Source organism: Aegilops tauschii, chromosome 2, assembly GCF_002575655.3.
Source record: "Aegilops tauschii subsp. strangulata cultivar AL8/78 chromosome 2, Aet v6.0, whole genome shotgun sequence".
In the NCBI taxonomy this organism is placed as follows: Eukaryota; Viridiplantae; Streptophyta; class Magnoliopsida; order Poales; family Poaceae; genus Aegilops; species Aegilops tauschii.
This window is the reverse complement of record NC_053036.3, coordinates 88,202,846-88,274,934: the sequence shown is the minus strand read 5'-3', so window position 1 is coordinate 88,274,934 and position 72,089 is coordinate 88,202,846. Positions and strand designations below refer to the sequence as shown.

The following is a 72,089-nucleotide window of genomic DNA, read 5'->3' as shown; positions in this document are numbered from 1 at the left end:
CTAATTGCGTTGTTCGACAAGGGACTCGCCTATCTTAACGCCAGTGCCTTCTTTAGCTGGAGACAGCTCAGCTCGCAGTGGATCGTCGTCAAAGCTGATACACACTTCTGTGATGCTATTGAACACAATGGCATCATCTACGTGATCGACAAAGCAGATGGCACCATGTATTGCTGGGACGACGCGTGTAAGTTGTTTCCGTCTGATGTTAATGATGACGCCATGACACTGTTTGAACTTTTTGTGATGATTGACATATCCCTGTTTGAGCAGAATTTGAGTAGAACTATGGCAATGTATTAGAGACGCCGTAAATCAGCTATATTTGGAATTAGTTAATTCATGCGATTGTGACCATGTCATTACAGCCAATTTGTACCCCTGAATAATCAAACTATTAGGAAGATATTGATATTCTCCTTATTTTATAGTAATCTATATACTACTAAATATGAGTGTGTATCAATGGCCATGTTAGTTTCCTCATTTTCATGATGTAGAAACATGCATCACACTGTTGATTTCAGTTAACCATACATTAGGGAAGCAAATGTGCATATGGAGAACTCTATGTTGGGGAACGTAGTAATTTCAAAAAAATTCCTACGCACACGCAAGATCATGGTGATGCATAGCAACGAGAGGGGATAGTGTTGTCTACGTACCCTCATAGACCGAAAGCGGAAGCGTTAACACAACGCGGTTGATGTAGTCGTACGTCTTCACGATCCGACCGATCAAGTACCGAACGCACGGCACCTCCGAGTTCAGCACACGTTCAGCTCGATGACGTCCCTCGAACTCGGATCCAGCCGAGTATTGAGGGAGAGTTTCGTCAGCACGACGGCGTGGTGACGATGATGATGTTCTACCGACGCAGGGCTTCGCCTAAGCACCGCTACGATATTATCGAGGTGTAATCTGGTGGAGGGGGGCACCGCACACGGCTAAAACATCGTTGATCAATTGTGTGTCTAGAGGTACCCCCTGCCCCCGTATATAAAGGTGCAAGGGGGGATTCGGCCGGCCTAAGGGAGAGGCGCGCTAGGAGGAGGAGAGAGAGGGGGAAGAGGTGGAGGGGAGGAAGGAAGGGGGGCGCCGCCCCCCTCTCCTTGTCCTATTCGGACTGGGGGGAGGGGCGCGCGGCCCTGCCCTGGCCTCCTCTCCTCTCTTCCACCTAGGCCCACTAAGGCCCATTAAGTTACCGGGGGGGTCCAGTAACCTCCCGGTACTCCGGAAAAATCCCGATTTCACCCGGAACACTTCCGATGTCCAAACATAGGCTTCCAATATATCAATCTTTATGTCTCGACCATTTAGAGACTCCTCGTCATGTCCGTGATCACATTCGGGACTCCGAACAACCTTCGGTACATCAAAACATATAAACTCATAATATAACTGTCATCGTAACATTAAACGTGCGGACCCTACGGGTTCGAGAACTATGTAGACATGACCGAGACACCTCTCCGGTCAATAACCAATAGCGGAACCTGGATGCTCATATTGGTTTCCACATATTCTACGAAGATCTTTATCGGTCAGACCGCATAACAACATACGTTGTTCCCTTTGTCATCGGTATGTTACTTGCCCGAGATTCGATCGTCGGTATCTCGATACCTAGTTCAATCTTGTTACCGGCAAGTCTCTTTACTCCTTCCGTAATACATCATCCCGCAACTAACTCCTTAGTCACAATGCTTGCAAGGCTTATAGTGATGTGTATTACTGAGTGGGCCCAGAGATACCTCTCCGACAATCGGAGTGACAAATCCTAATCTCGAAATACGCCAACCCAACATGTACCTTTGGAGACACCTGTAGAGTACCTTTATAATCACCCAGTTACGTTGTGACGTTTGGTAGCACACAAAGTGTTCCTCCGGTAAACGGGAGTTGCATAATCTCATAGTCATAGGAACATGTATAAGTCATGAAGAAAGCAATAGCAACATACTAAACGATCAAGTGCTAAGCTAACGGAATGGGTCAAGTCAATCACATCATTCTCCTAATGATGTGATCCCGTTAATCAAATGACAACTCATGTCTATGGCTAGGAAACATAACCATCTTTGATCAACGAGCTAGTCAAGTAGAGGCATACTAGTGACACTCTGTTTGTCTATGTATTCACACATGTATTATGTTTCCGGTTAATACAAATCTAGCATGAATAATAAACATTTATCATGATATAAGGAAATAAATAATAACTTTATTATTGCCTCTAGGGCATATTTCCTTCAATCTCCCACTTGCACTAGAGTCAATAATCTAGATTACACAGTAATGATTCTTACACCCATGGAGTTTTGGTGCTGATCATGTTTTGCTCGTGGAAGAGGCTTAGTCAACGGGTCTGCAACATTCAGATCCGTATGTATCTTGCAAATCTCTATGTCTCCCACCTGGACTAAATCCCGGATGGAATTGAAGCATCTTTTGATGTGCTTGGTTCTCTTGTGAAATCTGGATTCCTTTGCTAAGGCAATTGCACCAGTATTGTCACAAAAGATTTTCATTGGTCCCGATGCACTAGGTATGACACCTAGATCGGATATGAACTGCTTCATCCAGACTCCTTGATTTGATGCTTCTGAAGCAGCTATGTACTCCGCTTCACACGTAGATCCCGCCACGTCACTTTGCTTAGAACTGCACCAACTGACAGCTCCACCGTTCAATGTAAACACGTATCCGGTTTGCGATTTAGAATCGTCCGGATCAGTGTCAAAGCTTGCATCAACGTAACCATTTACGATGAGCTCTTTGTCACCTCCATAAACGAGAAACATATCCTTAGTCCTTTTCAGGTATTTCAGGATGTTCTTAACCGCTGTCCAGTGATCCACTCCTGGATTACTTTGGTACCTCCCTCCTAAACTTATAGCAAGGCACACATCAGGTCTGGTACACAGCATTGCATACATGATAGAGCCTATGGCTGAAGCATAGGGAACATCTTTCATCTTCTCTCTATCTTCTGCAGTGGTCGGGCATTGAGTCTTACTCAATCTCACACCTTGTAATACAGGCAAGAACCCTTTCTTTGCTTGATCCATTTTGAACTTCTTCAAAACTTTGTCAAGGTATGTGCTTTGTGAAAGTCCAATTAAGCGTCTTGATCTATCTCTATAGATCTTGATGCCCAATATATATGCAGCTTCACCGAGGTCTTTCATTGAAAAACTCTTATTCAAGTATCCCTTTATGCTATCCAGAAATTCTATATCATATCCAATTAGCAATATGTCATCCACATATAATATCAGAAATGCTACTGAGCTCCCACTCACTTTCTTGTAAATACAGGCTTCTCCAAAAGTCTGTATAAAACCAAATGCTTTGATCACACTATCAAAGCGTTTATTCCAACTCCGAGAGGCTTGCACCAGTCCATAAATGGATCGCTGGAGCTTGCACACTTTGTTAGGTCCCTTTGGATCGACAAAACCTTCCGGTTGCATCATATACAACTCTTCTTCCAGAAATCCATTCAGGAATGCAGTTTTGACATCCATTTGCCAAATTTCATAATCATAAAATGCGGCAATGGCTAACATGATTCGGACAGACTTAAGCATCGCTACGGGTGAGAAGGTCTCATCGTAGTCAATCCCTTGAACTTGTCGAAAACCTTTCGCAACAAGTCGAGCTTTATAGACAGTAACATTACCGTCAGCATCAGTCTTCTTCTTGAAGATCCATTTATTTTCAATGGCTTGCCGATCATCGGGCAAGTCAACAAAAGTCCATACTTTGTTCTCATACATGGATCCCATCTCGGATTTCATGGCCTCAAGCCATTTTGCGGAATCTGGGCTCACCATCGCTTCTTCATAGTTCGTAGGTTCGTCATGGTCTAGTAACATAACCTCCAGAACAGGATTACCGTACCACTCTGGTGCGGATCTTAATCTGGTTGACCTACGAGGTTCAGTAATAACTTGATCTGAAGTTTCATGATCATTATCATTAACTTCCTCACTAATTGGTGTAGGTGTCGCAAAAACTGATTTCTGTGATGATCTACTTTCCAATAAGGGAGCAGGTACAATTACCTCATCAAGTTCTACTTTCCTCCCACTCACTTCTTTCGAGAGAAACTCCTTCTCTAGAAAGGATCCATTCTTAGCAACGAATGTCTTGCCTTCGGATCTGTGATAGAAGGTGTACCAACAGTCTCCTTTGGGTATCCTATGAGGACACATTTCTCCGATTTAGGTTCGTGCTTATCAGGTTGAAGTTTCTTCACATAAGCATCGCAACCCCAAACTTTAAGATACAACAACTTTGGTTTCTTGCCAAACCATAGTTCATAAGGCGTCGTTTCAACGGATTTCGATGGTGCCCTATTTAGAGTGAATGCAGCCGTCTCTAAAGCATAACCCCAAAACGATAGCGGTAAATCAGTAAGAGACATCATAGATCGCACCATATCTAGTAAAGTACGATTACGACGTTCGAACACACCATTACGTTGTGGTGTTCCGGGTGGCGTGAGTTGCGAAACTATTCCGCATTGTTTCAAATGTAGGCCAAACTCGTAACTTAAATATTCTCCTCCACGATCTGATCGTAGAAACTTTATTTTCTTGTTACGATGATTTTCAACTTCGCTCTGAAATTCTTTGAACTTTTCAAATGTTTCAGACTTATGTTTCATTAAGTAGATATACCCATATCTGCTCAAATCATCTGTGAAGGTGAGAAAATAACGATATCCGCCAGGAGCCTCAATATTCATCGGACCACATACATCTGTATGTATGATTTCCAACAAATCAGTTGCTCTCTCCATAGTTCCGGAGAACGGTGTTTTAGTCATCTTGCCCATGAGACACGGTTTGCAAGTGCCAAGTGATTCATAATCAAGTGATTCCAAAAGTCCATCATTATGGAGTTTCTTCATGCGCTTTACACCGATATGACCTAAACGGCAGTGGCACTAATAAGTTGCATTATCATTATCAACTCTGCACCTTTTGGCTTTAATATTATGAATATGTGTATCACTACTATCGAGATTTAACAGAAATAGACCACTCTTCAAGGGTGCATGACCATAAAAGATATTATTCATATAAATAGAACAACCATTATTCTCTGATTTAAATGAATAACCGTCTCGCATCAAACAAGATCCAGATATAATGTTCATGCTTAACGCTGGCACCAAATAACAATTATTTAGGTCTAAAACTAATCCCGAAGGTAGATGTAGAGGTAGCGTGCCGACCGCGATCACATCGACTTTGGAACCATTTCCCACGCGCATCGTCACCTCGTCCTTAACCAATCTTCGCTTAATCCGTAGCCCCTGTTTCGAGTTGCAAATATTAGCAACAGAACCAGTATCAAATACCCAGGTGCTACTGCGAGCATTAGTAAGGTACACATCAATAACATGTATATCATGTATACCTGTGTTCACCTTGCCATCCTTCTTATCCGCCAAATACTTGGGGCAGTTCCGCTTCCAGTGACCAGTCTGCTTGCAGTACAAGCACTCAGTCTCAGGCTTAGGTCCAGACAGCAACTTGCTTGCTGTTCTTCTTGAAGTTCCCCTTCTTCTTCCCTTTGCCCTTTTTCTTGAAACTAGTGGTCTTATTGACCATCAACACTTGATGCTCCTTTTTGATTTCTACCTCCGCTGCCTTTAGCATTGCGAAGAGCTCGGGAATTGTCTTATTCATCCCTTGCATGTTATAGTTCATCACGAAGCTCTTGTAGCTTGGTGGCAGTGATTGAAGAATTCTGTCAATGACGCTATCATCCGGAAGATTAACTCCCAGTTGAATCAAGTGATTATTATACCCAGACATTTTGAGTATATGCTCACTGACAGAACTATTCACTTCCATCTTGCAGCTATAGAACTTAGTGGAGACTTCATATCTCTCAATCCGGCATTTGCTTGAAATATTAACTTCAACTCCTGGAACATCTCATATGCTCCATGACGTTCAAAACGTCGTTGAAGACCCGGTTCTAAGCCGTAAAGCATGGCACACTGAACTATCGAGTAGTCATCAGCTTTGCTCTGCCAGACGTTCATAACTTCTGGTGTTGCTCTTGCAGCAGGCCTGGCACCCAGCGGTACTTCCAGGACGTAATTCTTCTATGCAGCAATGAGGATAATCCTCAATTTACGGACCCAGTCCGTGTAATTGCTACCATCATCTTTCAACTTTGCTTTCTCAAGGAACGCATTAAAATTCAACGGAACAACAGCACGGGCCATCTATCTACAATTAACATAGACAAGCAAGATACTATCAGGTACTAAGTTCATGATAAATTCAAGTTCAATTAATCATATTACTTAAGAACTCCCACTTAGATAGACATCCCTCTAATCCTCTAAGTGATCACGAGATCCATATCAACTAAACCATGTCCGATCATCACGTGAGATGGAGTAGTTTCAATGGTGAACATCACTATGTTGATCATATCTACTATATGATTCACGCTCGACCTTTCGGTCTCCGTGTTCCGAGTCCATATCTGCATATGCTAGGCTCGTCAAGTTTAACCTGAGTATTCCGCGTGTGCAACTGTTTTGCACCCATTGTATTTGAACGTAGAGCCTATCACACCCGATCATCACGTGGTGTCTCAGCACGAAGAACTTTCGCAACGGTGCATACTCAGGGAGAACACTTTTATCTTGAAATTTTAGTGAGAGATCATCTTATAATGCTACCGTCAATCAAAGCAAGATAAGATGCATAAAAGATAAACATCACATGCAATCAATATAAGTGATATGATATGGCCATCATCATCTTGTGCTTGTGATCTCCATCTCCGAAGCACCGTCATGATCACCATCATCACCGGCGCGACACCTTGATCTCCATCGTAGCACCGTTGTCGTCTCGCCAACTATTGCTTTTACGACTATCGCTACCGCTTAGTGATAAAGTAAAACAATTACATGGCGATTGCATTTCATACAATAAAGTGACAACCATATGGCTCCTGCCAGTTGCCGATAACTCGGTTACAAAACATGATCATCTCATACAATAAAATATAGCATCATGTCTCGACCATATCACATCACAACATGCCCTGCAAAAACAAGTTAGACGTCCTCTACTTTGTTGTTGCAAGTTTTACGTGGCTGCTACGGGCTTAGCAAGAACCGTTCTTACCTACGCATCAAAACCACAACGATAGTTTGTCAAGTTGGTGTTGTTTTAACCTTCGCAAGGACCGGGCGTAGCCATACTCGGTTCAACTAAAGTGAGAGAGACAGACACCCGCCAGTCACCTTTAAGCATCAAGTGCTCGCAACGGTGAAACCAGTCTCGCGTAAGCGTACGCGTAATGTCGGTCCGGGCCGCTTCATCTCACAATACCGCTGAACCAAAATATGACATGTTGGTAAGCAATATGACTTATATGGCCCACAACTCACTTGTGTTCTACTCGTTCATATAACATCAACGCATAAAACCAGGCTCGGATGCCACTATTGGGGAACGTAGTAATTTCAAAAAAATTCCTACGCACACGCAAGATCATGGTGATGCATAGCAACGAGAGGGGAGAGTGTTGTCTACGTACCCTCGTAGACCGAAAGCGGAAGCGTTAACACAACGCGGTTGATGTAGTCGTACGTCTTCACGATCCGACCGATCAAGTACCGAACGCACGGCACCTCCGAGTTCAGCACACGTTCAGCTCGATGACGTCCCTCGAACTCCGATCCAGCCGAGTGTTGAGGGAGAGTTTCGTCAGCACGACGGCGTGGTGACGATGATGATGTTCTACCGACGCAGGGCTTCGCCTAAGCACCGCTACGATATTATCGAGGTGTAATCTGGTGGAGGGGGGCATCGCACACGGCTAAAAAATCGTTGATCAATTGTGTGTCTAGAGGTGCCCCCCTGCCCCCGTATATAAAGGTGCAAGGGGGGGTTCGGCCGGCCTAAGGGAGAGGCGCGCCAGGAGGAGTCCTACTCCTACCGGGAGTAGGACTCCCCCCTTTTCCATGTTGGACTAGGAGAGAGAGGGGGAAGAGGTGGAGGGGAGGAAGGAAGGGGGGCGCCGCCCCCCTCTCCTTGTCCTATTCAGACTGGGGGGGAGGGGGGCGCGGCCCTGCCCTAGCCTCCTCTCCTCTCTTCCACCTAGGCCCACTAAGGCCCATTAAGTTACCGGGGGATTCCGGTAACCTCCCGGTACTCCGAAAAAATCCCGATTTCACCCGGAACACTTTCGATGTCCAAACATAGGCTTCCAATATATCAATCTTTATGTCTCGACCATTTCGAGACTCCTCGTCATGTCCGTGATCACATCCGAGACTCCGAACAACCTTCGGTACATCAAAACATATAAACTCATAATATAACTGTCATCGTAACGTTAAGCGTGCGGACCCTACGGGTTCGAGAACTATGTAGACATGACCGAGACACCTCTCTGGTCAATAACCAATAGCGGACCTGGCTGCTCATATTGGTTCCCACATATTCTACGAAGATCTTTATCGGTCAGACCGCATAACAACATACGTTGTTCCCTTTGTCATCGGTATGTTACTTGCCCGAGATTCGATCGTCGGTATCTTGATACCTAGTTCAATCTTGTTACCGGCAAGTCTCTTTACTCGTTCCGTAATACATCATCCCGCAACTAACTCATTAGTCACAATGCTTGCAAGGCTTATAGTGATGTGTATTACTGAGTGGGCCTAGAGATACCTCTCCGAAAATCGGAGTGACAAATCCTAATCTCGAAATACGCCAACCCAACAAGTACCTTTGGAGGCACCTGTAGAGTACCTTTATAATCACCCAGTTACGTTGTGACGTTTGGTAGCACACAAAGTGTTCCTCCGGTAAACGGGAGTTGCATAATCTCATAGTCATAGGAACATGTATAAGTCATGAAGAAAGCAATAGCAGCATACTAAACGGTCGAGTGCTAAGCTAATGGAATGGGTCAAGTCAATCACATCATTCTCCTAATGATGTGATCCCGTTAATCAAATGACAACTCATGTCTATGGCTAGGAAACATAACCATCTTTGATCAACGAGCTAGTCAAGTAGAGGCATACTAGTGACACTCTGTTTGTCTATGTATTCACACATGTATTATGTTTCCGGTTAATACAATTTTAGCATGAATAATAAACATTTATCATGATATAAGGAAATAAATAATAACTTTATTATTGCCTCTAGGGCATATTTCCTTCACTCTATATTTTATAGTAGTGAAATCCTGTAATGCTTACCATGTGTACATACCTATGTTTGCCCTTCAGCAATCAATAGCTAGAATAATGTGCTCACAAAATTTTTGCCCACGGAACATGAGTATATAACAATGCATGGTCTGTTAGTTTCCTTGAAGAATTTGTTTGTGAGGACAGAACATGGTTACATAACATGCGTGACATGGTAGTTTCCTGTGAAGAATCGATTGTGAGATAACATGAGTATAACCATGCATGGCACTTCTATATTTTCGAACCTGGTATACATTTCCCTGTTTTTTCCTCCCAGTTCCAACAGGGACATATCAATGTTGTTTCTTGCATTATCCTACTCATACTCTGAACAATGTTGATCTTACATTAACAATGCATGTCCTTTTTGATATGATGCAGTGTCCCTACAGTTACTGCCCTTTGTAATCACACCACCTTTCCAAAAACAGGGAAGCACAACTGGTTCCTCGCTCGATCAGAGGACGTCAAAAGACTGATGATCATTCGACACATGAGCCGGAAAAGTTATATTGCAAAAATCCCACTGTATGCAAGCACCGTGAAATACGTGAGTATCCGGACAGTGGCTGTTACGTCTATGAGCAGGATACCAGCTTGTTGGGGCTTGCAGGATTTTTGAGTTGGAGGCAGGTAAACAACCTTGGTTCATACTCTTTGCTTCTCGGACTCAATTATCCGATTAACCAGGAGATCACCGTTAGCAAGGACCTTGATGGCAGAGTCGCTCTGTTTGCTATGGAAAACCGTGTCTACACGGCGAGCCCTAGGAGTTCGGGAGCAAACTCCCCTGATTGTCAACGATACAGCCTGTAGCCAAAAGAAGGTGAGAATGACAAAGGCATCTAGATTAACTTTGATCCTTGGATGTGTCGAGTTCGACAGGCAGTGATGTGGTTCAAGCCTTCAGGTTGATAGGTAACTGGGCTGTTGCATCGAAAGGGTGGAGTACCAGTGTCTCCGGATCACTGGTGGCTGAACCGGGGCTGCAAATTATTATGGTGTTGGATCATCCCTCTTCGAATGACTTGTTGTCTTTGCTGCTTGTTCTGGATGGGTAGTTCTCTCTTTTGTTATGCATATTCCTTGTCATTTGGTCATCCTCGTCTATGTCACTCTTACTATGTAATAGTTGCCTCTATTTAGAATGTCATTCTCGTCTGGATCACGAGAGTCTGAGCGCTGTAGATGGGTGCGTTTTGGTGGTGTAGCAAGACTTCTTATGAACTATCATGTCTTGATGTTTATGTCAGTAGTAGTCACTATTCAGTGTTTGAATGTTGTATATATCATTGTTTCGAACTATTTATTGTCTCGAACTGCTGGTGGGCTAAATGAGGGCATCACCATTCTCCAGTGTTCAGAGTATATCTCCTTTTTTCAAGTTATAATTTGAGCTCAGGTTCTTTTCGATGATGTACACTTGTTTGGGCCAGTGAGGTATCGTTGAATATGGGCCGAGTAGTAACGCAATGCCAAATAGGCCGGGCTCTCAAAAGATCCTCAAAAAAAAGGTCAGGCTCTCAAAAAAAGAAAGAATAGGGACTCTTAGGCCAACATGTGGGCGCCACCGGTGTTTTCGTGCGCTTGCACGCCGAGAGCATATTGGCGCGTGTTCGAAATTCATGCTACCTTTTCATCCCCAATCAACCGCCCCTCCGCCACCTCTGGAATCTCGATTCCTACTCCAGTTCCCCCAAATCCCCCTCTTGCACTCCCTGTACTCAAGCGCACTATCATGTCGCCGGTCAACACGGATCTCCAAGCCAGAGATCCTGAGGTCCGTCCTGCCTTCGGGCGCTGCGTGCTGTCGCTCAACAGTGGCATGACGGCGCTTGACGACCAGTTTGTCGGCAAAGTGCTGATGGTAATGATCAACGGCGACCGGCCTCCCGTCTCGCCGGACGACCTTGTCAAAGCTCTTGGCATTGCGCACGGCATCCAAATAATTGACTTGCTTGTCGAAGTCTGTCTGCCACCAGCTGATTTCTTCGTCAGGTTCCGGACAACTTTTGACTGCAGTCGTGTGTTCGAATCTTCCCGGCGTTTGTTCTGCGATGATGCGCTGGTGAGCTTTGGTCGGTGGCACCTAGGATGGGGCTCGGTGCCCTTTGAGCTTGAGTTTTAAACAAAGCTTACCTTCCACGGCATGCCTCGACGTGCTTGGAACAGCGAGTCCATGAATGAGCTTATCAACGACCTTGGAGGTGAGCTCGTAAGTATGTTTGTTCCTCCAGACAGACGGCTCTGACGGTTATGGCATGGATGAAGAAGCCGTCCACCATACCGAAGGTGATTCGTGTTGAGATACCGGTGCAGGAACCGGGGTTGTACTATTCGTCGCCACCAAGGCCGCTGCGGACCACGTTAGGGATGTACCTGTATCGAGTGTTCATGCATGTCGAAGAAGTGGTCAATCCATCAATCGAAGTCCTGCCTCCGCCGCTGGTGCCCGGGTCCGTCGACGACGTCCATTACAAGAGTCAACGTCAGACTTTCCCGGTGTTGCTCGGAACGATGGATGGCACAGGGCCTACTCCATCACGCGGCGGAGGCCACTGCTTCTTTGGGAGAAGAGGCAGGGCTAGCTGCCTGGATGTGCTCTAATTTGAGGTAACAACTGAATCTTGTCAGATGACCTGTTCTATTTTTTACCTGAACTTTTTTTAAAAAGGGTTGTACGTCAACTTAATGTTCTAGCAGAACTTATATATTGTGTTGTCTATCTGTGTTCTTTGCATGGCATTCAAGATATTTCCCCGTCATTGATAAAGATGATGAACTGTTATGTACGAGTTCGTTGGTTTCAATATAGCCCTACCCGTAGTGATCCACTGCTTCCACCCTGATTGTGCCGCCTGCATGAAATTTTTGTATGCAAGTTCAGTGTGCTATGATGTTCTATATGATTGTGTCAACTATATAAGTTTTTACTGAGCATCATCAATGCATATGGCTGAAAGATGTATTTACGAGCATCGACCGATGGGTCTCTCTTTCTCCCTCACACACACACGCATACACACACGCACAAGTGGGACCCGTTGAATTATTTCTTCGCTCGTGACAGCTTTTAATTAGGTTCCACTATACTCTAACTTTTTTCTTAAGTTATTAATTGAGCTCAGTGACTTCAAAAAGTTGTACAGAAGCCTTGTTTGGGCCTTCCCGACGTCGCTGAATGTGGGCTGAGTAGCCATGTAAGGTTGTATTGTACTACACAGGCCTTTTTTTCAACGTCAGCAATGCAACTGGGCCGACAGTTGTACACAATCCGGGTCAACTTGTTATTCTCCGCCCCGCTGGGCTGCAAATCTTTCCTAGGAGGGATGCAATAAGCTTAACAAGAAAATGAGCTTTAAGAAATAATAGATGGGATGTAATTATAAAAAATGGGTAGTAACTATAGAAAATGCACCAAACACGTAATTAGTTTATAAATATTACTTTTGGATTTTGAAAATGTTAATTTCATTAATTGTTGCGCGCGCAATGTTTCGTTGGATTTTTACGTAATACAAATTTATATTGAAGTTGTATTTAATCTGACTAGAAATTTCAAGACAAAAAAATTTCGGATCCTATCAAAATGTGGGAAATTTTATTGAATTCTGTTTTGAACGGTTGATTGAAATTATTAATCGTTGTCCTAGCTAGAAAATGGGTTGTACTTTCAACAAACTGTAAATGGGCTGTAGTAAATTCCATTAGAATTCAAAAATGGGCTGTGCATTCTTACAAATCGCAAATGGGCTATAAGTTCTCTGCCACACACTTGTGGGACTACTAAGTTGACGCGTATGCAAGGCTTTGTCAACTTATAGTCAACACACGGTTCTAGCAGCAGTGTCCGTTGGATGTCCATCCAACGGATGTCGTGCTTCTTCTTCAATCTCGGATATTCTAGCTTCAGCCGCCCAAAAAATGATTCCTCCCCCTGACATCTGGGGTGCACCGTTTCGGAGGCTGACATGTGGGCCTACTAAGTTGACGCGTACCAAAGGCTTTGTCAACTTAGTCAATATAAATGATTCTAGCTGCAGTGACCGTACGATGTCCATCCAACGGCCGTTGTGATTCTTCAACCTCTGGTCTTCTTGCTCCAGCCGCCCAAAGCAGCGCCCGTCGTGCCGCCTGCTCCTGCCTCCCGTGGCCGGCTGTGCTGCCGCGGAGACCTCACCTCCCCCTACCACTCCCATCGCTGGCCAGGCCCTGCGGCGACAGCAGCCTCACACCGCAGCCGAACCAGTGAACCCTCGTACTCCTCTCCGCATTCGCATCCACTGCCGCGTCTTCCCGGCTCCGCGTCGTCCCCTTCCTAGGCCTCGCCGTCGTCCACCGCCCTGGTGCTCTCGGCGCGGCGTGGTCAACCTGGTCAAGGAACGACTTCCATCGAAAGAGTACTCTACGTGGAGAGGCCGACAACTGGGTCCATGGCCGCAGCAAGGAAGTGCCTCCTTATTACGCGAAAAATAATGATTCCTCCACCTGACAGCGGGGACCCACCGGACGGGCCACCGTATTTCACGAAAAAACGTTTCCCCCTGACTGCTGGGACCCACCAGCTACATCTTCGCACGCAAGGAAGTGCGTCCATATTACGGGTACAAAAAATGATTCGCTCCCCTGACTGCTGGGACCCACCAGCTACATCTTCGCACGCAAGGAAGTGCCTGATAGTCGGGACCCACCCGGTCGAAGCGTACGTAGCGTTGTCATTCTGGTCGCAAACGTGTACGTACATACTGGTCGATGTGGAGGTGCGCACGTGTGGTAGTAGAGGCGCGCACGTGTGGTAGTAGAGGCGCGCACGTAGCATGTACACGTACGTACAGCGGCCAGGGTGCAAGAAAGTAAATACGGCCACGTATGTACATACGGGCGGGGTCTCGAACGCCTACTCGCGCATACATACAGCCAGGGCTCGTGTACATGGCTGTGGCAGGGTCGGAACGGAGAAATTGCGTCGTCGTCGTGTTCATGGGGAGGCAACGGAATGCGTCGTGTTCATCGGGAGGCAACGGAACCCGTGCTGTTCATCGGGACCAACCGGCTTGGACGGAGCAGGTGATGGAAACGAGGCCTGGTGTACCGCATAACGGAGGAAACGGCCTTGTGTTCGACCAGCCATGATGGACACGGGATCCTGTTCATCGGGAGGGGTCTGGCGTACCGCAAAATGGAGGAAACGGACCTCCTACGGTCGAAACGAGGTCCTGTTGATCGGGAGGGGTGTGGCGTACTGCAAAACAGAGGAAACGGAATTGTGTTGGAGCGCTACGGTCGAAACGGGGGTCCTGTTCATCGGAAGGGGTGTGGCGTACCGTAAAATGGGACTCCACGGGATACTGTTCATCTCCACCGTCGACCTCCTCCAGCCTCCACGGGCTATTGTTCATCCACCATCGACCTCCTCCAGCCTCCACCTGCGACTGTTCATCCACGGGCTCCACCGCGCGCTCCTCCACCGGCTACTGTTCAACCAGCCCTCTCCACGGGGGTCCTGTTCAACCACCCCTCTACGGGCTATTGTTCATCCAGCCCTCCACCGGCTACTGTTCAACCAGCCCTCCACCGGCTACTGTTCAACTAGCCCTCCATGGGGTCTTATTCATCCAGCCCTCCACGGGGTCCTGTTCATCCACCGGCTCGATCAATCGGGGTACGGTTCATCCAGCGGCAACGGCCTCTACTACCACGGGTTCCTGTTCATCCAACCCCCACCGGGAACTGTTCATCCAAACCCCCCAACAATGCTCACTGTTCATCCAGAGGGAGCATCGATCGGCTTCAGTTAGCAGCAGTAGCGAAGGAATCGTTCGATCGGGTTCAGTTAACAGCAAGGGATCGATCGATCGCTCGGGTTCAGTAACGCGTAGCCTGCAGTGCAATCGCTCGGATTCAGTTAGAGCCCAACGCCTCGCTCGGGTTCAGTTAGAGCGCAACGCCTCGCACACACGCGCGTAGGTACGAGAGAAACGCGCATCGCTCGGCCCCCGACCACCCACCGTAACCGGGAACTCCCCGATATTTTCCGTGCCCTCGCTTCTACCACGGTTTTTTCCGTCATGGACGGCCCAAAGAATGTTATGCAGTTGCGTCTTCGGCCCGCCCAGGACGAAAAGCCCATTTCCTGTCATGATTTTTTGTCATAGAAGTAGGACCCCACCACATCTATGATGATACCGGGTTTTGTCACAATTATTGTCATAGAAGTGTCATAAGTATGACAGAAAAAACTTTCGTTTGGCCCAAAATGTCACGGATGTGTCTTTTTTTGTAGTGGGCATATAGTTGAACAGCGGATTGCTGAAATATGTTAAATCTTGACATGTTATAAATGACCCTGTCCATTAATCCACCGATGTAGGCAAGGGCCATGGTTTGATGGTCTCCTTTGCAATTATGAATTCTGCATAAGAATTTGCACAAACGAGAGTAATTGTTCTCGAAGAAAATAAAAATGTATCAATAGAAACTTGACAGGATGGATTTCACCTGATATGTTAGGCCAGAAATTATCCACCGCGGAGTTGACGATCACCACGGTGAAGCCGAAATCAATCACGGCCGAGTCGGTCCTGGGGGCAGACAGATGAGCCGGCCGCGGCGTTGTAAGCCAGCGCGGACGGGCGAGTTAATCACAGGCGCGGTAAGCCGCGCGACCGGGCGAGTCGACCGCGTCATGTTGATGTAAATTGGGCCGTAAAAACGGCGGTTTGCACATATGTTCGTCGAGCGTCATGGCATGGTCAGATGCTAGCACATGATAAAAGTGACGCGAGCTATACATCCATGACACAACCATCACTTTCGCAATGAACAATTGTCCTGCATAAAAAATATTGCAGACCAAGGCAAAGATAAACTGTTCTTTGATAAAAACAATATGTGCTAATAAAACAAACTTGGATGAATATCACCTGAGCGGACGACAGATGATTTGGCCCAGGCGCAGTCTGGCAAGGACGCACGTACTTGAACTCCGTGCATTGCAATGAGTACTATTTGGGTGTATTTGCTTCATGGAAGCTGCAAAGATACTTGACTGCAAGCTGTTCATCAATCGCGAAAGCGCTTCCAGAAACTCCTCTGAACCCAATCCCGCTTGATATGAAGTTCTCGAAGCACAACCATTATCATAGCAGCGGCGGAGGCAACAACTTGAGGCGAGGCTGCGGCCTCAGCGGCAAATTCTAGCAGAAGCAGAGGCAGCTCGGAGGCGACCTCCATAAAAACTGGCACGCAGCGTCTCAAACAATCACCAAGCCAAAACTAGCTTGACCCATTTTCACTTCAAAGCTAGCTAGTAGTGAGTCAGTCAACTTGATTGACCGAATCCAGTTAGCCACACCATTCCTTTTTACGTATTCCCTCCTTCTATCTATATAGGGCCTAATGCGTTTTTTAAGACCGTCTTTAACTATTGATAAGATTAATAATACACGAAATGTGTAATGTGAAAATTATATCATTGGAAGCTTCTTTCACATACGAATTTGATGGTATGCTTTGTGTAACTTGTATGTCATATATTATTGCTCTAACACTTGGTCAAATTTAGCCTCAAAAACGTATTAGGCCCTATATAGATGGAAGGAGGGAGTAGACAACACTGTAGCTTGAGGCCTCTCGCACCGGGGCGGCTCACTGCAGCTTCAGCGGTGTCGCGGGCTCGCGGCAAAGAAAAGGCAGCCGGCGAGGCAGCTCAGCAGCACAGGGACGGCCCGAGGCAGCGGCGGCTCGCCGGTGATGTGGTTGGCGGCTTAACATCGCCCCGGCGAACTCGCGGTTTGAAGGACTCTGGTGAATGAACTGACGAAGACGGCTCAGCGCGGTGGAGAGGTGGCTGACAGGGCCGACCTTGGAGCAAAGGCGGTTCGGTATGTCGCTCGCGGCTAGAGTGTCAGGAGGCGGCGACTTTAGCCCCGGCCGTGAGGGTAGGCGGCGCTTGGCCGCAGCAGAGCAGGCGGCTCAAGGCGTCCCCGGCAAGGCGGAGAACGGCAGTAGCTCAGGGTCGGCTCGACGGAGATTGGCAGAGCAGGTAGCGGCAGAGGCGGCTCATCAATGGCGCAAGGCGCAGTGGGCACAAGCCATCTCTGCTCGGAGACATGGAGTCCCGTGAGGTGGAGGCGTGACAGCGAAGTAGTGCCAGCAGACACGCGCACCCCGGCGAGTCGAGGCGGAGCCGGCTTGAGGCGCGATTGTGGCCAGGTAGCGGCAGCTCGAAGGTGACGCCAACGAGGTGCAGCGGTGCCGTCTCCGGCAGGGTGAAGGTGACATCACGGGGGAACTGCGACAATCTTGGCGGGTCAGCAGACGCGGTCAATGCGCAATAGGCAGAGAAGCCGCGGCGCGGGGGTGAGAGGCCAGTACGGCGGCTTGCGGCAAGACCTCACAATTAGCAATGATGGAGTCCGGGTAGTAATTGGCTTGACATCGTATCCATGGCATTGACTTATCCGATCCCAGTATGTAGCCTTGGTGATTTTCTGACTGAAGAAAAAATGGCTTCAATGACTTGTAATTTGATGGCCAGGTGAGCAATGACAGCAGCGAAAAATTTCTATAGATCTTGAGGGATATACGCGGATAGCCGTGTATCAATTTTGGCTGGACTTTACTGTCAGCTAATCTGCTCTCGGCTTCAACATGCAAATGCAGCGGCTCGCGGCATAGCCCTAAATTTTGTTTAACCTTTAAACCCCACAGATCATCAATCTGGTCCGACGAATCTGAAACTGATGCAGATCCTTTCAAATCGGCTCTTCTTCATCCGATAAATTGCGAGCTCCTCGATCCCTAGGAGAGATCCCTCCAAGAACTCAACACCACCATGCGCGAGCCCCACGGTGGGCGCCAACTGTCATGGATTTGTCACGGCAGATGTCCTAGCAGAAGGACTTAGTCGTGAGGCCAACGCATCTATGTGGTAGCTTGAGAGGGGATGATCGGGACAAGAGACGCGAGGCGGATCAACACATAAGACAAGGAGTTAGATAGCTTTGGGCCCCGGGAAACATCATCCGGTAATAGCCCTACATGTTGTTTGTGGCTAGGTCTCATTATGCTCATGAGGGAGTCGCCGCATAAACCAGCTCTCCTAATTGTGTCTAGCCTTAGAGATTATTTCGTCTCCCTTCTTGGGGTGCCCTGACCCTCCTTATATAAGTTGAAGGGGCGGGTTACATGACTAGTCCTAGTAGGATTAGGATTACTCTATTACAAGTGGAGTCCTAGTCTTGCTTTCTTTCTAAGGGAATATTCCTTACGCTTTCCTCTTAAGTCGGCCCACCATAACATGAGTCGGCCTTCTGGGCCTTGGGCCTAGTCCTCTATCTGACCCACCATCGGGGCCATCAGTGAGTCGCCAGGCTCGTGAGTCGTCAGACCAATGAGCCGCCATCCTCGTGAGTCGCCAATCCCGCGGCGGGTTACCAATGAAACGCCAAGTCCCAACCGGGTCATATATCCGGCCGGGTCATACCGCGGGGTATATCCCCGGCATCTCTTGAAGCCCCTTCATGTACTTCGACTTTTCTTTGGCAGCTTCGGCAACGCAAGCCGCCTTGAATATTTCAAACTGCGCTTCCATAATTGTCGAATTATCATTTGCAATCTCGGAGTAGGGTTCCTTTTTGTCGAACTTGGTCATGGCGCGTTTGTTTATCTTCTTCATTAGCGGGTCTTTATCTGGATCAGTATATTTCTTTTCATCCCGGCCCGGGAACAAAAATACATGTTGCAGCTTCGTTAGGAGGGAGTGCTTCATATTTTCTATCTTCTTTAGTTTCTCATCGTTGATGATGGCGGTTGTCCGTACGATGCAGCCTATTTGATTGCCGTAGCACGCTCGCGCTTCCGCCGGCTATTTTGGCTCAAAATTGCCGTCGTCCACCTCCGTGACCACCAGTCTAGTAGTGATGAGTTGGTTTGGGCGTCGACGTCTCCTCTTCGGTTTCGGTTCTATACCGGCTTCGCCAGTCTTGGTGCCGGTCTCGATGTCGGGCTAGGTCTCAACGCCAGTCTCGATGTCGGAGTAAATAGCCACGGGTAGCCTAACCGACTCCCCCTGGCTTCTCAAGAAATTATCAGGCCATTTGAGCCTTCAAGCAGTCGAAGCACAGGGCCGCCTTCCCCCGGCCGGCTATCCCAGGGTCCGACTCTCAGAAGGCGACCCATTCCCAGAAACCTCCCCCAAGATAGCTACGAAATGGCCGACTCCGGGAAGCCAGCTCCAAAAGGGCCGGCTCCCAAAAGCCGGCCATAAAGAACACCGACTCCCAAAAGCCGTCCATGAAGAACGCCGACTCCAAGAAGCCGGCCAAGGTCGCACCCACCAAGACTTTGTCCACATAACGGTGACAAGACGGGGCGTGGTCGCAGTATGGCCCACTACTCCCGAAACCCGAAGCAGGCATGGCCACAGGACGCAGTACGGGTCAGCCATCTCCCGTCCGGCTCGGCACTGTAGCCATGTTGGCCTCAACGTCATCCACGACAGACGCCAGTACGGCCCGTGGGCAGCGGGCCCCTTTAGCCAGAGAGATGCACGAAGGCGGCCCGGCCTCCCCCAGTCGGCCAGGGGCGTAGCCGGCCCCCGGGAGCCGGCTACCCCCCTCCCTCGAAACATGTGCCACATTAAGGAGACAAGACGAGGTAAGGCTACAGTGAGGGCCCGCAAGACGGCACACTGTAGCCACGCTTACCTCGACAAAGCCCTCGTCATCAGGGGCAAGGCAACAGTAACCAGCCGCCGACAAGACCCCCAAGCGATGGCCGGCCTGTCGACCAAGAGGCCGGCAGCCCGCGGGACCCACCAGTCGGCGGGCCCCAATGGTCGGCGGAGAAGCCGGCGAACACAGACACTGACGGCTGGGACCCGTGCCCAGCCGGATTACAATTGTACCCCCGGGGGGTAGGCCTATATAAACCCCCCGGGGCACCCATGCAAAGGGTTGGTCTCATAGAGTTACACACACACCATATAGAGAGGAAAGTGAGAGCTAGCCTTGCTCTTCTTCTCCCTCAAATCCGACAGCTCAAGGACACTTGTAGCTACTCATTTTGGTCTAGTGATCATGCGGAGGCCCCGCAGAGCAGGACTAGGGGTGTTATCTCCACGGAGAGCCCCGAACCTGGGTAAGATTCGCCGGCGTGCATGTCTTCGCCTCATCCCGTTTCCAGGCACCGGCGACGTCTTACTGGCTCCCACAATGATAAGCCACCCGTTGGCATATGTCGCACCTACCACCCGACATTTGGCGCCCACCGTGGGGCCAGGTGCACCGTCGTCCGGAGACCTGTTCTGGACGGGAACCCTTTTTCTCCCCCGCGAACGCAGCCAGCCTGCTGCGCCCGATGGCGTTTGCCCCGACGCGCTGCAAGGCGTCGACGACGCCTGCGCAGCGAGCTGCCTCGCCGATCTGCTCGACGAGACTCGCATCTCCGATGAGCCCACGTCCGACGCGGGCACGGACTACCCCGAGAGCCGCCTCATCAGCCTCCTCGACCAACTTCACGTCTCCAGCGAGCCTGCTGTAGACTTGGATTCAGTCGGCTCCACCGACCCGATGCTTGTCGATTCCGACACGGCATCGCTCGACGCCTACCCCTCCGACGTGGTGGTCTTCGACGACCCTCTCCCTCGAGCTGAGAGCGGCAGCAGCATTGTCACCGAAGTGTTGGTCATCAGCCACGTCGCCAACTCGGGCGAGAACGCCCACGACGCCCTGCAAGCGGCGATGCATGACTTATCCGTCCCTATCCCGGCCGACGCCGACGCCGAGACCTTGGAGGCACGCCGCCTCGCCCTCATCGCGGAAGGCCAGAAGATAGCCTCCATGAGACGCCTCACCGAGGCTCACCAGCGCCAAGTCGACCGCGCCGCCTTTGGCACGCCGCCTCGTGGCGGGCCGTGCCGAGCCGGCTTCGTCCAGAAGCGCGGCGCGGCTATCGCCAGCATGCTGGGGACAGACCGCCCCGTCTACGCCACCCCGCTCGAGACTCTGCGAGCCGCTCAGGCGGCCGCTGAAGAGATAAATGGGCTGGGGGCCGATGAGCTCCCCTACATGACAAGGCGGATCCAGCAGCTGATCGACGCGGCCGTAGAACGGCACGAAGCCGGCGCCCGCGCTGAGAGTCCTCCCCCGCGCCGGGATCACGCCGCGACATCCCGGTCGCTGACTGCGAGCGGCGCCCGCGCGAGGAAAGACAAGGAGCCGGCTGCTAGCCGCAGCCGGACTCGTATCACCATCGAGCGCGACGCGGAAGGCCGCCCTCGAGCGGTGGAGCGCCAAGGAAATCCACCTCCTCCCCCGCCTCGAGGGGAGAGATACCCCACCCCGCCGCCTGTCACGCATCCGACTCTTGGTGGCCGACTAGGCCACCGCGAAGGAGTCGGCGAGAACGACGCCCACCACCGGATCGACCGCCTGGCTCGGTCCCTGGTGTTAGAAGAAGAAGATGATGTCGGTCTGCCATGCTTTGGCCCCCGCATCCGCGACGAGCCCTTCCCCAAAGGGTTCTTGCTCCCCAGAGACACGCCTAAGTACAACGGCTCTGTGAAGCCGGAGGATTGGCTCATCGACTACTCTACTGTTGTCAGCATAGCCAACGGCAATCGGCGTGTAGCCGTGAAGTACGTCCCCCTCATGCTACAGGGCACGGCGCGCACCTGGCTCAACAGCCTCAAGCCCTACAGCATCAACAGCTGGCTGGACTTCACGGAAGTCTTTGTCCATAACTTCACCAGCACGTACAAGCGGCCTCCCAAACCTCGCCAACTATCCCTATGCGTCCAAGGGCCAAACGAGTCGACCCGCGACTACCTCACGCGGTGGGCCGAGCTCCGCAACTCCTGCGAGGGGGTGCACGAGGTTCAGGCCATCGAGTACTTCACCGCCGGGTGCCGAGAGGGCACCCTCCTCAAGCACCGACTCCTCTGCGACGAGCCGGCTACCCTCGACGAACTGCTGATCATCGCGGACAAGTACGCCACGGCCGACTCCTCGATGAAGACCGAGCTTCGAGTGGACGCCTCTGGGAAGGTGATCGCTCCGGCTCCCAAGACGCCGGCTGGCGACTCCAATCGGCGCCCCTACCAGAACGATCACAAGCGCAAGGCCCCTATGCCGCCCTCCACCAGTCGGCAAGTGGCCACAGTTGAAGATGAGCAGCCCGAAGAGCGGCCCGCTCCCAAGAAGAAGGGTGGCAGGCCGGCTTGGCAGCCGGCTTTCTCCTACGAGCAGACTCTCGACGCCCCCTGCAAGTTCCACAGCGGCGCAAAGCCGTCCATCCACACGACCCGAAAGTGCCACTGGCTCACGCGAATCTCCAAGGGCGAGGGGCTGGTGCCGCCTCCGCCTCCCGGCCCGCCGCCTCCACCCCCCCAGCAGCCGGCGGCTCGACCAGCAGTCGGAGCCATTCAAGATGAGTTCCCTGAAGAGCACGCCGCCTACGTCGTCTTCACAAGCCAAATTGAAGACAAGCGTAGTCGGCGCCGTCAGCACCAAGAGGTCAACGCAGTCGCCTTTAGCACCCCCGAGTTCATGCACTGGTCCGAGAAGCCCATCAACTGGAGCCAGGCCGACCACCCAGAGGTGATGCCATCCCCTGGCTCCTATGCACTAGTCTTGGATGTCACCCTCGCGACGGAGAGGCGAGCTGCCCGATTCTCCCGCGTCCTGATTGATGGCGGAAGCAGTATCAATATACTGTACTGCGATACCATGGAGAAGCTGAACATCAAGGCGAAGCAGCTCATGCCAAGCCGGACCGTGTTCCATGGCATCGTGCCCAGCTTGTCTTGTTCCCCGATCGGCAAGATCAAGATGGATGTTCTCTTCGGAGACAAGGATCATTTTCACCGAGAAGCGATCTGGTTTGAGGTAGTGGATCTGGAGAGCCCCTACCATGCTTTGCTTGGCCGACCTGCTCTGGCCAAGTTCATGGTTGTGCCCCACTACGCCTACCTGAAGATGAAGATGCCGAGCTCGAAGGGGATCATCACTGTAGCCGGCGACTACAAGAAGTCCATCGAGTGCGCTATGGCCAGCAGTCGGCTGGCCGAGTCCCTCGTAGTGGCAGAAGAGAAGAAGATGCTGGAACGGGTTGTGTCCATGGCCGGCAAGCAGCCGGCCTTGTCCCCCAACCCCAAAGATTATGATGCGCAGGGCTCCTTCCAGCCGGTCAAGGAGACGAAGAAGATACCTCTGGACCCGGAGAATCCGGAAAGGTTTGCTGTCATTGGGGCAAACCTGGACAGTAAATAGGAAGGCGAGCTCGTCGACTTCCTCCGTGAGAATCGAGACGTCTTTGCATGGTCCCCAAAGGACATGCCGGGTGTCCCAAAGGATTTCGCCGAGCACAAATTACACGTCCGAGCCGACGCGAAGCCGGTCAAGCAGCCCCTCCGCCGACTGTCAGAACAGAAGCGAAGAATCGTAGGAGAAGAGATAGCCCGGTTCCTCGCCGCTGGCTTTATTATGGAAGTATTTTTCCCAGAGTGGCTTGCCAACCCAGTCTTGGTTTTGAAGAAGAATAACAAGTGGCGTATGTGTATAGACTACACCAGCCTCAACAAGGCCTGCCCCAAGGATCCGTTTGCTTTGCCACGGATTGACCAAGTGATAGACTCCACGGCCGGATGCGAGCTGTTGAGTTTTTTGGATGCCTACTCAGGGTACCATCAGATCAAGTTGGACCCAGCAGACCGCCTGAAGACTGCCTTCATCACACCATTCGGAGCTTTCTGTTACCTGACTATGACATTCGGCTTAAGGAATGCCGGTGCCACTTTTCAGCGTTGCATGCAGAAATGCCTCCTCAAGCAACTCGGTAGAAATGCCCACATCTACGTAGATGACACTGTGGTGAAGACAGAGAAGCGCGGCACCCTGCTGGAGGACCTCAAGGAAACATTCGCCAACTTGCGCCGATTCCAGATCAAGCTCAACCCCGAGAAATGCGTGTTCGGAGTACCAGCCGGTCAGCTGCTAGGCTTTCTGGTCTCCGAACGCGGCGTCGAGTGCAACCCTGTGAAGATCAAGGCCATCGAGAGGATGGAGATTCCCACCAAATTGTGAGATGTGCAGAAGTTCACCGGGTGCCTGGCCTCTTTAAACCGCTTTATCAGCCGACTAGGAGAGAAGGCTCTCCCCCTGTACCGACTCATGAAGAAGTCCACTCACTTCGAGTGGAATGACCAAGCCGACCAAGCCTTCCATGAGTTGAAGAAGATGCTGACCACTCCACCTGTCCTGGCGGCGCCGACTGAGAAGGAGCCCATGCTCCTCTACATTGCCGCGACTAGCCGAGTGGTCAGTACAGTTATCGTGGTCCAGCGCCCGGAAGAAGGCCGAGCCCAGCTAGTCCAAAGGCCGGTGTATTATCTAAGCGAAGTACTATCCAGCTCAAAGCAAAACTACCCGCATTACCAGAAGATGTGCTATGGGGTGTACTTCGCCGCCAAGAAGCTGAAGCCCTACTTCCAAGAGCATCCCATCACGGTCGTGTGCACCGCCCCGCTTGCCGAGATCATAGGCAGCCGGGATGCATCCGGCCAGGTGGCTAAATGGGCCATTGCATTGGCACCGTACACAATCTTCTACCAACCCCGCACCGCCATCAAGTCCCAAGTGTTGGCCGACTTCCTCGTCGACTGGGCCGAGACCCAGTACCTACCGCCGGCTCCCGACTCTATCCATTGGCGGATGCATTTCGACGGGTCCAAGATGCGCACCGGCTTGGGAGCCGGCATCGTCCTCACCTCTCCCAAAGGCGACAAACTCAGATACACGCTGCAAATCCACTTCGCCGCCTCCAACAACGTGGCCGAGTACAAGGCGCTCATACATGGGCTCCGGCTAGCCAAAGAACTCAGCATACGCCGGATCCTGTGTTATGGCGACTCAGACTTGGTGGTCCAGCAGTCATCTGGCGACTGGGACGCCAAGGATGCAAACATGGCGAGCTATCGATTCCTCGTCCAGCAGATCAGTGGGTACTTCAAAGGGTGCGAGTTCCTTCACGTACCAAGGGCCGACAACGACCAAGCAGATGCCCTGGCACGGATCGGCTCCACCCGACAGGCTATACCAACCGGTGTCTCCCTCCAGCGCCTCCTCAAGCCGTCCATCAAGCCGTCTCCAGAGTCAGACTCTATCTTCGTACCGCCTGTCCCCGATGAAGCCGGATCCGACCGGAGGAACCCCGCAGGCGGCACGGGGACTTCGACAACCGGCCCGGGGACTGCCGTAGTCGCATCCGGCTCAGGGACTTCAAAACCCGGCCCGGGGACTGCAGCAGTCGGCCCGGGGACTGCAGCAACACAAGAAGCGGTGGCCGACTCCAATTCCACGCCACCCGACCCACCCACCCGAGTCATGGTGGCCGTACTAACAGTAGAAGAAGTCACAGCTCCATCATGGGCCCAGCCCTCCTCAAATTCCTAGTCAACAGAGAGCTGCCGGCTGATGAGATCTCAGCAAGACTAGTGCAACGACGAGCCAGAGCGTATGCAATAATAAACAGAGAGCTTGTCAAGCGCAGTGTCACTGGAGTCTTCCAGCGCTGCGTCGAGCCAGAGAAAGGAGTGGCAATCCTCAAGGATATCCATCAAGGCGAGTGCGGCCACCACGCAGTCTCAAGATCACTTGTGGCCAAAGCTTTCCACCACGGTTTCTTTTGGCCGACTGCTTTGGAAGATGCCAAAGAGATAGTCAAGAGCTGCAGAGGATGCCAAGTCTTCAGTTCCAAGCAACACCTGCCGGCTTCTGCACTCAAGACCATTCCCCTCAACTGGCCCTTTGCCGTCTGGGGACTGGACATGGTGGGCCCATTCAAGACAGCCCGCGGCGGCTTGACACATCTGCTTGTCGCCGTGGACAAGTTCACCAAGTGGATCGAAGCGAAGCCGATCAAGAAGCTGAACGGGCCGACTGCCGTGACGTTCGTCACCGACATCACTACTCGGTACGGCGTACCGCACAGCATCATCACCGACAACGGCACAAACTTTGCCAAAGGAGCACTGGCACGTTTCTGCGCGACGCAGGGTATCCGACTGGACTTAGTGTCCATTGCCCACCCGCAGTCAAACGGCCAGGTCGAGCGAGCAAATGGACTCATCCTCTCCGGCATCAAGCCCCGACTGGTCGTACCACTGGAGCGATCGGCCGGCTGCTGGCTCGATGAGCTGCCGGCTGTCCTCTGGAGTCTGCGTACTACCCCCAACAAGTCAACCGGCTTCACTCCGTTCTTCCTTGTATATGGTGCCGAGGCTGTCATCCCAACAGACCTTGAGTTCGACTCGCCTCGGGTCACCATGTACACGGAGGCGGAGGCCAAGGAAGCGAGAGAAGACGGTGTCGACCTGCTGGAAGAAGGCCGGCTATTAGCACTCAGGCGGTCCGCCATCTACCAGCAGGGGTTGCGCCGTTACCACAACCGCAAGGTCAAGCCAAGATCTTTCCAGGAGGGCGACCTTGTGCTTCGGCTGATCAAGCGAACAGCCAGCCAGCACAAGCTCTCGGCCCCTTGGAAGGCCCTTTCGTCATCAGCAAGGCACTAGGCAACGACTCCTACTACCTGATCGACGCGCAAAACCCAAGAGCACGCAAGAGGGATGATTCTGGCAAGGAGTCGGAGCGACCATGGAACGCGAACCTCCTGAGAAGATTTTACAGTTAAAAGCAGTATGTATCATGCTCCCCTTTTGTATTAAGTACTGAAACAACAGGCCCCCGAGGGGCACTCGGGGACTGCCTTCATTTATCAATGAGTGACGAGTGTCATATCCATGAATGTATTACTACATTTGATTTTCTGTCTGGCACCGGGTTCGACTAGTCGGCCCAGGGACTGGCCGCCTTAAGCTATATTAAAGTTCTACCTGAAGTCATACAAGTAGTATGCTGGCTCCCGAGTCCTCTCTTGTTGAAAGTCGCAGCTCGAAGAACCGACTGTCCGACTAGCAAGAGCCAAGGCAGAAAGGATGCCCACACGAAAAACGGCTAAGGACTAACGAACTTGTATAGCGAAAAGACGGCCTCCAACCATGCTTGCCGGCTGTCAGAACAGCCGGCTGGCCGGCTTCCCAAACACTTCGCTATAATCCAACAAAGCTAGAGTACTTGCCCTCCCAATTGGCCAAGCACTTCTCCAGCCACAGATTGCAGAGCAACTGTCTGACTGGGGAGGCGGCAACCAAGGGAGGGCGGCAAAGGAAACAGCAGAAGGATGAAAAGCAAAGAACAAGGAAAAGCCAAACACATGCATAATCATATCTACATATAAAGCCCCCAACAGGCCGGCAATCAACATAGTTCGAATACACCCCCAGTGGGTGGAATTGTGCAAACTTAACAAAATATTGTTCTGAAAGTGATAAGACAGGAAAATAAAGATAGCAGACTAGACTAAAAGCGCGGTGTGGGAGCCGGGTTGGTCGGTGGAGACGGCGTCACCAGCTGAAGGAGTGGCCGGCTAGCGGGTCTCGGCTTGATCATCGCCGGCGGCAGGCGGTGCACCCGCGCGTGCCGTGTTGCTGGAGGCACGGTCAAGCTGAGGCTGGCCGGCCGCTCCACCATCCGGCCCGGCGTCTTCACCCTCCTCCTCCTCCTCTTCGCCCTCGTCGCTGGAGTCGATCTCCTCCACCGAGTCTTTGCTGTCTGCCGGGTTCAGCCCGAACCATTCCTCCGGCTGGGCAACACCGTTGTCGTCCACCTCAGGGGCGAAGGCGCTGGTGTCGGTGTAGTCGGCGATCGCTGAAGCCCGCCGGATGATAGCCGGCCGCGCCGGCTCCAGCTCCGTGTCGGCCTGCTGCCGCCAGGTGGCCAGCTGGTCCAGACTCAGCCCGGGATACCAGGCCTTGACGAACTCCAGCGCCCGCCTGGCGCCAGACCGAGCCGCCGAAGCCTTCCAGGCTTCAAAGCGGCTGACCGCCACCTCCAGCCAGTCGGCAGTCTGACTGGGGGTGCGGGGAACCACTTCGCCAGGCCAGAGGGCGGCCAACATCTGCGCCCCGACACGTTGAAGCCGGCGGAGCAGGCGATGAGCCGGCTGGAGGCGGGCCTGGATCGCCAAGAGCTGCTCCTCCAGCGACCGGCGAGCGTTTGGCGCAATCTCGGCGCCAGCCTGCCTCTGTGCCTCGCAGCGGGCCTCGATGATCTGGTTGGCGGCGGTAGAGTAGCCAGGGAAGTACTCTGCGCAAGAAAGAAAGAGGAAGAAGAGAAAACACCAAGTTAGAAAACGAGCCAAAAACGGCAAGCGGCAAGAAAGGACGAAGAAGAAGGCGGCTTACCGTCAACCAAATCTTCGATCTGGCCATAGCCATTGATCAGCGTGTGCTTCGCTTCGGCCCAGCTAGCCGCCTCTGTCTCGTACTCGGCCTGGAGGGCGGCCTCGCTGTCCTGCACCGCCTTCAGGGCCGCCTTGTGGCTCTCCTCCTGGTCGGCCAACCTCTTGGCCAGGCGGTCACGCTCCTGCGCCAAGGCGGCAAACTCGGCCTCCTTAACACAGAGGGCAGCCTGAGACCCTCCCAGCTGCTCCCGCAGATTGGCGTTGGCCGCTGCAAGGATGGCAGAGTAAAGGAAGCAATAAGAAGAAGTCGTCAAGGAAGATCCGACCCGACTGCTCAGCAGTCGGCCCGAATCTCGGGGACTACACCCAGTGGGTGCACTGACGTGCCCCCACGTGAGATAAAGGACGAAGCACTTACCCCGGCTCTCAGATAGGTCAGCGGTCTTCTGGGTCAGCTCCCGAGCCTGGGAGTTGAAGGCAGCCGCGCGAAGGTTGTGGTAGTCCTGCAAGACAGGCAGAAGAGCGAAGTAAGAGCAAGAATAGCAAAACTAGATCCGCTAAGAAGTTCCAAGCCGCCTGCTCAGCAGCCGACTCGGAACTCGGGGACTACAACCAGTGGGTGCGCTGACGCGCCCCCACGGAAGAAATCAAGATCAAAAAAGCAAGACAAGAAGACTAACCCGGATGGCCGCCCGCGTCGCAAGGAACTCGTCGTTGTACTTCCTCAGCGCCGTAGCCTGGGCTTGAAGCCAGGTCCGGACGTCCTGCGCGGCCACATTCATCACGGCCGTCCCTCCGCCCGGCGTCCACCCCGAGCTGGCGCTGGCCGCCTCCATATCCTGGGCCGACGAGCTGGAGCCCGCGGCCGGCTGCGGCTCCGATGCAGCCTTCTACGGCTCTGATGCGGCCTTCCCCGTGCGCTGGCGCGACGGCGTCCGGACCACCAGATCAGTCCTCGCGGCCGGCTCGCCCCCGGCCGATTTGCGACCACGCTCCGTCTGGCTAGGCTCAAAGAACACCGACCCCCAAAAGCCGTCCATGAAGAACGCCGACTCCAAGAAGCCGGCCAAGGTCGCACCCACCAAGACTTTGTCCACATAACGGTGACAAGACGGGGCGTGGTCGCAGTACGGCCCACTACTCCCGAATCCCGAAGCAGGCATGGCCACCGGACGTCGTACGGGTCAGCCATCTCCCGTCCGGCTCGGCACTATAGCCATGTTGGCCTCAACGTCATCCACGACAGACGCCAGTACGGCCCGCGGGCGGCGGGCCCCTTTAGCCAGAGAGATGCACGAAGGCGGCCCGGCCTCCCCCAGTCGGCCAGGGGCGTAGCCGGCCCCCGGGAGCCGGCTACCCCCCTCCCTCGAAACATGTGCCACATTAAGGAGACAAGACGAGGTAAGGCTACAGTGAGGGCCCGCAAGACGGCACACTGTAGCCACGCTTACCTCGACAAAGCCCTCGTCATCAGGGGCAAGGCAACAGTAACCAGCCGCCGACAAGACCCCCAAGCGGTGGGGCCGGCCTGTCGACCAAGAGGCCGGCAGCCGGCGGGACCCACCAGTCGGCGGGCCCCAATGGTCGGCAGAGAAGCCGGCGAACACAGACACTGACGACTGGGACCCGCGCCCAGCCGGATTACAATTGTACCCCCGGGGGGGTAGGCCTATATAAACCCCCCGGGGCACCCACGCAAAGGTTGGTCTCATAGAGTTACACACACACCATATAGAGAGGAAAGTGAGAGCTAGCCTTGCTCTTCTTCTCCCTCGAATCCGACAGCTCAAGGAGCACTTGTAGCTACTCATTTTGGTCTAGTGATCATGCGGAGGCCCCGCAGAGCAGGACTAGGGGTGTTATCTCCATGGAGAGCCCCGAACCTGGGTAAGATTCGCCGGCGTGCATGTCTTCGCCTCATCCCGTTTCCAGGCACCGGCGACGTCTTACTGGCTCCCACAATGATAAGCCACCCGTTGGCATATGTCGCACCTACCACCCGACACTCGATGTCGGTCTTGGATGTGACAGGTGGGCCCTGCAACAACCGTTGCTCAACGAGAAGGTTCAAATGATCGTCTGCCGCCACGTAGACGTTGCAATCACCAGAACCCTGTCCTTCATCGTTGCTAGCCATGTTTCCAATGATTAAATCTAGTCAATTAATGCTAGACCTAATAAAATGAATAATGACATTAAAAAGGCCTATGTTTTGCAGGAACGTTGATTCCTTCCCGGTGCGGCAAATCCCGGGGACTCGATATGTCCTAGTTTGTAGCACAAGTCATGCCGAAATTCACGGAAAATTTCGGCGTGACCTTTGCTAAAAAGTGGACAAATCGAGCACCTGAAAATTTGCCGGAACGGAAATGAATCAACATTCCGGCAAAACATAGGCCACTCGGCTTCATTCCCTGGAAACAACAAAAGGCCACTTGGGTACAATCGAACCACTTCAATGTTGCATATAACATGAGCAAACACTGTTGAGAAATTTGCATATAACATGACTCAGTGAAAAGATATTATCAACAATAATGGAATATGCAAATGAACATCAATGAAATATATCATATAACACAATATTGTTTTTCGTTTACATAGCAACAATTACTTTAAACAAGTTTTTGAAAAGAAAAACAATTTTGTTTTCTGTTTATAGCTAAATGCCATAGCTACTGTTTTTTATTTATAGCTAAATACTTTTGTTTTTTGTCAAAAGCTAAAAGTCTAGGAAGGGATCATCTTTAAAATAAAACTTGCCTAAATTATTTTCCTTACAAAATAGTGGTCTTTTCAAAAACGCAAAACCTTTGCAAAATGACTTCACTAAACACTTCTCTGCCTAGGACAGAACCCAAATTATGTTCTAGCTATTCCTCTCTCACACACACATACACATTATTTACTTTTCATCCAAATTGTTTTAGAGCAAATATTCCAACAATACTTGACCTTATTAGAAATTGCAAAGGAACTCCATTTTCTCTAACCCTTCTGACCTCATCAAAATTTCCACAGCAAGACCTTAGTACCTACACCCAATTTCTTCAAAAATATTCAGGTCCATAGTCCAAATAATTCAAATTTCATTTGAATGAAATTTGGACCAGATTCAGGTCCATAGTCCAAATAATTTTTTATAGCTAAATGCTACTGTTTTTGTTTATAGCCTCTATTAATTTAAAGCTAAATGCTACTATAATTTATATGCCCTTTGTTAATTCTTTCCCTACTAATAAAGCACGAATTGACTCCGTGGGTTCACTGTCACAATATGCTTCCGCCCAGTCGTAATATGCCTTTACGATTCATATAGACAAAATCGTAATATAAACGAGATGGTACTAATAGCATGTTCGTTCGTCCGTCCGACCTGGTTCGCCTATCGCACGTCCAAAAAATTCGTCTCGTACGTCGATGTGGTTCTTTTCTTTTACGCAACAACAAAGTTAAAGTTTTTTTTTTTTTTTGAGGACAACAGACTTCAAGTGGTTCGTAACTTCTTATAACCCGTTTCGGCCCAACGAAGGCCACCTCGCTGCTAGTTCTGCGGCCCAGGCCCAGGCTGCTAAGCTGAGAGGAGGCAAAAATAAAATTCGTCTCGTACGTCGATGTGGTTCTTTTCTTTTACGCAACAACAAAGTTAAAGTTTTTTTTTTTTTTTGAGGACAACAGACTTCAAGTGGTTCGTAACTTCTTATAACCCGTTTCGGCCCAACGAAGGCCACCTCGCTGCTAGTTCTGCGGCCCAGGCCCAGGCTGCTAAGCTGAGAGGAGGCAAAAATAAAATTCGTCTCGTACGTCGATGTGGTTCTTTTCTTTTACGCAACAACAAAGTTAAAGTTTTTTCTTTTTTTTGAGGACAACAGACTTCAAGTGGTTCGTAACTTCTTATAACCCGTTTCGGCCCAACGAAGGCCACCTCGCTGCTAGTTCTGCGGCCCAGGCCCAGGCTGCTAAGCTGAGAGGAGGCAAAAATAAAATTCATCAGTTCTAGGTATCGAACTCTCCACCTACCAACCAGACCTGATGTCCACTTCCAACTGAGCTACCTCATGTAATCTGTTTAGAAAAGACGATTCGGCTTTATATTGGATAGTACCACCTCGCTCTTTTAGACCCTATTTCACCAACATATATATGTGGGCAATCAATAGGTGTTTGTAATACCTACGAGATGGCCGTGCGAGAAAGGCTCTCGCGTCCTCGCCCAGGACGGGTGAGCGCGCCGGCGGCGCCGACCTGATCTCCTTCCTCCGGCGTCCCCTGCTCCTGCCGCGACCAGATCTGGGACCTCTGACACGTCCTCTTTCCATCGCCCCTCCTACGAGCTCCTCCACCTCCCTGGACAATGCAGCCGAGCTCGCATGCCTCCCAGCCGGCGGCCTCGCCGCCCGCTGCTGCTCTTGCCGCGGCGGCCCTCGCCCTCCACAGGGCAGGCCCGGCCATCCGAGGCCACCTCCGCAAGTCCGGGACGACGGCGGCCACTCCGGCACCACCGGCCGCCGCCCTTGCTGCACTGGTCGACGTTCCCTCTGCTGGCGCCTCTGTCGGCTTGCTGCTTCCGCCCGCGACGAAGACGGCCACTCCGACACCTCCGGCAGCCGCCATTGCTGTTGGCGCATCCGTCGGCTTGCTGCTGCCGCCCGCGACGACGGCGGCCACTCCGACACCACCGGCCGCCGCCCTTGCTGCTCTGGCCGTCGCCTCCGACCGCTTGCTGCTGTCGCCCGCGACAATGGCCTCGGCCGCTCTGCCCCTGATGCCAACTGGCTTTGCTCCCGCCGCCGTCCCTGGGCCTACTCCCGAGCTCCTCCGTGTCGGGATGCTGCAGCCGGGGACACTCAGGCCGACCCCGCGGTTGGTGCCTGATGGTTCGAGTGGCCTCACCTCCGGCGTGCTGCTGCTCCAGCACGGGCCTAGCGCAACGGATATGAGGCTTTTGGGCCCCGCCACCGGGCAGCCTATTTCGTGGAGCTCCCTCGCAGCTAGAGATGAAGACGAAGAAGATGAAGAGCTAGTCCCGCGAACACCAACATCGGCTGCCAAATGCTCAGTTCCGCCCGCTCGGCCATGCGTGGTGCATGAGGCAGAGGCTTGTGGGGGTTGGCAGAAGGTTTTGCCGCGGCGAGGCCCACGTCATTCAACGCCGCCGGCTCCTGCAGTGGCTCCTCGTCCCCTTCCGGCTTGGCTTCGTGGTCGATGTTGTAGATGCCTTTTTCACGGGCATCGTGCAGCGGATTGCAGAGACCCCTTTAGGTGCTCTCAGTGCCTTGAGAATGGCCACCGCGCACGCGGATGTCGCAACGCCTGGCGTCCGCTCAGCTTGTTGGCAAGTCTTGCCACATCGCCTTTGACCTGCCCCGTTGCCAAGCATCATGAAGCTCCAGCTCCTCGCTAAGCCCAGATAGAAGCCCCACTCCTCCCCAAGATGTTTCGTCGTGATTCTTGGGCATCCATTGTTTCTGCTCCCGTTGCCTCTGTGGCCATGGCAGATGTGTCGTTGCGGTCCGCCATGGAGGGACAAGCGGAGCTGCTGCGCTCTGAGCTCCTCAACATGGCTTCCTTTCGACTCGAGGAAACGGTTCAACCTCTGCGCGATGTCGTTGACTCCATGCAAGATTGGATGCTTCAGATGGGGAACTTTCTAGAGCGAGCTAAGGCTGTTCTGAGTGGGCTCTCGCAGGTGTCACCTATGTTGCAAACTGCTCCTATGCAGCGCCCCCTGGTTGTGCCTGATGTAAACCTTGAGGACGAGAATGGAGATGGGCTTCATGGACGTTTCTCTCCTCGTGCTGGGGTCAGATCGCCGTTATCTGCCTCTGTGGGTTCGTGCATTGATGTGGTTGTGTCTCCGGTGCTACAGATCATGCCTGAGCTTCTGGAGCTGTGTGGGGAATCGACTCCGCCTCTGTCCGTCGAGCAACTGAAGGTGGACCACCTCGAGATCTCGGTTGTGGCATTACCGCCATTACCACCCCTCAAGCCCAGCCAGATGCTCGACTTCGAGGAGAAGGGGCATTCAGACGTTGCAATGTCTTGCTCGTTCGAGTCCATTGGGCATGTGGTTCTTGTAGGTGATGTGGTTGTCGCACCCAGAGCAATGGCTCGTGTGCCTGGGGCTCTCGTAGCGAAAGAGATTTGCGATTTCCTCGCTACCTTGGATGCTGCTAACCCTGAATCCGGCAAGACGGTTGGGTGTCTCCTCAAGGAGAAGGCCATCAGGGATAAGAAAAGTGGTGCTGCTAGCTCTCGTCCTATCGTCTTGAAGAAGAAATCAAACAAGTGCAGAAGCAAGAAGAGTGGCGCTATAGAAAAGGCGTCGGCAGTTGCTTGATGGATAGCTCTCAGTGTTTGGACATGTCATCATGGGTGTGCTCAGGTCCGTGGCCTTTGCCGATGTTGGTTGCTCTAGTTACCATGTGGGGGCTCACTTGTGAAGTTGAATTTTATGTGCAAGCGGATTATTGTAGGGGTGGTGTGATGGGGGAGTTTGTCTGTCTTTCTTTGTGGTCTTGTGGTCTTATGGTTCGGGAGTAGTCCACTTGTATCATGGGGTTGTGGCTTGGTTGTCTTTCTGGGCCAAGCATGTAACGGTTTTCGCCCGGTTTTTTAAAATTAACCAGACAACTCTCTTCTTCTTAATTAATTAATGAATGAGGCAAAGCTTTTGCCTTCGTTTCAAAAAAAATAATATGTGGGCAATCTGAAATCAGCAAGCCGCCTGAAGAATCAAGGAAGGAATTAACGAAAGAGAGAACATACGGTGCAGTCGGTACTCCCCCACTCGTTACAGAAGGAACGAAAAAGGCACCGGACGTGAAAACATGGAATAGATAAATAACGCAGACGTGTGGCGATGTGATGGGAACTTGGAAGGTACCTCGCTAGGCGCCGCGACTGCCGAACCACACTTGCCGCCACAGGGAGGGGAGGCGAGGCGGTGCAGCTGGAAGCCCCGGTGAGCACTGGGTACGTCGTCGTCCCAAGATGACCAGCCAAGCCGCCGCTACCCGTCTGTGTCTCGAGGTGTCGGTGATTTTCGATGGTTGAGGCTGATTCTTTTTTGTGCATTACGAGGGGACTCGAACTCTCACGCTAACTCGCCCGCCCCTGGCTAGCTTGCCGCCAGCAGCCCTCGCCACTGGTCCGTCTCTTCAAGTCTCCGTCGACGTACAGCTCCTCATCAGCAAACTCATGTGCTTCTCAACCAGAAATCAATCCCCGAGCTGTTGATGACCCCCTTATTCCTCGCAGGATATTCCCAAGGTAATTTGTTAATGAGTGCTCTAACATTTGTATGAACTAGAGTACGTACTGTTGCAGTAGTGTGCATGCATGGTCTTCGAAAATCCTTTCTTTAATAGTTATATATTAGATGGGATTTGTACGTCTGCATTTTCACAATCAATATGTAGTAGTGAAAAATCCTTGCTCACGTTTCATCATGCAATATTTTCTTTCGATGCTCATATGTGATCACGGACGATGAGGCCAACACAATCGAGTTCAATGGGTAGAGCAGGAAACTATGGACAGACCTTGATGGCCTCAAGACCGCTTGTGATGATAAGTCCAGCGTGTGATGTGTTGTCGAATACATCGGTGATTTTGCTGGAGGAGGACAGCCACCAATGACGGAGAGGAGGAGCAGGAGGACCACAATGCTGTTGAAGCGAACTCAAATGGAAGAAGGGTTTGCAATGTCGAGGAAATAATCATCAAGGTCGTTTTTCTTCAGGTACTATTCAGTTCTTCTTTTCTTCTCATACATAGAAGAACAAAAGTTATATGAGTTGATTTTGTGCTCCTTGCTGCATGAGCACCCATTTGATTAGGATATTCTAAGTATTAAGCCAAGCTTATTACACTCGAGGCGTCTGAATTTTTCTCCCGTTGCAACGCACGGATATGTTTGCTAGTTAAAGCTAAATGAAATTATTGTTTAGGCATTTTCATCAAAATTTGCCCTAGCTAATTTCCTAAAAAAAATTGCTAATCTTTTTTCCTAAATGCTAAAAAAATGCCTACTGCCCTAAACAAATCTAGGGTTCATATGAACACCTAGGGTTCATATGAACATCATCACAGCAGAGAGAGAGAGACAGAGAGAGGAGGGCAGGGGAGAGGAGAGGGAGAGCCTTACGGTCCACGGCTCGAGCGGGCTCGGGCGGCGGCGATCCTGGGCGGGCTCGGGCGACGGCGGTGAGGTCGAGGGCAGCGGCAGTGAGGTCGAGGGCGGTGACGGTGAGGTTGAGGGTGGCATCGGGCGGCGGCGGTGAGGTCGAGGGAGGCCTCGGGCGAAGGCTGTGAGGTCGAAGGCGTGCTCGATCGACGGCGGCGATAGAGGAGTTGGGGGAGAGGGGGAGATCGAGGGGGAAAAGGACTTATTAAAATTTTGAGCCCGCGCAGGGTTAAGTCAAAATAGCAGTAGCGTTGGCTGGCAAAACGGGCTATAGCTAAGTTAGCTGTAGCGCTTTCTACGAAAACGCGCTACTGCTATAGGAAGTAGTTATTTATTTTCCTTTTTCTTTTCTTTTTATCTAAGGAACTTAGCTATAGCGCGGGCTTTTAAAACGCGCTACTGCTAGAGTAACTATAGCGCTTTGTGGCGACAAGCGCTACTGCTATGACTTTCTTCTTAATTTTGCTTTTTCTTTTGTTTATCTTTGTATTTTCTTTTTTTCATTTCTCCTTTTTATACTTCTTTCATTTTCATTTACTTTTTTATTTCTTTTCTATTTTATTATTTTTGTCTAGCAGTAGCGCTCTACAAAGGAAACGCACTACTACAAAACCCTTAGCGGTAGCGTGCTTTTTGAAGCATCGCCACTACTATTCCTAGCCTACCGGCAACAGTTTGGGAATTATAGTAGTAGCGCTTTTGTATGCAGACGCGCTACTGCTATAACCATATTTGTAGCGCCCTTTTTTGACACGCGCTACTACTAAGTAGCAGCACCGCACTGTTCTAGGCAGCGCTACTGCTATACCTCTGTGTATAAGGTTTTCCCTAGTAGTGGTATTTATAATTTATGAAGTATTCATGCCATGTTTACAACAATTTTATATGGTTTTGGTATGATTTGCATGGAACTAACCCGGACTGACGCTTTTTTCAGCAGAACTACCGTGGTGTTCTTTTCTGTGCAGAAATAAAAGTTCTCCAAATGCACAGAAACTTTTTGATGATTTTTTTTTGGAACAGAAGAGGCACTAGAAGCTTCATGGAAGGACAAGAAGATGAAGGAGGAGAGCACAACCCACAAGGGCGCGCCTGGGCCCTTGCCCGTGTGCAGGTGGGTTGTGCTCACCTCGAGGCTCATCTTCTCGTGAAACCAACGCCAAAAAATCACATAAATACAGAAACCCCCAGAAATAACCCTGGATCGGAAGTTCCGCCGCCGCAAGCCTCTGTATCCACAAAAAACCAATATGGACCCTATTACGGCACCCTGCCGAAGGGGGAAATCATCACCGGAGGCCATCTTCATCATCCGACGGCCACCATGATGAGGAGGGAAATCATCACCCTGCATTGTTCGGAGATTGCACTAGCAAAAGTACGGACCCTAGGCCTTGTTTTCAAGCATAGCAATACCTTTGTGCTCACTTTTATCGTTTTCTACCTTGTTGTTTTTATTTACTCCAATTATAAAAATATATTTCTACCATCCATATTACACTTTTATCACCATCTCTTCGCCGAACTAGTGCACCTATACAATTTGACATTGTATTGCGTGTGTTGGGGACACAAGAGATTTCTTGTATTTGGTTGCAGGGTTGTTTGAGAGAGACCATCTTCATCCTACGCCTTCCACGGATTGATAAACCTTAGGTCATCCACTTGAGTTGAAATTGCTACTGTCCTACAAAACTCTGCGCTTGGAGGCCCAACACGAGTCTATAAGAAAAAAGTTGCGTAGTAGACATCACCTTGCCGTAAGTCCGTAAGACGAGGCAACGGGACCACATATCGTGGATCATTGATTGTCTTCGCGTGCTCCTAAGACACTAACGGGTTTGGATACGTGATCTGAGTAGGCCTCTGGTCTTTTCGCACTAACTACCACGTGGGAATAAGTATGGGCACTCGGCGTCGTACGATTCTCCGAAAGCTCTTCGGACGTCAGCGATTGAGCGACATGCGCCCGGTTGGACGGGAACCACCTGTGCTTGGATTAAGGGGTGAGTCTGCTCCAGGCCGCGTACGCAAAGCGCAGGAGAGCAAAGGCGATGGGCCCAAGACCCCTGAGCACTTAGGATATAGATCGGCATGCTGGCCTCTCTGTTGAGACTAGGTAGGACTATGGCGTGTTGATCAGCCGACGCCGGGCGTGACCCAGAAAAGTGTGTCCAGCCAAAGCTAATCGAGCGTATTAGGTAAGTTGGTGCACCCCTGCAGGGAAGTATATCTATTCGAATAGTCGTGTCCACGGTAACGGACACTCGGAGTTGTATCCAGATCTACTACAACTAAAATTGGATACTTGTGACACTAAATGGACATGATGACTCCGGGATTGCTTTCTCGTAGGGAATCGAGGAAATCTATGGGCATTACAACATACTTACTACTTTATGATACTACTCTACTCTCTTCTGTTGCTGCAAGATGTTGCAAGATGCTAGTCTTCGATAGGCTAGGCCTTCCCCTCTATTTTGGCAATTCTGCAGTATAGTCCACAGATACATCTATTTCCCATTGATACCGATGCATGCTTAGCATAGATCTGATGTAGGTCTTGCGAGTACTTCGGATGAGTACTCACAGATGCTTTGCTACCCTTTTCCCCCTACTTTCTTTTTCCGGATGTTGCGATCAGATGATGGAGCCCAGGAGCCAGCTGATCCCGCTGACGACTACTACTACCCCGACGGAGCCTACTACTGCATGGAAATCGTCTTTTCGATCCATAGGAGGCTCCCAGGCAGGAGGCATGCGCCTTTTCGATCCATGTTGTCTTTGTTTTGCTAGCGTTCTTAAGGTAGACTTGTTTATTTATATTTGTACTCGGATATTGTTGCTTTCGCTGACTCTTGTGTAACTCGAGCTTATGTATTCGAGCCCTCGAGGCCCCTGACTTGTAATATAAAACTTGTATGTTTGAATTTGTGTTTAGAGTTGTGTTGTGATATCTTTCCGTGAGTCTCGTGCACATTTGCGTGTATGATTAGTGTATGATTAAGACAGGGCGTCACAATGTCGAATCTTGGTGGTACGCCATGGTTCATGACGGCTTCGGACGTCGTAAGGCTATGGGTTCTATTACAATGTTTGTGTCTTGGGAGTTATGAAACAAGCACAACGCAAGGATCTTCAACAACAAATTTGGCACGCCGGCAGTTATCATGGCCAAAATCCAGTGCGGGGCGAAGAATTAGGGGCTTGCGGGCGCAACTCATTTGTGTAATCTTATGCCGGGAGAGTAGGCTTTTGTATTACCGGCTGCTTGCCCTAGGACGGCCAAACTTGTTTCTAAAACTCTCTCTTAATTAATGAATGTGGCAAATCTTTTGCCCTTTTCAAAAAAATAAAAATAAAAACAAAGACCTTACAAACCTGCAAGATAGATTTGACGTCCTTTTCACGATGAAAATGGGAAGGGCGTCCCTGACCAATCCCTAAGCAGCAGTACGCGCGAATCATGGCCAGTGCACACGGTTTTCCTCTCTTTCTTTGGCATTGTAAAAAGTCGCTAGAGGACATCGCAAGGAAGCATGGCCAATGCCTTGCAGGCGAGGGAAGGCCGCATGACAGGAAGTGAAATGCTTTGCCTCAGTCCCTAATGGGTCCGTGCGTCTAGCATTTTTGGCCTGCAAGACCGGTCTCTCGCGGTGGATTGTTTCAATGTGGACAGCCCGCGTACATTGCTTTCCGCTTTTATCAGATGCCCCCGGTCCTCATACTTCCACTTCCCGCGACGACTTGGACAACCGCCGTCCTCGATAGGCTTGTGCGTACTCAGTTCCGGGTTGGAGCTCAAGCATTGCCGTTGCTAAACTGACATTGGCGATTTAAAAAAAATCTTCTCACTATATTTGCACTAGTCCTATTAATTTGTGAAGATGACACCACTGACGTAGAGCTGGTGCGTCGAAGTTTCCAATGGTTTCCCGTCTCATGCATGCGGCTTGATCTGCCGGTGGTTACGTGGCTGGTTAGCTGAACATAAACTCTCGACAGTGACCCGTGCTCTTGAGTTTCGACGAAAAACACCTGCGCCATCGGTTAACTTTTTCTCTTTTCTAGTGTTTGCGGATGTATTTTACAGGAGAAAACCACGACAACACCGGAGACTCGCCACCAAGAAGGCGTGTAGTGCTTGTTTGCTGCGGCTGCTCTAATAGCGCAGAATGGCGAACGTCGCCGAGCACCGCGTAAACATGCCGGCGTGTCCTGCCGCTGGCAAAGCCGTCTCGCCGCCTGAGATGAGGCTGAATCGCTTCGTTCGCTTCGTCACGCTGATGGAGAGGCTTGGCAACGCGCTGGGCACGCTGGCCTTCACGTGGGCCACCGTCGTCCTGCTCGGCGGCTACCCCGCGGTGCTCTGTCCTGATCACGATTTTTGGTGTGCGGCAACTATAGTTTTCCTAGAAGCCTTGAGGTACGTATGCAACTCATTGCTACTATTATGATAGTTCAAAAAAAAAAAAAAACTGATCAAGAGCCTCGTCTTTCGATTGAAAAGAAGTTTGGAGCCAGTCTTATGCTTCCCATTTTGAAACTGATGGCCTTGGCATATGTGCCAGTAATGTCGTTTAGTAGGCTGTTTAGGAACTTAAGCACAATTTGATTGCACCACCTAGAACAAATATTCAAAAAACATGGACAAGAGAGTGCTTTGCCTTTATTTTTGGGAAAAGGAGGATCAGAGCTCCGGATCTGCATCATAACGATGGACACACTACTAGACCAGTAGGGGAAGAAGCCCCTGAGGTTTTTTAGTTAAGAGAAAAATGTGGGATAACAACGTTCGAATCGAGGCTCGAACCCGCATCAGCCAGAAGACAACTGCACGCTGGCCACTGGGCTAGGAGCCCATCCACAATGATGGACATAATCAGATTATCTATTAACACAGTATTCCCCATCGTCATCCAAGTCGTCGAGGCATGAGTGGCGGTGGTGTCGGCAGTGGGACTCATCGTCCCCGCCTGCGCCGTCCCCATAGTGACGTCATCTGAGTAGCGAGGGCGGCCCACATGGTTGGGCGGCGCAGGGGTGATCTTGAGGTCGTAGCCTTGGTCGTTGAAGAAAACGTGCACGGTGGCTCGAAGCTTGGAGGAGTCCAAGTATATGACCTTGACCCAGACCTCCTACTCCTTGCGGAGCGAGGGCTCATCCACCACGACAACCTTGCCGAGGATCCGAGACATGTTGTGGATGACCCACTTGGACCTCGCAATGCCGGGCAGACCCGTGATGAGGATCCAGGCCGTGTCCAGGACCGCCACCGCCTTGGGATCACACGACGGCTAGAGATGTCAACCACCAGCTTGTTGAGGGCCAGGGTAATCTTCGCACTGCGGGTGCAATAGCCGTGGCTAGTTGCACCGGGGAAGATCACAGTGAACTCGTGGCCGGAGGTCGGTGTCGCTTGCTAGCCCCACTGGCAACGGCACAGATGGTTGAGCCCGGTCTCGATCATCTCAAGAGACGTGAAACCCTCCCCTAAAACCGTAACAATTTCCTAGAGTGATGGTGTGGGAGGAGGGATGTCCGAGACCTCGATGTGGAAGAACCCAAACCCTCGATGTCGTGGTCGTACATCATGAGCTCCTCGGAGACTAGACAGTCCAGAGATAGCAATGGGGGGTGGCTAGGGTCCTTACACAGGTAGCACGATGACGAGTTGGTGCAGGAGACCTGGAAGTGTCCAGAGATCCCACAGTTGAAGCACGGTGGTGGGTCACACGTAGGCATGGCCGCCGGCTCGAAGGTAGCCACCGGAGTTGGAGTGGAGGAGCTCGGGGCTGACTAGGGAGCGGGAGTTCTTCTTCTTCTTCTACAGGCAGGAATTGCGACTGGTTTTGTGGGAGCTGGTACCAGCGTGACGACAGAGATGGGCCTTGTTGTAGCTGCTGGCGCGAGGGGGAAGGAGAGCGAGCCGTGAGAGCCGGAGAGAGGCCTTGGCCGCGGCAACGAGCAAGAGATGGGGAGCGACGCAGCGAAGACCATCAAGACTCGGTAGGAGGGGAGCGCTAACGATCACGCCGGTCGGTGCAGCCCGGAAAGCGGCGATCCTCCCGTCCAGGAGAGCGGCGGTCCTCTCGCACCGATAAGAAACGGTCCACCAGCGCTAGAGAGCACTGGGAGTCCCAACTAGACATTTGTTGGCGGAGGTCGTCTTCCCGCCATGGCGCATCCGGAGAGGGGCACGGTGGGCCCTGACGGTCGTCGAGTCCACGCTTGGGGCGGCCGCCCCCGTCCCCACATTATCGGGGCATGGCCGGAGATGAAGGTGGGCCACAAAGTGGACCGGTGGCGGGGAGGGGGTGGTGGTGGCGTCACGAAGTCGAAAGAGTAGGGGCGAGGGTTCGGTGGGAGTGGAGGACTGGACCGGGTTAGGTGATGGGGGGGGGGGGGGGGGGGGGGGTCGGGGGGATCGAGAACCCTTGGGGAGGCCAGATCGACCCGCCCCTGGGCTGAGGGCGCCCAGGCTCAAGAGAGAAGCCGATCCCTGCACGGCCCACCAGGGGGCAGCGGGGCAATGCAGGGGTTTGGCCCTCCAAGGAGAGGCGGCCCAGCCGATGGTAGCCCATCAAAGTGCGACCCAGAATGGCAGGGGGGGAGGGGGCAGGGTGGGCGGCGAGGGTTTCACATCCTCCAACCAACGCCGCCAGGCAAGCAGAGGGTGACCAGGCATGTCTAAGCGTCTAAGCAGGGGGGTCCACCGTGAATTGGAGCCGGGAAGAGCCAAAAGATGCGATGAAGGGGCGGAACGGGAGCGTCGTGTAGTCAGCTGCTGTCCTGGCGGGCATGTGACTGGCAGGGGGCGACGCAAGGGGGGTCTCCAGGTGGTGGACGTGCGGCCGCGGTCGGCCCGTCCTAGCCGTCAAAGCGGCAGCGGCGTCATATCCCAGCCCGCAAGACAGAGCGTTGCCCCAATGACGAACAAGTGGAGCTCATCGGCCTAAACTGTGGCTGGGACAGCAACGGGCAACCGAGCCCCCACCCCTGGGGGTCGAGCCGTCAGCGGCTCCAGTCACCGCTGCACGAGCCGAGAAGGGAGGGGGAGCGAGGCCGCGGCGCTCGACGGAGTGTCCGGCAGCCCGGTCCTCCTCGGCGAGGTCGGCCCAGGCCACCCGCGTGCTGGGGGCCAGGGATTCCGGCGGCACCGAGGGACGAGAGGGCGGCGCAAATGAGGGGCCCAAGCGGGCAGAGGGACATACTGGCGACGTCGAGGACAAGGGCGGCGGGGAAGGGGGCGGATGTGCCAGCGGCATCGCCCAGGGCGTCGCCAGAGCTAGAGCATTCCATCCTTTCTCTTTAGAAATCATCAAAGCGTTTGCTGTCTTGGATCTCCGCACTGCGTGCTTTCAGAGGGGTATAATAGATAAATAATTGATCCTCGCTATCTCAATTCTCACTCATCATGCACACATCCAAACTCTCCACACATGCCTCATCAATCACACTAACTATATTTCTCTCGACATGCATGAAAAACACTATGTATATTCTATATATATTTACAACTATATAAAAATAAAATACAATATATTATATGTATTTAATTTTCATCAAAAATATTGCAATCAATCCCCGCAACAATGCGTGAGGTATTATCATCTAGTTGTTGAAAAAACTGACGTCAGCTTATCATTTCCCAAAATTTAAGGATAAGTTTTCTAGGGTCCTAATTTCATGATTGTCACTCTGTTTTTTTAGATATAAGATGTCTTTGCTTTGTTTATTGTATGTTGACCTTTTGTCTAACAATCGCATATACGTATGTACTTCAGAATGTTCAGCCGCAGCAACAGGATGGATTACCAATTGTTCTTCCGCACGAGAGGTGCTTTCAGGTCTCTTGGATGGAATGGGCATATCTGGTTCATATGCTTCGTCAATGGTGTTATATGGGCCAATGATGAAATGGGAGTGATAGCGACTTTGTCACTAGTGGGACTACTTGTGATTGGTTCAATTCTATGTCCAGAAGCTGCAATTCCACCCATGTTACGCCGCACGATCTCATTATGGAGCCCAATGGTTGCAATCCTACTGCTTTGTCCCTCGGTATGGTCCTCCTATAAATTCAAAGAAGAATATTTCATCTTTCAAAGACATCGCTCAGTTGGCATAGTGCACTTGATACTGTTTGTGGTAGTGCTCCTACTCACAATCAGCAGGCTGAGATTCCCAAGCATCATCAAACTAGCAGACTGGGTTCTTGGCAGCAAAATAGCATTTTGGCAACCAGTTATTCTGAACCTGTGCATGTTTGCTGCGACAGTGATGTCAGTGTTCAATTTTAATAGAAGTATATCTACGCTGGTCATGTGGGACATAATTGTTCTAGTGGTAACTACATTTGGTAACCTCCAAATTCCGGCAGCAGTATTCCGAATTCGGTTGGCACTGTGGCGCCTTACAGATATGCAAAAAGATTATAATGACCAGAAAACCAATGAGGACATGAAAAACCTTCTGTCATCTCTCTACATCTTTTATGTGATGGTGCTTGGCCAAGGGATACTCTATATTGTTGCTGGCATCTTTGATATCTTTTCATTCATCCTACGAAGATCACTCATCCGTCGTGCTGGATTTGGAGGACCCTCGGGAGTGAAATATGTCAATTTGTACTATGCATATGCCTTTGATAGATGCATGGAAGGTGCTATGCTTGGACCAAAGAAGACCAGCCTCATCATATTTGCAATGGATTCTTTAAAGTCAAACTCTCCCAAGATGCAACTCTATGGTCTTAAGATGCTTCACATCTTTCTAAAAAAGGAGCCCCTAAGGACTATGGCCATATTAGAACTCACCACTTATACACAGACAGTGGCCTGCTTGATCCACATGTTGGGCTGGACAAGTGAGGGGGCTACGGATATTCGATCATTCGCTGCGAAGATCATGGCCGAGCTCGCTGAAAATCTCCGAGTTGTCCCTATTCCTGGGGCGATGCAGCTCATAGCCTCACTTTTGGACACTGTTGAAGGACATAGTATAAAAAACCCTCTTTTGGACACTGGTAGCCCTGAGACAAAACAAGATAGAATGATTCAGCATGTTGGCAGGAACGAACTGACCTCCCCGGTGCTTAAGTGGTTGAAACAGATGGCACTATACTGTCTGATTCCGAGAGAGGAGCCAACTAACATGGATGAACAAAACAGCCACATATTAAGATGCTGGAGAAAGATTGCAAAACATTGGTCTGTTCCAGAGGAGGAGCCATCAATCGACCAGGATCTCCTCCCTGTACAAGGCATGTTGATTCTTGAAAGGCTTGCTACCTTCGATCTAGAGAACTGTGTAGAAATCAGCAGAGCAACTGGCCTCATCTCAAAGATTGTAGAGTTCACAAGCAACAGGACTGACATGAAAAATATTGATGAGACACACGAGACACTGCTGAAACGTTCATCACTGAAGCTGCTGGCAAGACTTGCAGGTACTAAAGGCAAATTTGGTGTAACTTTGCGTCAGAAGATTACAGAACATCTCTTCCTTTGGAGCAACCTTGCAGAGATCTTGGATAACAGAGGGAGCAGCCAAGAACTTAGGGAGCTTACCGCAGAACTCGTTAGAAACTTTGCCATGGATGGAAATGTAAATAATGAGATCGGGCACATCCCAATTATCATTAGCAGGTTGATGCATGCATTTCTCAGTGAAGGCGCATCCTCAAGTGCAGATTCAGATCAGTTACTACGAATGAACGCTGGGCAAGCACTAGCACTACTGGCAATGGGGAGTGTCAATAACTGTCTGGTTATGTTAGCAGAAGCAGGGTCCGTCTTCATCAAGGAACTCACAATTATGATCCATAGTGGCAGGTACAGGTACATAGCTTCAAGCCTGTTGCAGAATATGTGTGTCCATGCCCAACCTGAGATTGGCAACTCGGACCTGAAGGAAATCTCCTACATTACGAGAGAGGTGAGCGCTGCAAATCTTGGTTATATGTGCAATATCAATATTAGAGGTGGATATTGTACCTTAATATTTACACATATTATTGCAACATTCTATTTAGCATTCATTTAAAAGATCACTCTAGTAAATAGATGACAACATCGTCAATTACCACTGACATACTTCTATACACGACACAACTAAAGAAATACATGGATTCTACCTAACTGTGTTACTGAAGTTTAATCATGGCTTACATACCTTAGCTATTTCCATTACAGGTGCTGGAAGGAATAATGGATGCAGAAGGGGCAGAATTGGAGGTTCTTGTTGGCCTTAGTTCACAAATATGCAATGCCATTCCAGGAGATTTTGCACAAGAACTAGAGCATGGTCAGATTAAGGAAAGATTTATAAAGAGGCTTGTTAATGCACTTAACTCAAATATGATACCCACCTCTCATTCTCCTGGAATCAGGAGGGTGATAGTTGAACATGTCATATACATGATGGAGTGTAATCCTGGCAATGCCAACTGTTTCAACAAATACTGGATGATGGAAGCACTGCTAATGGTGGAGCGTACAACTTCAAGGGCTGAAAATTACAGGTTCTTCTCGGGTGATACAGGACTCATGGAGCATAGCATACCTCTATCTGCACTTGTGGCTAGGGCAAAAGAACTGATGGGACGTGGGTAGCTATGAGGCATCAGCGGTGTCGCCTGAACATGTATTTAGATGGTATTGTACTACTGGCCTATATTGGGACTAGCAGACTCAGTTTTCTCACCATAGTAGCGAGCTACTCATTGCAATCCAAGGAGATCCCATGAAATTAGAGTTGATATTAAGCTGTTGATTTGTGTTGACATGTCGACATTGTACTGCCATGATGATGGCACCTTAAATAATGGATGTGTTAGTGTTGTAAGACCATGGATACATGAAAGATGATGAATCTGCTTTGCGATTAAAAATGAAACGTCTTGGTAGTTGCGCATTGTCAGGGTGTGGGGTTTCCATAAGACCAATTCAATGGTCTTCTAAATTTTAAGCCTTACAACGGGGGGTGTTTGGCACCGGTGAATGGTGTGGTGATTGAGTACTCACCAGCCACAAGGCACCCACTGCAGTCCAGATCTCAAACGCTCATTAAAGTTCATCCTGCTAATTTCCCAAATACAGTAGATGGCACTGATCCTGACAAAGAACCATGCAATTTGATCATGGATGGAAGGGATCCTTAGCAAAATCTATTTTAACTAAGAACCCACCACGTAGTAGCATGGACATTTTTTTTTGTTTACTCGAACACCACAAATATTGAAATTTCTGCTTCCTAGAACGTAATTGGCAATTAACTGAACACTACAAAGTGCCGGAAAAAAATTATATGAGACCAGGTCTCACGGGTTAGCATGTGAGACCCACCCTAATGGATGACATGTGGTATTTACAAATCTTAAAGCATTTATCCCACACCCACTTGAAATCAGGGGGGGAGAGATTAGATGCTTTATGATTTGTGAATGCCACGTGTCATCCATCAGGATGGGTCTCACCTGCTTACCCGTGAGACCTGGTCTCATATAATTTTTTTCCAAAGTGCCCATCTCCAATGAACTGAAACAATATATGTGTACGATGACTTCCAAGATTGTCAGAGCCCGGTGCTCAGGTCGAAGATAAGAAGGGATTAATTAGAGGCGATAAGGCGAGAGTGTACCTGTCAGATCAGAAAGGGTTCAAAGCTGGGGCGCGACTTCCACGTGGCCCAGCGATTCGTATCCCTACCAGAGAGGCTGGTTGTGCCGCGTCCGGCTCATCGGCGCCAAGCACCCTAGAGCCGTGAGTGTTGGGATTTTTTTGGACGGGTTGTTGGGATTTTCTTTTTCCTATGGGGAACGAACGTGTGTCGAGCTGCTCGCTGGTGGTCGCCGTTTGGGCCCCTTTGCGTGCGCGTGAGCCCAATCACGCGGCCCATTATAAATACCGTCGGTTCGAACGTTCGGCCGACCACGGACAGTGGCGGACCTAGAACGTATTTTGACTGGGGGCAAACTACTTGAGTGGGGGCATATTCTATAAAGTTCAAAGAATTTAAGCATATTTTTCAGAAAATACAAGCAAATCTTAGTAGAATTTCAAATTTTGAGTGGGGGCTCAGGCCCCCACTCACCTCAATGTAGGTCTGCCCCTGACCACGGATTCGCGCCCTGGCGGTGAGTGCACACGTTTTGTTAGTTTGGAAAAGGAAAATCACGGACATCCATCCATATTGATGTCTTCGGAAGCCTTGATGAAGAGCCGTGCACCAATCATATGATTTTTGTACCAATCAAACTTGTTGAACATCGAATTTGAGACATTATTGTACTAAACTTATTTGCATGCTATGTATGGATGATTTGTGTTATTTTTTTTCCCAAACTTTGATGAATATCAACTGGTTTGCATGAGTTTCGTCCGTTAAATCAAAACTCGACCTGAAATGTATGCAGGTAGCACTGGATGGCCGGCTCTAACATTCATGTCCGCAAACGGATATCGAAGCAAATTTGTAGGTCAGCGTTGAAGATGCCCTTACAAAGTTGCGGGGCCTAGAGTACGTGGGAGACTCCCAGGCGTCCACGCGATGGCCGTGTGGAATCTTTGTGACGTGGACCATTCGCTGCTCGACGATCGAGCACCAAGTACTGCGTCGCCTTTTAGATGACTATAGTTGGATAACGACCATCGTCCTCGACTAGGCTGCGCGTGCTACGTCCGTGCGTGGTCTCCGTGGAGATTTCCTCGAGTTTTCTTGTCTCATGCGGCTCGATCTGCCGTTTGTTTACGTGCCCTGCAGCCTGCAGGTCGAGTGTTCTGGCTGAACACAACACTCGACACTTGGACAGCGACCTGCGCAGCTATGCTCTCGCGAGTCTGGACGATGAAAACATCAGCTTGCGGCCGGCCAGCCTTGGTTTATCTTTTGTTTCTTCGAGATAGCATTCGGTTACCTGGAGAAACAGGATGTCTGCGGATATACTTTAGGGGAGAATCCCGAGAACAACGGATTCACCAACAAGGCACCAAGCAGCTGTATATTGTGGAGTCGAGTCGCCGACCCGTGCGTGTGTGGCAGTGTTCGTTTCGCTGCTGCTGTAATGGCGAACGTCGCGGAGCACCGCGTACAGATGCCGGCGGATCCCCCCGCCGGCAAGGCCGCTGCGGCACCGGAGATGGGGCTGAATCGCTTCGTTCGCTTCGTTGTGCTGATCGAGAGGCTCGGCAATGCCTTGGGCACGCTGGCCTTCACCTGGGGCACCGTCGTCCTGCTCGGCGGCTACTCCAGCGACCTCGACAGTGATTTCTTGGTCTCGACGGTCATAATTTTCCTAGAAGCTTTGAGGTACGCACGAAACTACTGCATGTCGCAAAATAAACTCTTCCGTTATTTTCCTTTCGGCGAATTTCATTGTAGCAGCAAGTGAAGCAAAATAAGTGCTGGACTCATTTTTTCACGATACGCAAAGCTTGTGTATCATTTCATTGATAGAAGAAGTAGAACGAGTACAGCGAGGGGTACAACACATTACACGAACGCACACAGGCGTGAACATGATGCCCGGAGCAGACAGACAAGGGATGCTCGACCCGAAAAGGGGAAACAACACAGCTAAACCAACCAAGACCGAACCGACAGAGCCGAGCCAACAATGAGTCCCAACATCACCAAAGCCAACACCGGGGACACCGCGAGCAAGCAAGATGGCGCCTTCAAAAAGGAACATGACGCCGAAACGTCTTAGCCATCCAGTCCGAAGCAGTCGGACCTAGGGTTTCCCATGAGCTCGAAGAGGGGCACAGCTGAAGGCCATGACAGCGCCTCCAAGAAGGAAAAGACACCCGCGGGCGCCGCCGCTGCCAGCACCGGCAAGCCGAGCAGGGATTTCTCCCTGGCCTGAGCTGAGCAATCCCATAGCCGCCAAATGTGGTATTGAAGATGAGGGAGCCAACGCTAACCGGAACCAAGCCGAAGGGGTGTGGTGGGGCTGCACCTGCCGCCGATGGGTGGCACCGCCTTCGGACCTACGAGCAACGGTTCTAGCAAAAGAGGGAAGCTTTAAGGCATACATAATAGGGTTGGCAACGAAGCAAGGACCATCGCGAGGGGAGGCGACGGCGACCGGCAACGCCGACAAGCTAGGACTGGAGGGCGCAAATCCAAGCTGTCGTGGCCGGACCCGTCGGGTCAACGGCAAACCAAGCGACCTGGAAGGAACGCAGCCACTGGTTGCCAAAGCCGGAGCCGCCCGGCAGAGAACACCCGCAAGCCAAGGACACCGGAGAACGTAGGTCCGAGGCCGCCGGGGCCGAAGCAACGCCAACAAACACCCGCCGCGAGGTGCACCGCGCCAGCCGCTACCACTGAAGCCTCACCACCGCCGCACAAGAGCCGTCACCATGCTTATAGGAGGGGCCGAAGGAGAGGGTGTCAACACGAGGCAGACCGCGTGCACCCCGCAAAACCGGCGCAAATCCCGCACCCAAATGCGGCCAGCAGCAGCACCAGCGGCAGACTGGGCCGCGCCGCCGGGGGGAGGGGATGGCTGCGCCGCTCGACCAGCCGGCAGGAGGGGTGCAGCAGCTAGGATGGGGGGCGCCTGCGAGGCCCAGAAAGGAGCACGGGGACGGGGAGGGGCAGCACGCCCGGAGCCGTGCGGGGGGCTGGCCGACAAGGGACGCCGGATCCGGCCGCCCAGCTCGCCCAGGGCACACCCGTAGCCCCGCCGGGCCGGCAGGAGGCGGCCGCCGCAGGGGGGCGGGGTCGTCGTCGCGCGGGATGTTGACGGAGCGCGAGGGGGTCAGATCCGCCCCGCCGCCGCCTTCCTGGGTCCGGCGCGGCTTCGCCGGCCGGCCCTCCGACGGCGGCGACGCGGGGGAGGGCGGCGGCGGTGCTTGCTAGCGGTTAGGGTTCACCCTGGTCGCCAGAGGAGGGCGGCGCCGAGGGGGGGGGGGGGGGCTTCTTTTCTTGACCAAACGTGCTTGGAGTTCAATCCCGGTTTACGCAATTTCAATCCCAGCTATAAGTGCTGGACTCATAAAAGATGTTGAATAAAAAGAAACCGATTTACTCAATTTCATCTTTTTTTTTCATCTAGATGAGAATTAACTGCCTCCTGTGCCATTTAAAGAGCGCCCGCATGACTTTCTTTGAAAACAAACAAACTCCTACACCATTCGATTATACATGGGACTGATTCGAGTTGTTCAGTGGTTGTTGCTTTATATATATAAACAGGGGCGGACCCAGACAAAAAATTACCCGGTGTCCACATACAAGAACACATCAAAAATCAATGACCTACACACTAAATCAATGGATTATCTTAAGCAAGTGTAGGTTGGACCCGGTGCCAGTGACACCGGCTAGCTGTACGTAGCTACGCCCATGTATATAAAGCGGAGCGAAAATCTTTTTCGGTATTTTACATGGAGATTTGTGCTCAATTTTTTGTTTGATACAAGTTATATTATAAAAAATGTATTATTCAAAACTTCTTTCAAATAGGAATATACTAATATAAATTTTGTGGCATAGTATAATCCAATGTTTTCTAATTAACTTTATGGTCAAAATTGACCAAAAATACGAGAGGGGCCTAAATGAGGATGGAAGAAGTACAAAAGAAGCCTATCCTGCTCAGGTTTGGTTCAATACACCCTTTAAAAAAGTTGATAACTTTCGATACAGATCGATTGAGTTTAAAGTATAACTTTGCAATCATGAGCTGTTGCAAAATCTTGTCAGAATAAGTTTTCCAGGGTCCCAATTTCACAATTGTCACTCTGATTTAGATACGAGCATGTGCCTTCACTTTGTTGATTGTATGTTACCTTTTTTACTAACAGTACCATATATGTATGTACTTCAGAATGTTCAGCCACAACAACAGGGTGGATTACCAATTGTTCTTCCGCACGAGAGGTGCTTTCAGGTCTCTTAGCTGGAATGGGCTGATCTTGCTCATATCCTTCTTCAATGTTGTGATGTCAATTGATCTTATATGGGGCAAACATGAAGCAATAGACATACTGAATTTGTCAGTGGTAATACTTGGGTTCGGCGCAATTCTATGTCCAGAAGCTGCAATTCAACACATTTGCGATCTGCTATGCCCCACGATATCATTATGGGGTCCAATGGTTACAATCATGCTGCTTTGTCCCTCTGTACTATATAGGGTCGACAGAGATTTCAACATTCAAAGAAACAGCTCAATTGCCAACTGCACAGTATACCTGGTACTACTTGTGGTAGTGCTCCTACTCACAATCAGCAGGCTGCGGTTCCCAAGTACCATCAAGCTAGCAGACTGGGCTCTTGGCAGCAAAATAGCATTTTGTCATCGAGTTATTCCGAACTTGTGCATGTTTGTTGCGACAGTGATGTTGGTGATCGGTTTTCCAGCAAGTTTTAAACTTATTATTATCATATTAGACGCAATGGCTCTATTGATGATGTCATTTGGCAACCTCCAGATTCCAGCAGCAGTTTTACGCACTCGGCTAGCAATGGGGGGCCTTCAATCTATAACACATGACTACTATGGTGATGATAAACGCGAGGACAAGAAAAACCTTGTGCCATCTCTCCAAATATTTTATGTGATGGTGCTTGGTCAAGGAATACTCTATATTGTTGCCGGCATCCTTGAGATCTTTTCATTCATCCTAAGAAGATCCCTGATCCGCCACGCCGGATTTAGAGGTCTCCCAGGAGTGGAATATGTCAATTTGTACTACACATATGCCTTCAACAGATGCATGGAACGTGCTATGCTTGCCCAAGAGAAGACCAGCCTCGTCATATTTGCGATGGATTATTTAAAGTCAGACTCACGCAAGATGCAACTCTATGGGCTTAAGATATTGCACAGTTTTCTGAAAAAGGAGTCACTAAAGAGTAATGCTATATTGGAGCTCACCACTTACACGAAGACTGTGACCTGCTTGATAGACATGTTGGGCTGGACAAGTGAACAGGATAAAGATATTAGATCATTTGCCACGAATGTCATGGTCGAGCTCGCTGATAACCTCCGAGTTGTCTCTATCCCTGGGGCAATGCAGTTCATAGCCTCACTTTTGGACATTGTTCACGGACAAAATATAAAGGATCCTCTTTTGGACATTGGTAGCCCTGAGGCAAAACAAGATAATCTGATTCAGCAAGTTGGCAGGAACAAACAGACCTCCCCAAAACTTAAATGGTTGAAACAGATGGCACTATACTGCTTGATTCCGAGAGAGACAATTAACATGGATGAACAAAACACCCATATACCAAGATGCTGGAGATGGATTACAAAACACTGGTCTGTTCCAGAGGAGGAGCCATCGACCGACCAGGATCTCCTCCCTGTACAAGGCATGTTAATTCTTGACAAGCTTGCTAGCTTAGATATAGAGAACTGTATAGAAATCAGCAGATCAACTGGCCTCATCTCTAAGATTGTAGAGTTCACAAGCAAAAGAACCGACTTGACAAATATCAATGAGACACACCAGACGTTGTTGAAATGTTCATCACTGAAGCTGCTGACAAGACTTGCAAGTACTAAAGGGAAATTTGGTGTAACTATGTGTCAGATGATTACAAAACATCCCTTCCTTTTGAGCAACCTTGCAGAAATATTGGATAACAATGGGAGCAGCCAAGAACTTAGGGAGCTCACAGCGCAACTCATTAGAAACCTTGCTATGGGGGGAAATGTGAAGGAGATCGGGCACATCCCAATGATCATTAGCAGGTTGATGGATGCATTTCTCAGCCGAAGTGCACCCTCAAGTACAGATACAGATCAGTTGCTACGAATGATCGCTGGGCAAGAACTAGCACTACTGGCAATGGAGAGTGCCAATAACTGTTTGCTTATGTTAGCAGAACCAGGGTATGTGTTCATCAAGGAACTCGCTGTTATGATCCGCAGTGACATGTACAGGTACATTGCATCAAGCCTGTTGCGGAGTATGTGTGTGCATGCTCGACCGCAGCTTGGCAACTCGGACCTGAACGAAGTCTCCTGCATTTTGCAAGTGGTGAGCCGTGCCAGTTTAAGCTATAAGTGCGATATAAGAGGTTAATATTGTAACTTAATGTTAACATATGTTCCTACAACCCTTTATTTCCCATATATATTGTACTGGAGGATTAGCATTTTTCTTAAAATTCTGAACTTCTTTTTTCTGCATGCACGCGCATTTGCATATCTCCTCTGGTGTTCATAGCTTTTTAAAGTTTATGTCGTGCAGTTGACTAATTTTGACACTGCGACTTAAAAGAATATCTCTGGCTGTACAAAACACAATTAATAAATAGATGGCAGCATCATGAATTACCACTTAACCAAAAGGGCCACAATTATTGAAGTTTAATCATGGTTTATTGCCTATTTCCACTACAGGTGCTGGAAGGAATAATGGATGCAGAAGGGAGAGAACTAGAGGTCCTTGTTGGCCTTAGTTCACAAATATGTAATGTCATTCCAGAAGACTTTGTGCGAGGGCTAGAGCATAATCAGATAAAGGAAAGTTTTATACAGAGGCTTGTCAGTGCACTTAACTCAAATATGGTACCCAGTGCTCATTGTCTAGGAATCAGGAGGGTCGTAGTTCAACATGCCATATACATGATGGAATGCAATCCAGTCTACGTTAACTGTTTCAACGAATGCCAGATGATGGAAGCACTGGTAAGGGTAGAGCGTACACCTTCAAGGGCTGAAAACTACAGGTTCTTCTTGGGTGATGCAGGAATCATGGAGCACAACATACCTCTATCCGTGCTTGTGGCTATAGCAAAAGGATTGATGGGCCATGAGCAGTTATGAGGCATCAGCAGTGTCACCTGAACATGTATTTAGATGATATTCTACTACTGGTTTATACTGGAACTTCCCATTGGCTCACCATATTGGTGAGTTATTCATTGCAATCCAAGGAGATCCCATGAAATTTGACAAGTAGACATTGTGCCACGACATGATGAGGGTAACTTAAATAATGGCTGGGTTAGTGTTGTAAGACCATGGATATATGGAAGATGATGATTCTGATTTGTGATTGAATATGAAATGACATGGTAGTTGTGCATTGTCAGGCTGTGAGGCTTCAACACCAACTCATCGTATTTTAAATTTTAAGCCTTATAAGGATATTGTTTGGCACTAGTAAATGGTGTGGTAAGTGAGTACTCACGAGGCAACCACTTCAGTCCAGATCCAAAACAGTCATTAACTGGCACTGATCTTCTAGCTAAGAGACTAAGAACCATCCACTTTAGTCATTGGACGCGAGGAGTCTTACCATAAGCGATTTTAAACTAAGAACGCGCCATGCAGCAGCATGCTAAAATTCGGGCCTGAAATTTGTGGTTTACTCGACACCAGAAATATTGGAATTTCTGCTTCCTACTTGTCAAGTACTCCCTCCGTTTCTAAATATTTGTCTTTTTAAAGATTTCAAATGGGCTACCACATACGGAGTATATAGATATATTTTAGAGTGTAGATTCACTTATTTTGCTCCGTATATAGTCACTTGTTGAAATTTCTAGAAAGACAAATATGGAGGGAGTAGATCGCAATTGGCCATTAACTGAACACTACAGAGTACCCATCTCATACAACCACGAACTGACGAACTGAACGGACCTATATATGTCTAAATGCATAGCCATATTTGAAAAGAGTTAGCCCCAGGACGCTTCCAGGGTCTTCAGATCCCAGAGCTACGGCGGCGCTCAGCCTCAGGCCGGAGATTAATCGGAGACAAAAGGGGATTATTAACCGGAGGCGAGAAGGCGAGCGCACCTGTCGAATTAGAAGGGGTTCAAAGCTGGGACTCCGCACCGCCGAGCAATTCGTAGCCCTGCCGGAGGGCCGGAGGCGCGCCGCGTCCGGCTCATCGGCGCACCGTCGCTGCCGTCCAGCGCTACGAAAAAAATCGGCGAGGAGGAAAGCCCCGAACAGTGTGATGCGCTCGTGGTCGCCATTTGGGCCCCTCTGCGCGAGCGTAAGCCCAACCACGCGGCCCATCTTTTTCTTTATTCGCAAAAAAAAAACCTGCGCACGCTTCTTTGTCTTCGGAAGATTCACGGACGCTCCAACTTCCAAGCTTTGATGAAAGAACACTAGACAGTGCTGATGTACTGAAGACCTGAAGTTGTTCGAATACAACTTCTGCTCACTCCACGCAATCTTTTGAATCCAATCGAATATGACAGTACCAAATACCAAATCATCATCAAAGGCATACAGCGCCATTGTTTGTGAAACATCAACTTCCCCGTGCCGGGTTGGCAAGTCAATTGGGAGAGGGGGGGGGGGGGGGGGGGGGGGGGGGGGCATTTGCCGAGGAGGAGCTGTGCAGCGGCGGGCAGTGGCAGCAAGTGCATTCGCCAAAGGCGATCTGTAGGGAATTCTTCATTTTGGAATTGAAACATCTGATAGGTCAATCTGGCAAACAAAATCACTTGTCTGTTTTAGCTGCGGGGTGTTCGTGTGGTAACGAGAACCCACTATAGAAGAAAATTACGAGAAATGCACTTGTGTGAGTATCATAGTACTTCCTTCGTCCATGAATAAGTATACGTCTAGTTTTGGATCTAAGTCTTAGATATCCCTCAAGCTCACACCCTTGGAATCTTGGATCTTCAGCTTCTGTTTACCACAAGGATAAAATAGTTACTAGATAGCAAAATACTCGGTCGGCTTCAAATACAGCGTTTTAGGCATGAAAACAGCCACCAAAATGATAGAAAACGAGATTGTACAGTATGTTTTTGCCTAACAGGCCTAATGAGCATTGTTTAGGACGCCATTATGTTCTGGTTCATGGAAAAACATGGACTGTGATATCTGTCAACCGTGTGGCAGATTGCAAAAAGTACCAACCGATCCCCTACCTTCATACCTCCTCGTCCCGAACGACCCACATGATAAAAAAAATTGCACATGTGAGATTCGAACCCACAACTCCTTGGCACCAAAGCGCACCACCACAACCAACTCACCCTTAGAGATTTGTTGCTCAACTAAAGAAAACTAATCATTTTACCCTTCTTTTACGAAAATTACCACGATTTCCCCTCGGGTCAAAGTTACCATGGTATTCGTATGCAAGCTATCATGCATGTGTTGCATAAGTTATCACTACTATCAGCGTCCGTCTTCCTTTTGAAGATCCATTTATTTTCTATGGCTTGCCGATCATCGGGCAAGTCAACCAAAGTCCATACTTTGTTCTCATACATGGATCCTATCTCAGATTTCATGGCCTCAAACCATTTTGCGGAATCTGGGCTCATCATCGCTTCCTCATAGTTCGTAGGTTCGTCATGGTCAATTAACATGACCTCCAGAACAGGATTACCGTACCACTCTGGTGCGGATCTCACTCTGGTTTACCTACGAGGTTCGGTAGTAACTTGATCTGAAGTTACATGATCATCATCATTAGCTTCCTCACTAATTGGTGTAGTAGTCACAGGAACAGATTTCTGCGATGAACTACTTTCCAATAAGGGAGCAGGTACAGTTACCTCATCAAGTTCTACTTTCCTCCCACTCACTTCTTTCAAGAGAAACTCCTTCTCTAGAAAGGATCCATTCTTAGCAACGAATATCTTGCCTTCGGATCTGTGATAGAAGGTGTACCCAACTGTCTCCTTTGGGTATCCTGTGAAGACACATTTCTCCGATTTGGGTTTGAACTTATCAGGATGAAACTTTTTCACATAAGCATCGTAGCCCCAACTTTAAGAAACGACAACTTTGGTTTCTAGCCAAACCACAGTTCATACGGTGTCGTCTCAAACGGATTTAGATGGTGCCCTTTTTTACGTGAATGTGGCTGTCTCTAATGCATAACCCCAAAACTATAGTGGTAAATCGGTAAGAAACATCATAGATTGCACTATATCCAATAAAGTACGGTTATGACGTTCGGACACACCATTATGCTGTGGTGTTCCAGGTGGCACGAATTTGTGAAACTATTCCATATTGTTTTAACTGAAGACCAAACTCGTAACTCAAATACTCTTCTCCACGATCAGATCGTAGAAACTTTATTTTCTTGTTACGATGATTTTCCACTTCACTCTGAAATTATATGAACTTTTCAAATGTTTCAGACTTCTGTTTCATTAAGTAGATATACCCATATCTGCTCAAATCATCTGTGAAGGTCAGAAAATAATGATACCCGCTACAAGCCTCAATATTCACCGGACCACATACATCAGTATGTATGATTTCCAACAAATCTGTTGCTTGCTCCATTGTTCCGGAGAACGGCGTCTTAGTCATCTTGCCCAAGAGGCATGGTTCGCAAGCATCAAGTGATTCATAATCAAGTGATTCCAAAATCCCATCAGCATGGAGTTTCTTCATGCGCTTTACACCAATATGACCTAAACGGCAGTGCCACAAATAAGTTGCACTATCATTATTAACTTCGCATCTTTTGGCTTCAATATTATGAATATGTGTATCACTACGATCGAGATCCAACAAACCATTTTCATTGGGTGTATGACCATAGAAGGTTTTATTCATGTAAATAGAACAACAATTATTCTCTAACTTAAATGAATAACCGTATTGCAATAAACATGATCAAATCATATTCATGCTCAACGCAAACACCAAATAACACTTATTTAGGTTCAACACTAATCCCGAAAGTGTAGGGAGCGTGCGATGATGATCATATCAATCTTGGAACCACTTCCAACACACATCGTCACTTCACCCTTAACTAGTTTCTGTTCATTATGCAACTCCCGTTTCGAGTTACTACTCTTTAGCAACTGAACCAGTATCAAATACCGAGGGGTTGCTACGAACACTAGTAAAATACACATCAATAATCTGTATATCAAATATACCTTTGTTCACTTTGCCATCCTTCTTATCCACCAAATACTTGGGGCAGTTCCGCTTCCAGTGACCAGTCCCTTTGCAGTAGAAGCACTTAGTCTCAAGCTTAGGTCCAGACTTGGGCTTCTTCACTTGAGCAGCAACTTGCTTGCCGTTCTTCTTGAAGTTCCCCTTCTATCCCTTTGCCCTTTTCTTGAAACTAGTGGTCTTGTTAACCATCAACACTTGATGCTCTTTCTTGATTTCTACCTTCGTCGATTTCAGCATCGCGAAGAGCTCGGGAATTACTTTCGTCATCCCTTGCATACTATAGTTCATCACGAAGTTCTACTAACTTGGTGATGGTGACTAGAGAATTCTGTCAATCACTATTTTATCTGGAAGATTAACTCCCACTTGATTCAAGCGATTGTAGTACCCAGACAATCTGAGCACATGCTCACTGCTTGAGCTATTCTCCTCCATCTTTTAGCTATAGAACTTGTTGGAGACTTCATATCTCTCAACTCGGGTATTTGCTTGAAATATTAACTTCAACTCCTGGAACATCTCATATGGTCCATGACGTTCAAAAACGTCTTTGAAGTCCCGATTCTAAGCCGTTAAGCATGGTGCACTAAACTATCAACTAGTCATCATATTGAGCTAGCCAAACGTTCATAACGTCTGCATCTGCTCCTGCAATAGGTCTGTCACCTAGCGGTGCATCAAGGACATAATTCTTCTGTGCAGCAATGAGGATAATCCTCAGATCACGGATCCAATCCGCATCTTTGCTACTAACATCTTTCAACATAATTTTTCTCTAGGAACATATCAAAAATAAACACAGGGAAGCAACAACGCGAGCTATTGATCTACAACATAATTTGCAAAATACTATCAGGACTAAGTTCATGATGAATTTAAGTTCAATTAATCATATTACTTAAGAACTCCCACTTAGATAGACATCCCTCTAATCCTCTAAGTGATACGTGATCCATATCAACTAAACCATGTCCGATCATCACGTGAGATGGAGTAGTTTCAACAGTGAACATCACTATGTTGATCATATCTACTATATGATTCACGCTCGACCTTTCGGTCTTCGTGTTCTGAGGCCATATCTGTTATATGCTAGGCTCGTCAAGTTTAACCTGAGTATTCCGCGTGTGCAACTGTTTTGCACCCGTTGTATTTGAACGTAGAGCCTATCACACCCGATCATCACGTGGTGTCTCAGCACGAAGAACTTTCACAACGGTGCATACTCAGGGAGAACACTTATACTTTGATAATTTAGTTAGGGATCATCTTATAATGCTACCGTCAATCAAAGCAAGATAAGATGCATAAAAGATAAACATCACATGCAATCAAATATAAGTGATATGATATGGCCATCATCATCTTGTGCTTGTGATCTCCATCTCCGAAGCACCGTCATGATCACCATCATCACCGGCGCGACACCTTGATCTTCATCGTAGCATCGTTGTCGTCTCGCCAATCTTATGCTTCTACGACTATCGCTACCGCTTAGTGATAAAGTAAAGCATTACAGGGCGATTGCATTGCATACAATAAAGCGACAACCATATGGCTCCTGCAGTTGCCGATAACGCGGTTACAAAACATGATCATCTCATACAATAAAATTTAGCATCATGTCTTGACCATATCACATCACAACATGCCCTGCAAAAACAAGTTAGACGTCCTCTACTTTGTTGTTGCAAGTTTTACGTGGCTGTTACGGGCTTAGCAAGAACCGTTCTCACCTACGCATCAAAACCACAACGATAGTTTGTCAAGTTGGTGCTGTTTTAACTTCGCAAGGACCGGGCGTAGCCACACTCGGTTCAACTAAAGTTGGAGAAATTGACACCCGCCAGCCACCTCTGTGCAAAGCACGCCGGAAGAACCAGTCTCGCGTAAGCGTACGCGTAATGTCGGTCCGGGCCGCTTCATCCAACAATACCGCCGAACCAAAGTATGACATGCTGGTAAGCAGTATGACTTATATCGCCCACAACTCACTTGTGTTCTGCTCGTGCATATAACATCAACGCATAAAACCAGGCTCGGATGCCACTGTTGGGGAACGTAGTAATTTCAAAAAAGAAAAATCCTACGCACACGCAAGATCATGGTGATGCATAGCAACGAGAGGGGAGAGTGTTGTCCACGTACCCTCGTAGACCGAAAGCGGAAGCGTTAACACAACGCGGCTGATGTAGTCGTACGTCTTCACGATCCGACCGATCAAGTACCGAACGTACGGCATCTCCGAGTTCAGCACACGTTCAGCTCGATGACGTCCCTCGAACTCCGATCCAGCCGAGTGTTGAGGGAGAGTTTCGTCAGCATGACGGCATGGTGACGAGGATGATGTTCTACCGACGCAGGGCTTCGCCTAAGCACCGCTACGATATTATCGAGGTGTAATATGGTGGAGGGGCACCGCACACGGCTAAGAGATCAATGATCAATTGTTGTGTCTATGGGGTGCCCCCTGCCCCCGTATATAAAGGATCAAAGGGGGGAGGTGCGGCCAGCCTTGGGGCACGCCAGGAGGAGTCCTACTCCCACCGGGAGTAGGACTCCCCCCTTTTCCTAGTTGGATTAGGACTTGGGAGGGGGAAAGAGGAGAGGGAGAAGAAGGAAGGGGGGCGCCGCCCCCTTCTCCTTGTCCTATTCAGACTAGGGGGGAGGGGCGCGCGGCCCAGCCCTAGCCGCCTCTCCTCTCTTCCACCTAGGCCCACTAAGGCCCATTATGTTGCCGGGGGGTTCCGGTAACCTCCCGGTACTCCGGTAAAATCCCGATTTCACCTGGAACACTTCCGATATCCAAACATAGGCTTCCAATATATCAATCTTTATGTCTCGACCATTTCGAGACTCCTCGTCATGTCCGTGATCACATCCGGGACTCCGAACAACCTTCGGTACATCAAAACATATAAACTCATAATATAACTGTCATCGAAACGTTAAGCGTGCGGACCCTACGGGTTCGAGAACTATGTAGACATGACCGAGACACGTCTCCGGTCAATAACCAATAGCGGAACCTGGATGCTCATATTGGCTCCCACATATTCTACGAAAATCTTTATCGGTCAGACCGCATAACAACATACGTTGTTCCCTTTGTCATCGGTATGTTACTTGCCCGAGATTCGATCGTCGGTATCTCAATACCTAGTTCAATCTCGTTACCGGCAAGTCTCTTTACTCGTTCTGTAATACATCATCTCGCAACAAACTCATTAGTTGCAATGCTTGCAAGGCTTAAGTGATGTGCATTACCGAGTGGGCCCAGAGATACCTCTCCGACAATCGGAGTGACAAATCCTAATCTCGAAATACGCCAACCCAACAAGTACCTTCGGAGACACCTGTAGAGCACCTTTATAATCACCCAGTTACGTTGTGACGTTTGGTAGCACACAAAGTGTTCCTCCGGTAAACGGGAGTTGCATAATCTCATAGTCATAGGAACATGTATAAGTCATGAAGAAAGCAATAGCAGCATACTAAACGATCGTGTGCTAAGCTAACGGAATGGGTCAACTCAATCACATCATTCTCCTAATGATATGATCCCGTTAATCAAATGACAACTCATGTCTATGGCTAGGAAACATAACCATCTTTGATCAACGAGCTAGTCAAGTAGAGGCATACTAGTGACACTCTGTTTGTCTATGTATTCACACATGTATCAGGTTTCCGGTTAAAACAATTCTAGCATGAATAATAAACATTTATCATGATATAAGGAAATAAATAATAACTTTATTATTGCCTCTAGGGCATATTTCCTTCAATATTGGCATGAAACAATAAAAAAATATAGATAGGACGGAGACGTATCAGCATCCCCAAGCTTAATTCCTGCTCGTCCTCGAGTAGGTAAATGATAAAAAGATAATTTTTGATGTGGAATACTACCTAGCATAAACTTGATCATATATCTAATCATGGCATGAATATTCAGACATAAGTGATTCAAAGCAATAGTCGATAATTTGACATAAAGACATCAATACTCAGGCATCCCAACAAACAATCATGTCTGTCAAAATATCAATGCTAAAGAAAGCTATCCCTACAAAATCATATAGTCTTGTCATGAACGTATTGCAACACCCTACAGCGGGGACCCCTCAAGTTTGCGCGAGACGGAGGGCACCATAGGACAGCACCATAAATAAAATACACAATCATACCAACCAAGATCACGATTAACCCATAGGAGAAAACGTATCTACTCAAACATCATAGGACAACCATAGATCATTGGGAAATAATATATGCAGTTGAGCACCATGTTTAAGTAGAGATTACAGCGGGGAGATGGGGTCTTACACCGCTGCATAGAGGGGGAGAAAGTTGGTGTTGACGGTAGCAAGATTATTGATGTACATCGCGGTCACGGTCCTAACCCTAGCAGCACTCTGGCGCCACCGGGAAAGAGGAGGAGAGAGCCCCCCTCCTTCTTCTTCTTCCTTGGCCTTCCCCCTAGATGGGAGGAGAGTTCCCCCTCTGGTCCATAGCCTCCATGGCGGCGGAGGGGCGGGAGCCCCTCCGAGATTGGATCTCCCTCTCTGTTCTCTTCTATTTCGCGTTCCCCAGATCTGGCCCTTCACGGTTTCTTATATTCCGGGAGATCCGTGACTCTGATTGCGCTGAGATTTTAACACGAATTTTTTCAGATATAAGCTTCCTTGCACCTGACCACCCGACCTACGAGGTGAGCACAACCCACCACTACCCGCCCGGCCCCTGGGCACGCCCTGGTGTCGTGTGGGCACTGTGGGCCCCCGTTTGCGTTGATTCCAAGTCCCAAAAATCACATATATTCCAAAATAATTCTCCATGAAATTTTATCGCGTTTGGACTTCGTTTGATATAGATTTTCCGTGAAACAAAAAACATGCAACAAACAGGAACTGTCACTAGGCACTGGTTCAATATGTTAGTCCAAATAAATCATATAAAATGTTGCCAAAAATATGTGAAAGTTGTATAATATTGGCATGAAACAATAAAAAATTATAGATAGGACGGAGACGTATCAGCATCCCCAAGCTTAATTCCTGCTCGTCCTCGAGTAGGTAAATGATAAAAAGATAATTTTTGATGTGGAAAGCTACCTAGCATAAACTTGACCATATATCTAATCATGGCATGAATATTCAGACATAAGTGATTCAAAGCAATAGTCGATAATTTGACATAAAGACATCAATACTCAGGCATCCCAACAAACAATCATGTCTTTCAAAATATCAACGCTAAAGAAAGTTATCCCTACAAAATCATATAGTCTTGTCATGCTCTGTCTTCTCAACACAAAGTATTTATCATGCACAACCCCGATGACAAGCCGAGCAATTGGTTCATACTTTTTAATGTGTTTCAGCTTTTTCAACCCTCACGCAATACATGAGCGCAAGCCATGTATATAACACTATAGGTGGAATAGAGTATGATGATAGGGGTAAATATAGAGAAGACAAAAAAGTAAGAAAGTCTCACACCGATGCGGCTAACCAACGGGCTATGGAGATGCCCATCGATTGATATCAATGCGAGGAGTAGGGATTGCCATGCAACGAATGCACTAAGAGCTATAAGTGTATGAAAGCTCAATACGAAACTAAGTGGGTGTGCATATAATCCTATAATGAAAAATTGCCACTAGTATATAAAAGTGCCAACATAGAAGACTCTCTATATGAAAAACATGGTGCTACTTTGAAGCACAAGTGTGGTAAAGGATACTAACAATGCCCCTTCTCTCTTTGTTTATTTTTTCTTTTTTCTTTTTTCTTACTTTATTTTTTTCTTCTTTTTTCTTTTTCTTTTTTCTCTCTCATTGTCCGAAGTCTCATCCCGACTTGTGGGGGAATCATTGTCTCCATCATCCTGTCCTCGCTGGGACACTTCTCGAAAAATGAATAAAGATGATCATCACACTTTTATTTACTTATAACTCAGAAGAAATAAAAATTACAACTCGATACCTATAACAAAGTATGACTCTATATGAATGCCTCTGGCAATACCAGGATGTGCAATGATCTAGCATAACATGTATGAAAAATGATGAACGGTGGCTGAGCCACAAATACTATGTCAACTATATGATCATGCAAAGCAATATCACAATGAATTCTCAAGTCAACAAAACGAAAGCGGTGGAACTTGCGTGGCAATATATCTTGGAATGGCTATGGAAAGGCCATAATAGGTAGGTGATGCGACCCCGTCTTCGGAGAAGAGGGAGTACAAGGGGAGGTCCGATCTTCACGGCGTAGGATCGATAGATGGATGGGGATAACTAGCTGCAAACAGCCGAAAAATAGAAAATAAGAGATTATGACCCGACGAGGAGGAGGCTCACCGAAGCTTGCAATCCGAACATTCACCGATCCACAACTCGTAATACTACCCCACACAACCACGCTCAAGTCGTGGAGCACGGGATAGGTGCAATCCGCAAGGGAAACCACGAACTCTAATCCACACAACACGATCTAGTCGTGGAGCATGAATTAGGAGCAATTTCTCAAGGAATCACGAGAATAAGGATAACAAGAGCTCTCCAATCTCAGGAGGAGTCTATGTCTTTGGTCTTTGATAGAAATGGCAAAAGTCCCCAACGAAGGGAAGAGCTAGCCTATTTATAATCGGGACAACCCCCCTGGATAGGTCTGAAAGAGAACTAGCTTCTGGAACCAGCTTAGGTGTGAAAGTGAACCAGCTTTGTTTGACTAATGGCTTGAAGACTTAATGAGGTAGCTTCTGGAATACTCTCGTTGGAGGTGGTTGGCAGTTCCCGACCAAACATTGTTCACTGGAGTTGAACAATGTTTCCTTCAGTAGCAAACTCGAGTTCTGGGAACCTTTCGCAAGTTGGAATATCCAAACTCGTGCAAAACATTGTTTCATTAGAATGGGAACAATGTTTCTTCAGCAGACAACTCACTCTTGATGAATTCCTAACTTTGTTTCTTCGCCATAAAACATTGTTTTGCACGGACTGAAATGTGTTTTTCCTTCTTCGATATCGCACCTGAGTTCAACCAACAACAAAGGAGGTGAAGGCACAACCATGTTTTCAAGGTCAAATGATATACTTAAGTTAGCGTTCACCGATCATGTATTTGCATTGCGCAGCTTCTTGTGATTGGACCGTTGATGATTGGTGGTGTGGTGCCCATGGTTGAGATGTCCTCATCATCCTCCCCCTCTTGAGAAGGAGTCGTCCTCGACTCTAAAGGCCCAAAGTATGGGGAAAGATCGGAGACATTGAAGGTTGGGCTAACACCGTATTCTTCTGGAAGATCGATCTTGTAGGCATTGTCGTTGATCCTTTCGAGCACTGTAAATGGTCCATCACCGCGTGACTGCAACTTGCACTTGCGTTGCTCAGGAAAACGGTCCTTCCGAAGGTGTACCCATACCAAATCGCCTTGCTCGAACACCAGCTTCTTCCTGGTCTTGTTTACCCGCTTCGTATATTGTTCAGTCATTTTCTCAATGTTCTCCTTTGCCTGGGCATGAAGTTTCTTGACAAAATTAGCACGCTTACTTGCATCAAGGCTGGTTCGTTCCTACAATGGCAAAGGCAAAAGATCGATGGGAGCAATAGGTTTGAAGCCATAAACAAGTTCAAATGGGCAAAATTTAGTGGTCGAATGTACCGCCCTGTTATACGCGAACTCCACATGAGGTAGACACTCTTCCCACATATTCAAATTCCTCTTGAGGACTACTCGCAGCATCATGGACAACGTCCGGTTGACAACTTCAGTCTGTCCATCAGTTTGTGAGTGGCATGTCGTGGAAAATAGGAGCTTGGTGCCAAGTTTTCCCCACAAGGTCTTCCAAAAGTAGCTCAGAAATTTGGTGTCACGGTCTGACACAATCGTGCGTGGCACTCCATGTAGCCGCACAACTTCCCTGAAAAACAGATCAACAATGTGTGAAGCATGATCGCTCTTATGACATGGGATAAATGTGCCATTTTGCTAAAACGATCAACTACCACAAACACCGAGTCACTCCCCCTCTTAGTCCGTGGTAAACCAAGAACAAAATCCATAGAAATATCTTCCCACGGAGTATTCGGAATAGATAGAGGAGTATATAAACCATGAGGGTTCAAGCGGGACTTAGCTTTGTGACAAATCTCACATCTCATCACGTAGCGCTCCACGTCACGTCTCATTCGCGGCCAAAAGAAGTGATCAACGAGCACACTTTCAGTTTTCTTAGCTTTAAAATGTCCCATGAGACCACCAGCGTGAGCCTCCTGCAAGAGCAACAAATGAACAGAACAATCTGGGATGCACAATTTGTTAGCTCGAAATAGAAATCCATCATGCAAGTGAAACTTCTCCCATCCCTTTCCCTTGTTGCACTTTGAAAATGGTTCAGAAAAGTATGAGTCGTGCGCATACAATTCTTTGATGCTTTCTAAACCAAGGATTTTAACATCAAGTTGGGAAAGTAAAATGTGACGCCTAGATAATGCGTCGGCAACAACGTTATCCTTCCCTTTCTTGTACTTGAAAATATAAGGAAAAAACTCTATGAACTCACTCCATTTTGCATGTCTACGGTTCAGGTTGAGTTTGCCCTTTAGACGTTTTAAAGATTCATGGTCAGAATATATTACAAACTCTTTTGGCCATAAGTAATGCTGCCATGTTTCCAAAGATCGAACAAGTGCATATAATTCTTTATCATAGACGGAATGATTAAGAGTTGGACCATTAAGCTTCTCACTAAAGTAGGCAATGGGTTTACCTTCTTGCATTAGAACTCCACCAATGCCAACACCACTTGCATCACATTCAATCTCAAATGTCTTACCAAAGTTAGGAAGTCAAAGCAATGGGGCTGATGTCAATCTCATCTTCAATTCTTGGAAGGACTTGTCTTGGGCATCACCCCATTGGAATGGAGTGTCTTTCTTCAGTAACTCATTCATGGGTGCAGCAATGGTGCTGACATCCTTCACGAACCGGCGGTAGAAACCTGCAAGTCCGAGGAAGCTACGTACTTGTGGAGCCATCCACTCACGAATAGCCTTGATCTTCTCTTCATCGACCTCCACACCTTTTGCTGAAACAACAAAGCCAAGAAACACAACCTTGTTTGTGCAAAATGTGCACTTTTCCACGTTAGCATACAACTTTTCCTCCCGTAGGACAGCAAGCACACATTTTATATGTCCAACATGATCACTACAAAAAAAATACACTTCCGTGATGATACGTGTTTGTCACAGTAGGTCGTGTTTTTTGTCATGCATTTACATCCATGACGATTTTATGACAGAATCAAGATAGTCATACCTGTGCTGTCATAGAAGTGTTCCATGGCATTACCAAAATTATCATCACGGAAGTGTCCACTTCCATGACGATAAATTGCGCGTCACAGAAGTGCTTTCGTCAAGGGTGACCGACACGTGGCATCCACCGTAACGGAACGCCGTTAAGCTATCGAGTCGGGTTTTGGATCCGATAACCCATTAACAGCCCCGACCAATGGGGATTTTCCACGTGTAAAATCATCATTGGCTGACGGGTCCATGCGTGAGCTCCGCGTTAGCACAGGTGTCACTCATCCAACGGTCGAGATGGGCCTATGATATGTTGACACATGGACCGGCCCAAAACTGGCGCATAAAGTTTAAATGGGCCGGCCCAACCGAAGGCCCATAAGATTTAGCGGACCATAATGGGCCGGCCCAGCTAAAGGCCCACAAGATTTTGCAGACCATAATGGGCCGACCCAGCTAAAGGCCCACAAAATTTAGCGGACCATAATGGGCCGGCCCAGCTAAAGGCCCACAAGATTTTGGAGACCATAATGGGCCGATCCACCTAAAGGCCCACAAGATTTAGCGGACCACAATGGGCCGGCCCAGCTAAAGGCCCACAAGATTTTGCAGACCATAATGGGCCGGCCCAGCTAAAGGCCCAACATTCTCTGTTAAATCGGCCCGTCAACGGCCTGTCCTAAACTTGTCATCAACGCGGCCCATGGTCACTTCTGGCCCGTTAACAGTCCGCTAAGTAATCGGGCCGAATTACGGCCCGGTGTATTTCCGGCCTGTTAAAGGTCCTGCTTCATTTGGGCCCATTTACAGGGCATCAAAACTTTTGACCCATAAACGACCGTGAAGGATTTGGGTCATATTCGGCCATGTCTGACATTCGGCCTGTTAGAGGCCCACTATAGATTTGGGCCACTTTCGGCGTGTTGTCATTTTCGGCCTGTTAACGCCGGACGAAAACCATGGGCCATATGTGGCCCAACGTCATATCGGGCCCATTAATGACCCATATAAAAATGACGATAATCTAGCCCGACCGAAGTTCCGGCCTGTTAAAGGCCCGTGTATTAGGTCGGCGCATTTACGGCCCGTCCGAATTTCGGCCTGTCAAAGATCCACATCATAAATGGGCCACCATTTCGGCCTGCTAAGACCAGTGGGTTATTTGGCACAATCAGGGCCCAATCTCACTTTCGGTCTATTAAAGGCCCATGTTTTTTATGGGCTCGAGATATTTACACCTGTAAACAGCCTATTTTTACTGAGGGCCCAAATTATGTTTAGGCCTGTTTAAGGCCCACTATGGGCACATGCCTACCAGAAAAATATGAAAGCTTATGCTGATTTAGGCCCAGATATTTTTAGTGGGCTACATGCCAATTTCGGCCCGTAATCGTTTTTAGCCCAATTGGAATGGGCCCGACAAATGTTGGCATGTTGGGCTCCTACGAAGCTTTCGACCGAATACATTACTAAGATAAACCTACACTATACAAAAATAGCGTCGTAATTACTGCAGCCTGTGGCAGCATCATAAATGTTGTATCAGAACAAAATAAATTCCAACCATACAACAAAAGGCCTGTTGGCATAAAGTTTACAGTCCTTCCAGATAAAAGCACCATCAGATGTATAGAAGCATAGATCATTTGACCTGAGTGCTAATGTTTCAGGCTGTAGAATCTGATGGAGCAGCACGATCTTCACCTTTTTTCCGCCATTGCTCTTGAACAACGAAGCGAATGTCTGATAGTCTGGTTTCAAAACTATTCATATCTTGACGACATTTGTCAACCACTATTCTTGTTTCCGAAATGACGTCCATTAGGGATTGGACTTGTGTCTGGAGCACAGATATATCACTCTGTCTAGCAGGAAGATTTTGTTCAGTAGGCGATTTGGACGAGGTTACCTTGACAACCAACCCAGAATTACGCAGGAAGGTGCTTTTTGCACTGTTAGTGGAGAGATACTGACGCACTGCAGCAAGAGGTGTCATTGTGCCTGTGGTAGCCTCGTCACCTTCAGGTGGTTGTGGCTGTTCAATCATTTGTTCCGTAGCTTCCTGAAAGTTTGAACTTGTAGATTAGTGTACCAGATAAGTTACTAATGAGAAAAAAACAAACAAAGTAGGTTAAACGTTTATACATAACTTATTTTGGTGAAGTACTGTAATACATTAGCATGTATGGTAGTGCCAACTACATAATAAAATCACTTTCGGAACATATGTCCATGTAGCATGCCTACTGTATTGTCTATTTCCTCACATTCGTTGACATCTAAGGATAAAGAGACATGGTTTAAAGTAGGATGAACATAGTATGACATCATTCATATCATGGGCAAACAGATATAAAACAAACAGGCTATTTTATCATTGTGCGCGCACGTGAACATAACAACTAGATTACAGATCAAGACCGAAAGAATATCCTTCATCTCTTTTAAACCATGTAAGGTGAAATGATACGTTAAGACAACTGTATATAAAAGTGAACAGAGTAACTGACATTGGCTGCAAACCAAGTAGTTAAATGAACACATCATAGTACAAATCAGTTCAAAGGCAGGAGGAGTAAGGACTTACAACAGCAGCTTGAACTGGTGTGCTCATGCCCTTCATCTTGCTGGTGTGGCAATCCTTGAAGATTTGCACTGCATTCGGTTCAGGTTCTTTTTGGTCCGCACGGGCTTTCCTCTGTATTTGGAACAAGTCAATATAGATACGATAATATGACACAAAAAAAGAAGGAAGTAGCAGCTATTTACAAGAGCCTCGTAGTGTGCAATATAGCTACGAGATCCTGTTGTCTGTTGGAATTTCACTTTAGAACGGTTGGTTTTGTTCTTCAAACAGTTAGCCTAGAAGAAGATACACTTGTAAGGCACATACATAAATACAAGTTCAATATGTGGTCTGATCAAATATATATAGCCTACCTGATACTTTGGATCAGACCAGTGTTTAATGAGGGCTGTCCAGTCTTCATCTGTAATATATTCCACTGGAGATGTTTGGGCGATTTCATTGTTAGCCTTGCCTTCAAAGTGAGATTTTCTAAGGTGGTACCGATACTGTCGCAGAGCAGACTGAAAAACATGAGTGCATGCTTGTTTAGTTGCATCATCTTTCGGATCC

The 72,089-nt window shown here is 49.0% G+C and overlaps 2 protein-coding genes and 1 long non-coding RNA gene across 4 annotated transcripts; 2 read left to right on the top strand and 1 right to left on the bottom strand.

Annotated features, from left to right (window-relative positions):
* The first annotated feature begins 40,829 nt into the window (after positions 1-40,829).
* Positions 40,830-47,643, top strand: LOC109782148 (uncharacterized). Of its 2 annotated transcripts, none has more exons than XM_073508046.1 (3): positions 40,830-41,175; positions 44,537-46,688; positions 46,946-47,643. In XM_073508046.1, exons 1-3 carry the CDS (start codon positions 40,925-40,927, stop codon positions 47,363-47,365), a joined length of 2,823 nt encoding a protein of 940 aa, XP_073364147.1. In that variant the 5' UTR covers positions 40,830-40,924; the 3' UTR covers positions 47,366-47,643. The 2 variants fall into 2 exon arrangements, with proteins under 2 accessions (XP_073364147.1, XP_073364148.1); XM_073508047.1 differs by lacking the exon at positions 40,830-41,175 and adding an exon at positions 43,678-44,118.
* Positions 47,644-53,865: 6,222 nt separating this feature from the next.
* Positions 53,866-56,513, top strand: LOC109782137 (uncharacterized). Its single transcript, XM_020340734.3, has 2 exons — positions 53,866-54,754; positions 55,120-56,513. The coding sequence occupies exons 1-2, from the start codon at positions 53,936-53,938 to the stop codon at positions 55,543-55,545; spliced, it is 1,245 nt and encodes a 414-aa protein (XP_020196323.2). The 5' UTR covers positions 53,866-53,935; the 3' UTR covers positions 55,546-56,513.
* Positions 54,271-56,687, bottom strand: LOC141041548 (uncharacterized). Its single transcript, XR_012201899.1, has 2 exons — positions 56,527-56,687; positions 54,271-54,738 (listed from the first exon to the last, which is right to left on the bottom strand). It is a non-coding gene; the product is annotated as an uncharacterized lncRNA (long non-coding RNA).
* Positions 56,688-72,089: the final 15,402 nt, after the last annotated feature.

Bases quoted from the DNA above. Each gene is read 5' to 3' on its own strand.
- LOC109782148 (XM_073508046.1), top strand. From the start codon at position 40,925: ATGGCGAACGTCGCCGAGCACCGCGTAAACATGCCGGCGTGTCCTGCC. The intron at 41,176-44,536 runs GTACGTATGCAA...TATGTACTTCAG, and splicing joins GTTTTCCTAGAAGCCTTGAG to AATGTTCAGCCGCAGCAACA. The intron at 46,689-46,945 runs GTGAGCGCTGCA...TTTCCATTACAG, and splicing joins TCTCCTACATTACGAGAGAG to GTGCTGGAAGGAATAATGGA.
- LOC109782137 (XM_020340734.3), top strand. From the start codon at position 53,936: ATGGCACTATACTGCTTGATTCCGAGAGAGACAATTAACATGGATGAA. The intron at 54,755-55,119 runs GTGAGCCGTGCC...TTTCCACTACAG, and splicing joins TCTCCTGCATTTTGCAAGTG to GTGCTGGAAGGAATAATGGA.